The sequence below is a fragment of the Schistocerca nitens genome, chromosome 3, assembly GCF_023898315.1.
Source record: "Schistocerca nitens isolate TAMUIC-IGC-003100 chromosome 3, iqSchNite1.1, whole genome shotgun sequence".
NCBI classification, from domain to species: Eukaryota; Metazoa; Arthropoda; class Insecta; order Orthoptera; family Acrididae; genus Schistocerca; species Schistocerca nitens.
In genome coordinates, this window is record NC_064616.1 from 388,788,056 (window position 1) to 388,860,144 (window position 72,089).

General features: G+C 42.5%; 1 protein-coding gene across 1 annotated transcript; it reads left to right on the forward strand.

Annotated features, from left to right (window-relative positions):
- Positions 1-1,856: 1,856 nt before the first annotated feature.
- On the forward strand, positions 1,857-60,129 carry LOC126249246 (bone morphogenetic protein 2). The gene is made up of 3 exons (XM_049950903.1): positions 1,857-2,057; positions 29,569-29,713; positions 59,091-60,129. Exons 1-3 carry the CDS (start codon positions 1,896-1,898, stop codon positions 59,930-59,932), a joined length of 1,149 nt encoding a protein of 382 aa, XP_049806860.1. The 5' UTR covers positions 1,857-1,895; the 3' UTR covers positions 59,933-60,129.
- Positions 60,130-72,089: the final 11,960 nt, after the last annotated feature.

The following is a 72,089-nucleotide window of genomic DNA, read 5'->3' on the forward strand; positions in this document are numbered from 1 at the left end:
GATGTCCTTAGGTTAGTTAGGTTTAAGTAGTTCTAAGTTCTAGGGGACTTATGACCTAAGATGTTGAGTCACATAGTGCTCACAGCCATTTGAACCATTTTTTGAAGTGCCTAGAACCGCTCGGCCACAGAGGCCAGCTAAATTTAGAAAATGACAGCAGCACATAACAGGGGACTGCCGTCATTTAAAAACTAGACAAGTGCGAGAAAGACACTAGCTCTGAGGGTTCCGAAGAAACGTAATTATGTAAATAGGATATAGATATGTCACCTATTGATTTTTGCGAGAGTTTGCGACTATCAAAATATGTGACATCAATATCTATATCTAGAATGAGATTTTCACTCTGCAGCGGAGTGTGCGCTGATATGAAACTTCCTGGCAGATTAAAACTGTGTGCCCGACCGAGACTCGAACTCGGGACCTTTGCCTTTCGCGGGCAAGTGCTCTACCATCTGAGCTACCGAAGTACGACTCACGGCCGGTACTCACAGCTTTACTGCTGCCAGTACCTCGTCTCCTACCTTCCAAACTTTACAGAAGCTCTCCTCTCGCAGGAGAGCTTCTGTAAAGTTTGGAAGGTAGGAGACGAGGTACTGCCAGAAGTAAAGCTGTGAGTACCGGCCGTGAGTCGTGCTTCGCTAGCTCAGATGGTAGAGCACTGGCCCGCGAAAGGCAAAGGTCCCGAGTTCGAGTCTCGGTCGGGCACACAGTTTTAATCTGCCAGGAAGTTTAATATCTATATCTGTTGATTGCACTGGCTTAGAAACTTCAATTTGTTTCACCGCGAAGGGACTGTAGACCTTCGTGTTTAACATAAATTTCAACTTCACACATCTACCCGTTCCTAAGAAAAATATGTCCTAACAGACGGACGGAGAGACTGACGGACAAAAAATGGAAAAAAAAATGCATTTTTATGTGATATAAATACAAATTAACCATTTTTGAATTTTTTCCTTTACTTGTACTGTCAAACTTTGTTTCTTGCCAAATTTCATGATCCATTGCCGACCAAAAGTACCCTATACGCTCTGAGCAGTAAGTTTGCGAGAAGCGAAATATGTTACATATAATGCTTTTCCCCATTGACTGCAGTATCTTAAGAGCTTAAATATTTTTCACCACCAAGCGATCGAAGATTTCAGTATTTGACATAAATGTCAACTTGGTACCTCCACCCGGTATCGAGAAAAAGGGATCCAAACAGACGAAAGACAAAGTGATCCTATAAGGGTTCCATTATTACTGACTGAGGCAATCAACCCTAAAAATGGAAGAGGAAAATAAATTAAACTTCTATTCCAGGGTTGGCTAGAAGCGAAAGTCTGAAAAGTGTACCAAGTGCAGCAATTTTGCCTACTGGTAATAAAAACTCGTGGAAAAGGTGCATCTTAGTTATGCAACCAGGTGCAGTGTCGATGCCCTATACATTGCGTTTGCGGTGGACAAAGTTACAACCACCGGCAGGCACGTCATTTGGTTACTCGAGCACCGACTGCACGGAAGCAATGCAGATGATTCTGCGCATTCCGGAATGGGGGAATTGTTTCTTTCGTGGGAAGCGGCCAGTGAGGGGTGGGTGGCGTGCGCGCTGCCGGTTTTCCTGGAAGCTCGGCGCGCGGCCGCCTCTGGGACTTCCGGCAACACGCGGCCACCTCTGCCGCTGCCGCTGCCGTGTCGTGCGCCGCGGCCAGTAGCGGAGAGCTGCGCGCGCGCGCGCGCGCGCGCCACAAGGACCGCCCCTTGGCCAATGGCAAAAGAGCACGCCGCGCTATCTTTATATAAAGTATGTTGAGCGGCCTAGCGGCGTTCACAAGTGTCGGGCTGGGCTTTTAGTGTGTCGGTAGTCGGCGGAGTGGGCAGCTGTCAGCATGAGCTGGTGCCTGTGAGCGATGCTGAGCTCACACTCGTCTGTGCTGCTGCTGCTGTTGGTGCTGACGGCTGCGGCAGCGGCCGGTGCTGCCGGCGCGGCGGCTGCGACGCCCGCCGTCGACAGGCTGCGCAGGCGGATCCTGGCGGGGCTCGGCCTGGACGCCGTGCCCGACGTCACCAAGGTAACCACACGCTTTCCTTTTGTTGCCTCTTCCGTCGCCGCCAGAGGGCAACCGGAACGCTAGCGTACGTACGCCCGTCGTTCCCGCGGTCTCCCGTCACCTGTTTAAATCAGCCGACTCATTCAAAAAGTGTGTAGTTAGTGGCGAGTGACTGGTCTCGACGTTTTACCTCTCTTCGGGCCACAGGTCCGGCTTAGCCGAACTCGCCGGCATTCGAGTACCGCTAGCGTTCATTGAGTACAGTAACTACTCTCACCGCTCTCGATGCCCCTGCACGGAACTAAATGCACCTAAAAGTTATTAGAAGCAGTGAAATATTTCTTTTAATTTTCCTTTGCTTGTTATTGTTACTACACCGGTAGTTTTTGACCTACTGACGTAATTGTGGACTGACTGAATACCGCTTCTGCTCTAGTGACGTTGGACTGTGAAAAATGAAACCCATCTGCGAAAAGTGAAACGTAGTGCTTAGATATGAAAGTTTCATTATATACCGTCAGGGGCACTTGCTTGATCCTGTACCACTCCCCACTTAATGTGAGATGTCTTGTGTACATTACACGCCGTTAGATAGTTCTTCGGTGGTGCAGTGATAACAATAATAGACTCGCATTCGAGTGGAGTGATGATTAAATTTAGATTTTACAGTTATGCTAAATTCGTTTAGGCAAACGTCGGTATGATTCAGTTAACAAGGTAATGACCCACGTCCTTCCCAAATTTTGTCCTACCTGATTTTGTGCTTAATTTAGAATAATCTCGACAATACAGCGACATGGAACTCTTAACGTTCGTTCCTTCCTGTTGATTCCCGTTTGGGACGTATAAAGTTGAACAGTATTCACCGTGTAAGATTTTTATTTTACCAAAGTGACACATATTAGGTGCTTACAAAAACGAAAGGTACCAGAAGGTTAACCATTATTCATATATGACTTCCGTGAAAGTCACTTCACGCAGTTGTCAGCTGTGAAGTGTTCCATCACTTTTTCCTGAACTCTAAATGATTAATTCGGCGTGGCAACCAGAATTTGCGCTTACGTTCCGTTTCCAGCTGACACAATCGTAGGTTTCGATTTAATAAAGCTACATCACCACTTCGAGACACACGGTCAGTTCATCGAACTTAAGTATGTTTGCCAGTAACATGTCATCTATAAGTTGTGCTTTCATTAGAACTGTTAAGTTCGAGGCGGATGATGATGTCACTCCAGAAACTTGTAAATTAAAAAGTTTTAACAAAAGGGGTCTTGTTATTAGCGGCAATAAGGTCATGCTCAGTTACCCTACAGTGGTCACAGGCGTTCCGTGCGATTTCATACCGCAAGTTAAACTAAATCGTACCACATTTCCACTATCATTAACACTGAGAACTATAGAATAGTACCTGGGAGTCCCTAGTCTTAATGTGGTACGTCATATTGTGAAAAGGAATTCGTATTCTTGCTATTTGTATCGGAATTTGGATTCATTTTCAGAAGAATTATAGAGGCTTACACCTGTACTACCCTGAATGGCGTTAATAAGAACGATATAACGTTAGATACGGGCACCGAGGTTGATGGCGTAGTGGATATGACACAGGACTCACACTGTGAATGAGCCAGTATCGAATAATGTTCTGCCACCTTTATTAAAATCTCCATAAATTAATTCAGGCGAATTTTCGGTTGATTACAACTGCAAATGATCAACACCCTAGCCCGACTCAGCTAATGCTTCTTGTGTAATGACCCGACATTGGTGGACCGTTGAAGTCTATAATACCCTGTTAGGCACTTGTTGCGCTGGAATTGTGCTTGTCTAGAAATCGACGTTTATGACTAATAATCGACAGAAAAGAAATGGCGTAGCACGCATTAGCAAACGATGACGTTTTGTTGCGTATTATTGTGTGCCCGTTTCTCGATCGTGAACTGTGTCCTACAGCTGTGACAAATTTTATAAAAATAGATCAGATCATCGGCAGTGTACGAGCTGTTTACTGCAGACGTGTTTCTGCGGCTTGCCGGAAATTATCGAATTCTTGGTATGATACAAACTCAACGAGACTGGTGCTGCAGATACGTGCAGATGCAAGTTCAATTGATTGTGGTAAGACTCGTTACGGTCCACACACGTCGGCATACGTTTCGTACAATGCTCAGAACCTTTTCATATATCATTCTCCGTGAACCTGCACACCAAATCCACCGCTCTTTCTTCCCAGTGGACAAAAGAATACATATGCAGAAGACTGATTGTGTAACACTAATGATCAATTTCAGTAAAACTGTTCACATAGTCAAAACGCAGTTCTAGGTCTAAAACCAGTCACTCACTAATACACTACCACATATAGTGTCTAAAGAAACTATAAAGTTTTAGAGTATTTAGAGGAGACAAAAGAAATACTTTCTTACGTCACAGAAATGTCACAGGGGCACGTATTCCCCTCTAGGTGTGTCTGAACATTTTGACTCTAATGATCTTAAGAGAGGGTGTTCAAACTACCGTAAAATGCATATTGTTTTAGATGAGATGCTGACATCGTATGTCTTTATTTTTGTCAGGCGAGGTGGAGAGTTTGGTGTACGAGACACTGATCCAGATGACCTGGTTGCCTGTTTGGCTGAAGCTTCAACCACAATTCGCGAAACAACTGGTTATTTTGAGCGTGTTAGACAGTCATTAGCACACATATGCCATTTGTGGACTTACGTACTTTTTTACCAATTGCCTTAAAGCAATATTCATCACTTGGCAGTTTTCACCGTCTGTGAACATCAAAATTCATGGCCACCTAAGAGGGCAACGCTGCTACTTTTTCTGAACGTAGTTTTCTTACAGCCTGTGTAGCATTTTAGTAATGTGAGTAATTTGGCTTTTTCTATGTCTTTTTCTATGCCACTAATAAGCAACTGCAGTTAATAATGACGCTGTCCTTATGGCTTTCGGGACGGCATGAAAGAAAAACAGTTGTCTGAAATCAATAGTGCTGATCGTTTTGAAGCTGGTATGCTGTGTAAACTTTCGATTTAGGAAGTACAAAGGACCACGTTGTGGGAAGATACAGTATACGGTTGAATCCGAACCTCTACATGATTCGTTATTGTTCGTATACACGAAGCATTTTGTGAGGGATCAAGTCACCTTGTATAGCGGAAACATCATAGTATTAATTAGTGAACGAAAGGTAGCTTATGGACTACTCACGTGACTTGGAATCTACCGCTTATCTTTGGGTTACTAATGAGAGACTGAGCCAACTGAGCTGCTGAGCCACAAGTGGTGATGTAAAACACTAAGAGGGTATGCTAAGCTGTCACAATGTATGGACTGAAATGTACGTACTGTAGCAGATTCTCATTCTTTCATTTCTGACTTTTAATCTTCGTAATGAGTGTGTGATTTGGTGCGGTTAGCGCAACAGTATCAACCTAGGCTTGTAAGGAAGGTGTTTCCTCGAGTGGTGGCTGCTGGCATAGTAACCCCACAGTTGAAAAACTAGGTTCTTCCGCACCAGTGGTGCGGAAACTCGGTGCCGTGGGTTGCTGCCAGATGGCTTCTGAATCTCGGGATTGAAAACGTAAATGAAAGGGAATGTGTTCTACTTTCAAATCTAACACACAAATAGTTTCATTCGATTTTCATATTTGCTATTTGTAGCCCGCAGAATACACGTGGGCACTAAACGTCTCATTAAAGCTCAACCAGAGATCTGACTACCAATTATTCATAACATCGCAGCATTATGTGATGTGCGAGGGACGATTTAGCCTTTTGATTTAAAGTACTCTGCCCGTAAATGTTAAACTGATGAATGATAATACATCCCAATGAATAGACAAAAATTTGTTCCTTAGCGATTCCTTCCAGTTTTTAATCTGGCGGTGGAGTACAGAAAGGAAAACAATAGGTACCGTTAGTAAATACTAGCTACTATGTATTATCGCTACAAATTTCATTTGTTGACTTATTTCCGGTAATATGAATATTGATCATCGAAAACGTTTTGACAAGATCTCGTCTTAGTCTACTTTTTTAAAATTTATTTTTTCTGTTTGCACAAAATAGCCCGACGTGATACAGATCGTTAAAGATGACTAAATGTTTGTCTGGTAAGAGAGGAATGGTCCAGAAGCGTACGTTTTGTCTATCTACCGTACATAGAATGTATGGGTTAACGGACGATACGAATGATGGATAAACTGCCATTTTATAGCACATTCGAAATTACTGATAGATTTGAAGAAAGTAATAATGCGCTTACTATGGGAAAAGTGATATTCCGCACTGGAAGCAAAATGAGACTGGAGACATTTTGATTCCGAATTCAATTAATTACCGATTAGACATTTTGAAACGAGTTTAACGGATGTGAGTTGGTCTCCACGATGACTGTAAACTAGTGTGTGAAATTTATAGAGACATCGCTTTCGGCAATATATTCGTTGCCTATAGTCTGAATCCATTTACCGAGGATTTCATCACAGCTCGTCGGAGAACGGTTTCATGTAGCGGTCTACACGAAACAGCTCGCTGCACCGTATGAGTCAGCACTTGTCAGAAAAGCTATTGAGCCGAAACGGTTAAAGACAACGTAAAACATTAACAGCACGCAGTCGCTCATTCTCGGCTCGTGTTTTATCAGTCCATAGCTGTACAATATTTCCCGATATTCGTGTTTGTGTCATAATTCCCTTCCTGTTCTGAATAAAAGACTTTCTATCTACTGATATTTAGTTGCAGAAATGTAAACATAATCTCTGCATATTGCCGGAGGTAGTGTAGAAATAACGTATGCGGAGTCACACATTTTTTGTGATGTCCTGGTACTTTTCCCTCGTATTTCCGATGCTGAGGCGATCTCCTGGCGCCTTCTCCGAGGTTTTTTACTCGTTAACTGTTCTATGACTTAACATTTCTCCAGTCTTCTATCCTTTTTCCACAGTTTACCTATCTGCATAACCCGATTGGTGTTATTCTTCGTGCAGTATTTCTTATTCTGTGTTTAGATTAGTTCAACCAGTGCTGTAATTGAACTTAGAGATTAATCAAAAATACGTTTTCCACAAATGATATGGTAAGTCTGCAAGTGCTGTTTATAATTGTAGAGACTGCAAAGCTTTACTCGCTTCATGACTTTACATTCTAAAAATTATGTGTCGTCCGTACAGCTGGACAATACTACGTGACTTTTATTCACCGCTCTTAGGTTAGTAACATATTAAACAAAATTCCTCAAGCAGGAAGGCAAATATAATCCTGCAGAACGCGCTAGCTGTGTTACCCTTTAACGCTGGAGCTTGCGCGTTGCTTGCGACGCAACAAGTGTTACCGCGTGCTCCTCGGGAGTCTGGAAATTGCGCTGCTTAAGGAGCATTACAAAAATAAAGGGAAACTTCTCATCTTTACGGAATTTAGAGCTTCGCGCATCAAATAAGAAAAAAATTCTCCCAGTTTCATGCCTCACAGAAAGCGCTATCTGATTTATCCAACAATATAAATCCCATTTCCAATTGTAAAAAATAGTTTGTTGTCATATTAGATGATTTATTATCGAATGTAGATCATGCATTGATAAAAATGGTTTTATATGTTTGACTGTGAAAGAGAGAGAGAGAGAGAGAGAGAGAGAGAAAAGGAACGACCACTAGATTTGAATGTTCCGTCGACATCGAAATCATCGGAGACAAAGTACAAGTAAGTTCATCATGTATTGACATGGTCCTCTTGACGAAACCATCCAAGAGTGATTTAGCGAAACCACAGAAAAATGTTAAGTGGAATGGTCGTTTGGAATTTGGAGTATGCTGCTCCCGAACATGGGTCAAGAGTCTGCTTTTGTTTGGAAATAACTCAACAGAAATGTTATCTGTATCTGCCTCCTGTAAGCTACCTCCGATTTAATCCGCTGTTATATTCCGTACCATATATATATATATATATATATATATATATATATATATATATATATATATATATAGTATTCCATCAGCGCACTTTAACGACATACAGAATTTAGATTGAAACTGAAATAGGCTGGAAAGCTTCAGTGAAGCCTTTTGCTCTGGTTCAGTAAGCTTTCCAGACATTGTTAGGCCTTTACAGCGTAACTGCTATTCTACACAGAATAATTATGAGGTTCAAATAGTTATTCCACTGACCAAAAGAACCGGATTACGACTTTTTTTCCACTTCTGATTCAACATTTTAAAAAGCATACGGAAAAATCCAGATGCGGCGTGTTCCGTGGGGAATGCTAATGACACGTCTGGTACTTTAGGTTTCGGTTTTTGTTCTGCTTTTCGTATCATTTTCTTATGAGCGGTCCATTCATTTCCGGTTATCATTATCTGCCCCGTTGGCCCAGACGCACGGCGGCAATTGCTGGCCAGGAATTTTATCTTCACGTATCCGTGCTCACTGCCCGCAGACGTCTTCACGGCCTTTCACTTCTGTTAACGACCTGGAACAGATATTTTAATCGTGCCAAACCGACGGCGAGTCATAAATAATGAGGCGTTACTCTTGCGAAGAGAAATGTTACTGGAATGCCGGGACGTTTTATTGCCACTTCTGAACGTAGTTCACGTGCAATGTTTTTCGCTCCTCCTTCTATAATTCTATAACGGTGATAATGTATGTAGAAATGAGTGTGCATGCCAGCGATGTCTCACTTTGATTTCTTGCACCACGTCTTCGGCGAGCTGAGAGCATCAGGAGAGAAGTGCTAAATGAAAACAACTCTCGGTCTACTCGGAGCTTAAAGCATATTTGTTTGTTTATTCACATCTTCATAAGTAAACAACGACGTAGGCTGTAACTGGTGTGGTCCAACACGTATTTTTGTGTCAGCTGAACGCTTCTTTCCGCTGTCGGCTATATCCAGCATGCTACGCACGTATTTACGGACAATTAACTGAAAACACTTAGTTGTTAGTATGACCAATGAGTTCTCGCTAAAATTTGGTAACTGACTAATTATTTCTCCACGATGAAGCCTGTCATATTATTTCTCTGTCAACAGACGATGAAGCAGCACGACTTTATACCTTTTGCGCTAATAACTTCCAAATCGATTTTTACTTTTTTCGAATGAGCACTATATAATTGTTCAATAAATAGCTCTTATAACGAAAGAACGAGAATTTAAAGTAGTGTGACGTCATTATACTGGTGTGTAAATCGTGGATCTGATGGCCGGAAGAGCGGAAAGTCTGGAGAGTGAACAGAGTCCAGACAACAGGCTGTTTCGTGCCCATTTCATGTTACGAAGATCCGCGATTGTTTGTACGTAGCAAACTTATTGCCAGCGATAACGTGCTCGGGATGTACCATATTAATGCGTACTGTAATCACTAAAACTAAAGGCAATGAACACATTGATTGGTTACAGCCTTTGTATATTAAGCTTCTTTAGTGCCTAAGATTGTTACACCATCTTACGTCAAAACATACAATTTCACACGAGAGTGTGAGACAAGCTACTTTCTGATGTGCTGAGAATCTGGGAAAAAAAAGTTCTATTTCCCTCTTACTCTGACACAATTAAAGAACACGGTGCTCAATATTTGTAGTGAGATAAAAATAATGTAATTAATGTTATTGGTTTTGATTTCGAAGAGGTCGGAAAATATGCAGTTAGTCTATTAGACACGTGACAATTCATGGAACCGTTTATAGTTAGTGTGGAACACCACTAAACTTCAACTGTGAATTACACTTTTTTCGCCTTTTGTTATCTTTACAGGTAAGGTGAAAACGGACGCTACACGCGTGTTAAGAGATATGTGGTGCCGATTCCCTCTTCTTCCAATCTATATATCTATCTGTCTACCTATATACTTACCTGTCTCCCTCTCGTATTTCATTTCAGGTCACAACCTTTTTGTTTTTCGGGGCGTCCGAACATACGGCATCACAATATAAAAGGTAATATGTTGCTGTCAAGCGCAATGCACTGTTCCACTGGATTTATGACACACCCTTTAACGTTGATGAATTTTGATAATAATATTCACTTACATTTTATTAGCAGGAGATCGTCTAGTTTAAACAGAAGTGTGTAAGGGACGAGTAGTGCGAAGTGGTAATAACAACACTGTGAACTTCACGTATACAAACTTGTTTCATAACTTGCTTTAACTAAATGTGCATATGCAGAACAGGATCAAGCAGTCGGAAAATGGCATAAATTCCACCTTCCGCCATAACACAGCTTCAGAGAGAAGTAAATGTATCCCACCATTAGAGACAACGGCGTTTCACTATCCAGCTGAGAAGAAAAGAAATTTCACGAATGATTTTTCGCTAGCAACCACGTCCTTATAAGTGTTAAGTTAACTTTCGTTTCATAATATTGTGAAAAATACGAAGAGATTCATCTTGTCAATATGCATGACACTGAACAGTGACAGTGATATTTCCCAAACACAGCTTCTGCTTCAGACATACAGCCATAACTGTTCGTCTGTTCGTAGAGGGATTGACAGAGGGAGCGGTGGGGTGGAGGGGGCGGGGGGGGGGGGGGACACACCTGTAGCCTCGGCAGGGCACAGGTGCTGTGGAGTGGCAAAACTAGCCTCTATTACTGCTGACACGTTTAATTGAGAAACCCCGTGCTGATCAAAATGAAGACAGCTTGTTTCACAGTACATGCATTTCTGTCAAAATTAGTGAAGACCACTCGCTCTATGCATCCCATTACAGGTAGAAATACTACCTGCGAATTCATGCAGCAGCTGCATTCTCAGTTGTTATTTGTCGTAATGGTTTTCTGGTATTTTCTTTTTTGTCTTTGATAGTATTAATTCTGTAAAGCTTCGCTTCATTGCAGTGCATATAGTACCAAGTACAGGGAAACACGTTGACACTTACTAACATACTGTTATCCAGAAAATACAAAAAGTCCACTTCTGTTTTTCTGAAATTCTCAGCAAGAAAATAGCATCTGAGCATATCCGATGGTATTTTTTTGGTAAACACATGTGCTCAGGCTGGAAACTAAAATACAACTGTAGCTTTAGTCGTAGAGGTCATCCTGTAAGTTGTTGGCTTGAAATGTTTCTAATTGGTACATATCTAAATCCCTCTTCCATAGCCACAGTAAGTGTAGCACGCTTGTATAACCTCACTCAACTCAAAGCTAGCCGGTTCGAATCCTGGTGTTTGACAAATTTTCATCTCCAATATTTGGCCAGCAAGAGGAGGAGAGATGGTGGCACAAAGTTTCCTATCACCAGACGTTAACCCAAATCATCGGGCCAAATTCCAGACCTCAATGCAGTGTCTCATGTACACTCCTGGAAATGGAAAAAAGAACACATTGACACCAGTGTGTCAGACCCACCATACTTGCTCCGGACACTGCGAGAGGGCTGTACAAGCAATGATCACACGCACGGCACAGCGGACACACCAGGAACCGCGGTGTTGGCCGTCGAATGGCGCTAGCTGCGCAGCATTTGTGCACCGCCTCCGTCAGTGTCAGCCAGTTTGCCGTGGCATACGGAGCTCCATCGCAGTCTTTAACACTGGTAGCATGCCGCGACAGCGTGGACGTGAACCGTATGTGCAGTTGACGGACTTTGAGCGAGGGCGTATAGTGGGCATGCGGGAGGCCGGGTGGACGTACCGCCGAATTGCTCAACACGTGGGGCGTGAGGTCTCCACAGTACATCGATGTTGTCGCCAGTGGTCGGCGGAAGGTGCACGTGCCCGTCGACCTGGGACCGGACCGCAGCGACGCACGGATGCACGCCAAGACCGTAGGATCCTACGCAGTGCCGTAGGGGACCGCACCGCCACTTCCCAGCAAATTAGGGACACTGTTGCTCCTGGGGTATCTGCGAGGACCATTCGCAACCGTCTCCATGAAGCTGGGCTACGGTCCCGCACACCGTTAGGCCGTCTTCCGCTCACGCCCCAACATCGTGCAGCCCGCCTCCAGTGGTGTCGCGACAGGCGTGAATGGAGGGACGAATGGAGACGTGTCGTCTTCAGCGATGAGAGTCGCTTCTGCCTTGGTGCCAATGATGGTCGTATGCGTGTTTGGCGCCGTGCAGGTGAGCGCCACAATCAGGACTGCATACGACCGAGGCACACAGGGCCAACACCCGGCATCATGGTGTGGGGAGCGATCTCCTACACTGGCCGTACACCACTGGTGATCGTCGAGGGGACACTGAATAGTGCACGGTACATCCAAACCGTCATCGAACCCATCGTTCTACCATTCCTAGACCGGCAAGGGAACTTGCTGTTCCAACAGGACAATGCACGTCCGCATGTATCCCGTGCCACCCAACGTGCTCTAGAAGGTGTAGGTCACCTACCCTGGCCAGCAAGATCTCCGGATCTGTCCCCCATTGAGCATGTTTGGGACTGGATGAAGCGTCGTCTCACGCGGTCTGCACGTCCAGCACGAACGCTGGTCCAACTGAGGCGCCAGGTGGAAATGGCATGGCAAGCCGTTCCACAGGACTACATCCAGCATCCCTACGATCGTCTCCATGGGAGAATAGCAGCCTGCATTGCTGCGAAAGGTGGATATACACTGTACTAGTGCCGACATTGTGCATGCTCTGTTGCCTGTGTCTATGTGCCTGTGGTTCTGTCAGTGTGATCATGTGATGTATCTGACCCCAGGAATGTGTCAATAAAGTTTCCCCTTCCTGGGACAATGAATTCACGGTGTTCTTATTTCAATTTCCAGGAGTGTAGTATGGGAATGTGACACAGTTGTTGAACAGTCGTCTGGGCCCTCTTTAATGCTGTTCGACAGAAATCGGGTACGTGCCGACACCGGAATAATTCACGTTGCTCATTCCTTTCAACTACAGCAACAGAAACACAGCAAATCACTCATGACCGGCATCGACAGGGTACAGATACACAACTCACAGTTCATAACTGTACACGTCAACCCCCCCCCCCCCCCACACACACACAGAATCACTACATAGTCCTATTTTCTGAGTATGGGATTGATTATTACGCTGTAGCTGATGTGATGAATAGCACGTAGCTCTAAATGTAGAAGAATGTAAGTTAATTCGGATGAGTACGAGAAACAAACATGTAATATTAGAATACAGCATTAGTAGTGTTCTGCTTGACACAGTCACGTCGTTTAAATATCTGGGCGTAACGTTGCAAAGAGATATGAAATGGAACGAGCATGTGAGAACTGCAGAATTTAAGGAAAGTGTGGTTCATCTGCAAAGGAGACCGCGTATAGGATGCTAGCGCGATTTATTCTTGCGTACTGCTGGAGCGTTTGGGATTCGTACCAGGTTGAATTAACGGAAGACATCGAGGTAATTCAGAAACGGGCTGCTGGTTTTGTTACCGGTAGGTTCGAACAACACGTCAAGTGTTACGGAGATGGTTCGGGAACTCAAATGGGAATCCCTGGAGGAAAGGAGATGTTCTTTCGGAGGAACATTGTTGAGACAACTTAGAGAAACGGTATTTCAAGCTGACTGCAGAACGATGTTACTGCCGCCAACACACATTGCGCATAAGGATCACAAAGATAAGATACGACATATCAGGCCTCTTATGGAGGCATATAGGCAGTTATTTTTCTCTCGCTCTGTTTTCGAGTGGAACCGGAAAGGAAATGAATAGTAGTCGTATTGAAAAGTAGTGGTACAGGGTACGCTCCACCACGCGTCTTACAGTGGCTTCCGGAGTATCTATGTAGATGTAAACGTAGGACATTATACAACCAGATGAATGGTTGGAGAAGTAAACTTTAATTAGCAGGAAGATACGTATAAAGTAGTGCCAAGTTCGGCGTTGTAGTCAATCTAGAGATACGTATTCTTCACTATTAAGGCAGATATTTCACGAAAATCGGAACACGAATTATTTCTCATGAATACATTGATTGTGGCCTGACAACTGTGGAAAATACTGTCATAACAGCTACTTGGAGCCGGCCGCGGTGGTCTAGCGGTTCTGGCGCTGCAGTCCGGAACCGCGGGACTGCTACGGTCGCAGGTTAGAATCCTGCCTCGGGCATGGGTGTGTGTGATGTCCTTAGGTTAGTTAGGTTTAAGTAGTTCTAAGTTCTAGGGGACTTATGACCTAAGATGTTGAGTCCCATAGTGCTCAGAGCCATTTGAACCATTTGAGCTACTTGGAATCACTGTGGATTGTGCATCAGCCATTTCTTCAGTACGTTGCTAGTACTGCAAACAGCGATTCGCAGGTGGGATTATGAGGTAGTGTGATCGGAATCACCCACTGCCAAAGCTACTCAGAGTGTCACATAGCTACAGACACATAGACAACTCGCATCTGCGACTGTAATAAAACAGTGAACACGGGTAACTAAGTAAGTTATTTAAATACTGTATAAGGAACGCAACCATTTAAATCAAAATCTTTTGTAAGCTAATGTACGCCCCAGTTTGCTCCGTGAGACACTATATGGCTTTCTGTGCTATAAGGCGAACGGGCAGCTAATGAAGAGCAAACAGCGGCGGCGCTGCGTCATTCGCCAAGGCGAACGCTCGCAGGGAGGGTTAAGAGCACCGACTGACCCGAATACAAGCGGCCGGTCGATGATACAGGCCAATGACTAAGCCCACGCGCACACCCTCTTCTGCGAAGCCCGCGCTCCTAGCAGCAAAAGAATACGCCGGTAGTCAGTACGCTGCGTCAGTTTCGGGGAAGCGGCGCGCGAGGGCGCAGGTGCGGGGGCGGATGTGTTTGCCGTGGCGTGCCGCCGCCGCTGCCAGCTTCTCGGTAGCAGGTGTGAGCCACATGATCCGGCCCGGTTGCCTCCGCGCTAGTACTTGGACTTACTGGGAACTTATTTTACGTGTCACTGCGCCGGCGAAACAGCGCGGTTCGGTGCTAATGTGCGAGCTTCTGGCAGCACAGGTGACCGCCTTCCACGCCGCAGATCAAAGACGGTTTTAGGAAATGTTCCAACGATATATATTTATCGACTTTCTAGCGCTAGCACGTCGGTGTGATGACCTATGGAAGTGCGACAGAATCTCCTCATCGAAAATGTGACAATAGGATGACGCAGGGAGTCTTCTTGCAGCTCCTCAAATTCTTAACACAGGAGTTACTTTTGGCTAAAGATTCAATTCCATCTACTTTAGTCGTTGTCACGCATACGAATTAGCAGTGAAAAAAATGAAGTTGATATCAATCATATTTTGTTTTCTAATATTGTTAAATCTTTCGCAGTAACATTCGTCAAGTGTCAGCTTGGTCTGCGGAATAGTGCTGCTTTTTTAAGTAGCTTTGTTGAGAGTTTCTCGTCCATGTCGATGTTCTACAATACCATGATGTCATAATATTCATGTAATGGCTTACATGGACTGGGCTCCATTGTTTCCAAACGTTAAGAACTGGGTAGCTGACTTGTAACGTGGCTGCACTTTTCTTCGCTGTGGTACACCTTGAGGACGTCGTTAACTGCAAACTGAAGCGAGAACATCGAAAAAATGAGCCGTAAGTTAAGTCGTATCTCATAACTATCACATAATTCCTCGCCTAAGGAAATGTGATGATGGAGGGCGCTTGGAGATCAATGAAGAGATCTCGTAAGCTGTTTATGAGAAGTTCACAGACTTCCAGAATCTTACTTCAGGTGCAGAATATGCGCCCGGGTGAAACGTTGAGCAAATGGCATTTATCTAAAAAGGCACTAAATCGAATAATGATTCAGCTTTCTTTTACACCTTAATAACACAATTCTCACATTTTCCCTTTCTCTCGTAAAATCTGTATTTCGCTTTTCATCTGGAAGGAATATTTATTATATTGTAAAATAGTGCTGCCACTATGTGAGATCTTCAAAGTGCGGCGAAATAATGGGTGAAGGCAAGCTTGATATATTGCGTCAGCCATTTCTGTGTTCTGACAAAGATCAAGCAGCACCAATATATTTTGATGCTATAATATTGTCATTCGAGTTGTAAGTCCGAAAGATGAAACATTATGAGTATATCCATATTATGTCACAGAGTGTTCGATAATTTGGAGACGGAATTATTTCACATTTTTAACAAATTTTCCTAAATATATTTTAATTAAAGGTGTTTTATCTGGTAATTAAGGTATAGAAAGCAAGAACAATGCATGCAAACCTAAAAACTACACATTGGTGAAACTGTACCCACGGATGTGTGTTTTCCCATTCTTCTTTTGTAGAAAAATACTAGATTGCGATCTGTATTAATGTAAAATGACACAGAATTGAAGTGGTACAAACACTTTCCTCATATATAATAACCTATTTAATCTTTCCTTTGGGTCTCTAGGACATTACATTCAATCGAAGACAAAACTCTTAATGGGTGATGTGGCGGAAGTAACAGACAGTTCACTGTGGCCACGATCGAAAGTGACGCATCCTGTACGCATTCCGCATTCAAAGCCCTTTTAGAGGGCGATTCCATAATACTTTCTTATTTAGGAAGTTACGGATTATCTTTTGGGCAGTTACAACACCATTATCTCCCGTAGTATTTAGATCAATCAGCAGAAATCTGTAAATTAATTTATTTAATGGCTGAACCTCAATTTAATGTTAATAGCTGGGCGACGGTACTGTGGCAGTAAATATTTACTCATTTGGAATGCAACTGGAGCTATGTAAACTACCATTGCAAAATGTGACTGACTGCAGTACGACCTACTGGAATGTGGGTTTGAACAACATAGGCTCCTGATCTTTAATGTTAACTAAAAATAAAACGTGTCTTTGCTTTTCACAACGTGTCAATCAGCCTCTGTACAGGGTGATTCCGTAATGATGTTACGAAGTTTCAGGGATAATGGAGAAGGGTAAAGGCCTCGTTCTGAGGTAAGGGGCCCTGATCGGAAACGACTGAATCGAAAGCTATAAACGAAAATTGTAATGGTTCAAATGGCTCTAAGCCCTATGGGACTTAACATCTGAGGTCATCAGTCCCCTAGACTTAGAACTACTTAAACCTAACTAACCTAAGGACATCACAAACATCCATGCCCGAGATAGGATTCGAACCTGCGACCGCAGCAGCAGCGCGGTTCTGAACTGAAGCTCCTACAACCGCTCGGTCACAGCGGCCGGAGAAAATTGTAATAATACCTCTGATAGTGGAACACGTATACCGGTACTGTTGCTGCTCAGAATGCAGGATAGGCAACTTTCAGAGGTTGTAGTATAGACCAAAACTAGAAAAAAAGGTCTCGTAACCGTGAGCCTAAAATGCATACCTTAAGAGCTGTGAGCGCCTGTTCGCATTAGACACTGCGAAACACATCTTTTCTACTGCAGGTTCTTTGAATTCCGTATTTCTGGAGGAAGTAATATGGACCCTAAGAGAAAAAAGTCAAGTAAGTAACGTCTCTAAAATGCATATCTTAATAGCTATGAGCACTATTTCACCGGCGCTGCTGTGGAACGGATGTCTTCAACTGAATAAGTGCCCATAGCCCTTCAGGTATTTTCATTTTAGAGCCCTTATTTACTGGACATTTTTTTCTTGTTTTGATCCGTACTGTCACCTCTCAAAATATGGAAATCAAAGAACTCGCAGTAGAAGAGACGTGTTTCACAATATGGAAGATGAACAAGTCCTCACAGCTCTTAAGGTATACATATTAGAGCCCATGTTTACTTGGCATCTTCTTCTTCTTTTGGTCCATACAACCACCTCTGAAAGATGCCTACCCTAAAATCTTAGCAACATTAATTCCGGCACGTGTATTCCACTGTCAGAGGCGTCAGAACGGTTTTCGCTTACAGCATTCGACTCGGTCGTTTCCCAACCAGGGTCCCTCACCTCAAATTCATACATTTACCTTCTCCATCATCCCTGAAAATCTGTAACATCATCACGGAATCACTCTATATATAGTGTCGCAGTACTTTCGTTTCTGTCTGCCGTGCCCAGTGCTTCACTTGAGAATATGAATATGTTACGATATTATATGACAGCAAAATACCGCCATATAGAAGTAATTTAACTGCTTCAAACTTAGGAAACACGGAACAGGTTTCCTACTTTGATGTATTTTTTGTAGCAGTCGATAACATATACTAACTGTTGGTTACGTTGTTGTACCAGAAAAAAACTTAGTTTGCTTCCTTGTTGACGTATAAGTCGATAGAGTCAGAGGTTCGACTTGAGGTGTTACAGTTACAAGAAATCGTACCATGTACCACTACGATATAAAACCACTGGCAGAACTTTTAAAACTGTGTTTTTGTTTAATATTTCCAATACGTCAAGTCCTATGAGAAATTGTCAGTCTAAGTCTGAATGAATATGGGGAAGAGGCAGCTCGTCACACGATTTGTTCTTAAGTTATCAGCATCAAATAGTGAGTCATTGGTTGCGCCACTATGTTCATCAACGAATGCTGAAAATGTATTACGACATTTTTTCTGTCATTTTCGTTTTAATCTTGGCATGTATGCCGTTCAAATTAGCCACTGATACTGCACAGTGTAACACAAAAATTCGTCAACGCTTAAATAATATCATTCGAAGCTACGCTAATAGATTCCGTTATATATCGTGTGTGGCATATAGATTCACCAACTTCGACGTCCGATTCTCGAAAGCAGAGAACGGGCCAACTAAACGCATGTCATAATATTTTTAGTGATTGATTTATTAATGACCGCAAATTTTGCAAAGTTTTCAAAACGAGTAAACTCATGAAAGTTGTTAAAATTGCCTTCTGCAAGCCTATGAATACACATGCACTTCTACAAAACTATTGGTCAGATTAAATTCTTCGTGTTACAGTTCGGGTTAGTGACCACCAGTAGGTTAAAATTCATTTTATAGGCTAGAATCGTGCTCATAAACCCTAGTATTCGAGCGGCACTTCTCATATGTGCATTCTATAAGAACATCAATCAAAACATTCTTGGAGACTTTTCACAATGTGTGTAACCAAGAGGAACCACGTCTTACGTGGATGATTGGGCTCCAGAACATTTCAGGCACTTTATTACCATGACTGATAGGGGATGACTAAGTCAGTGGTACGCACGTTTTAATTCTAGAAGCACATTATACAGCATACTCTGTTGTTATGGGAGTCATGGCTTCGCTAATCCGTATTCATATCTGTGTGATCAGCGTGCCTGACTATCAGATGAAGAACTCGTATTCAAAAGTAGGTGGCGCAGGACAGCAGTGGACCAGGTTGGTCTATTCTGCTACTAAGGAACCAGTGCTAAGACGCTATTTGATGGGAAAGTATAATCGCTGAGACATGAACAACTGGGCGAATGCGAACCTCTCCAGCTATCTGTGGTCATCACATTGTCCTCTTGGCTTTACTGCGGAACTCTTTTAAACATTCACACAGTTTAGTGTACTTTACATGTGATACAGCATAGTGAAACGTCAAGGGCATGCTCTTGTACCTGTGTAAGTCATTGATTTTCGTAGGTGAGTTTCTGAAAGCGTACGTTCTTTTTTTTTTTTTTTTTTTGACTTCCTAGGATTATGTAATCACGTAATTATTCGTTACCTAGAGAAAAAAGGAAATTAAAGTTAACTGAGGCTGATATGCAGATACATAAATGCGAATGAATTTAACCCACACTCGTGTTAAAGCTATGAATAAAAATTTAAATTGTAAATTATTAATGCTAGGAAGTTAATTACAGACATGGTACTTTTGTATAAAACTTAGTGTGCACTGCATACGCCTATAACAACTGTATCCAAACTACTGACACTATTTCACCGCATTGATATATGATTTAAGATCCGTGTCCTATGACAATGAATATATGATTTGTTTTTTGAGAATTTTATACTGCAACCGAGCGAGGAGATGCAGACAATGGCCTCTTACTTTGGAGGATAGGCATTCAAATAGCCATCTGATGAATTTGGCTTAGGTTACCATCGGTTCTCTACACTACTTGTGAATAATAGAGTGATGGATCTTTGAGCAAAGCCGTAGCCAGTTTTCTGCATTTCTTCCCCATCCTTGTCCATCTCCAATGTTGCTTCCTCTTTGATGACCTAGGAGTCCAAAGGACGTGAAGCTGTATTTGTCCTACACTTATATCGTTGAATTCTATATCCGGGTTTCTGCAGTGCTATGGCTTTAGATGGAAATAATAAACGACCAAGCATTGGTAAGCTTAGGAGGTTACGTGTTACACTTATTTCTTCCATCGACGCTCCTATTAGCGAAATGTTTCTAAGGTATTTAATTGTTGAAATAAAAATATGTTTATTTAATTTTAAAATGCATTTAATCGTGTGACTGCATGTAAAATATCTACCTCCGTAACAAACATTATTTTCTCAGGTTATGTTATTCATATTGCATCTTGGAAATCGTTACATGGTTATGATTTCAATAGGCGTTGTGGATCCAGACTGGCAGATACAAGTTGCCCTCAACAGGCATGCAGCCATGAGCTTTGAACCGGACTCATGTGAGTGTACTGGCACGGTTGTCTACTTTCTCTGGCCTCTGCTACTTCGCAGAACTGTCGAGCACACGAGCGCACGCTGGCTTCCGTGACTTGTCCTGCATTGGGGTGGTGTGTGCGAACAGTTACTGATGCAGGACCTAACTCTGCTATAGGCTAGTTTATGCTCTCCGTGACACACACCTGCAGTGCCAGCACAACGTGATGCCCCGAGTACGTAAAGTCAAAGTGCTGTCTAATGCAATCTTCTCCAAACTGATTATTTATGAATAAGTGGAAAGGTATCCTGCCGCTTGCGGTAAGGAATTCGTCGTCAATCTTGTGCAAGACGCAACAGCAAGAACGTTTCTTAGAAGGATGTGGAGCTGGTACGGGGTCTCTGTCTGCCTACACTGCAGTGTAAGTTACGTCTGCGCGTCATTGATAATGCTCGGATATTTATTGGGGTGGGACGGTTATCCAATGAACTCCAGAGGCAAACAGAAAGTACGATGTTAAAGTTCATGAGATAGAAAAGAAGGTCCTTTACGTAAGGCGGTCGGGACAGGCATTAGCTTAAACTCTTTGGAGTATGCACCAGTTCATCCTCATCGTCAGGGATTTTGTTCATAGATGAGGCCCTTCGGAAACTTGTTTCAGGCACTTTATAGCCCTGTATAGTACCAGTTAAAACGTAGCTCCACGAGATTTGTTTTTTAAAAATTTTCTCTAGTGTTATAGGGGTTACGAATTGCTACAGTGACATCTGAGATAGTTATTCACTGTAGCTAAGCGAATTTTATCTTCATCTCGTATTTGTTTCAGAGAGATATAGTAGTGTTAATTAACAACAGTGTTCCATCACATACCTTTGTTTACTTGCCATAAATATCTAACCGCACCACACAGGAAGCGCCGAAGGGTTCTCATTCAGTATGCATCATCGAGTGTTGGTTGTGTTAAAGGTACTGAAAACTGTGATTTGATGCCCGGGTCACTTACTGCCTGCTGAATGACGAAGTTGTGATAAACATATTTCCGGAGGGACGGAAAGAAGGAAATAGCTCACGGAAAGCAAGATGCTTACACATGGACTCATCAGAGCGTTCTCCAAATAGAAGATCAAAATATTTAGTACTGTACTCTTTTGTATACTTATTATTGCTCTGTGTTCAGAGCCTTTGACACTTTTTACGTATCCATATATACGCCGTGAGCTACTTTAATTTTCAGCGAGGTAAGAACTGACAGTCTACATCAGGGATCCCCAAACTATTTTGGACAAGTGATCTCTTTTCCAAAATGAACTGTTACCTCAGACCCCCATGGCCATATTACCTACTTTTAAGATCAACCCCCTTATTCATAATGGTCCGCTAACTTAAAACAGCTGCTACAGAGTGTTATTTTTCATTCTGACTTAGGTCAATAGAAGAAGACAGAGTGAGAATTAGCAATGCTTTAAGTTAGCAGACTATTATGAATAAGGGGGCTTATCTTTAGTTTTTTCCTATTGATACAAAATACCTCGTCGACCCCCAAAATCAGTTTTCGTTTATGTCGACCACTAGGAAACCGATATCGACCCCAAGGGTTCGATATCGACCACTTGCGCGACCCCTGCGCCCTCATCTCCCTTCTCTTTTGCTCATGATGCCTATCCGAGGTATAGGCTGTGGGTAACATAATGGTCTCACAGTCTTCTTCGAATATTTGTTCTCTAAATATACACAAAACAGTGTTTCAATAAATCTACGTCATCTTTCTTCCAAGGATTCCTGTTTGTGTTTCTCTAGCATTTCCGTTACAGTTTTGTATCTACTATAGAAAGAAATTCGGGACAAAGAATACTCTGTATGCCGGGGGAGTTTTAGACCTATATCAGTCAGCTTACTTACACTGAATACGTTTTAGGGAATTATACAGTGTTTACTGAATGTGATAGTCAATTATTTCTGTTAGCGACCAAACGTTACTTTTTCTTCCTAAGACTCTCGTTTTTATCTCTTTATTTTAGATAATATAAAATTAAACTTAGTCAAGTGGCTATGTTGATAGCACCTTTCCGAAAGTACAAATGTAACACTTTTAGTTACTTGTCACGTAAGTACTTCGGAAGCAACTGTACGGTGAATAATAAAAGGTATATTGTAATGATACTATCGAGTTATGTTCTATTGGACTGGTGTAGGGAGCGAAGGGAAAATGAGCATGTGCATGCATCGGTACGCGCCATAGTCTCTCTTATCTTAAATTGGTGGTTTCTATGCAGGATTTACGATGAAGTTGCCAGCGTTGCTGAACAATCTTCCTCGAATACTGGTTCTCCTTATTTATTCAAGAGGACTTGATGAAAACAGCGCCGCCTTTCTTCGCAGGATACCCGTTCCTGTCCCTGAGCGTCTCCATGTCTGGCGTATAGGAACCGGTCACGAACCTAACGGTGGGCATCTTTCGTCGTACGTATTTCATGAAGGCTTCTAATACTGGTGCAGTACTATAAAATAGGTCCCATTAACATCTTGTAAGCAGTTACATTTACAGATGCACCGCACTCTCTCAGGATCATCCGAACAGATCTGTATCTTCCGTTCACCTTCCCTGCCACTGACTTCATATGCGCGTCCTCGTTCGTACCCGTAAACAGTCGACGGGAATTGTCTTGCACTTACATTTAAAAATGTTGCCATGCAATACACCAAGTGAAAATACACTCCTGGAAATGGAAAAAAGAACACATTGACACCGGTGTGTCAGACCCACCATACTTGCTCCGGACACTGCGAGAGGGCTGTACAAGCAATGATCACACGCACGGCACAGCGGACACACCAGGACCCGCGGTGTTGGCCGTCGAATGGCGCTAGCTGCGCAGCATTTGTGCACCGCCGCCGTCAGTGTCAGCCAGTTTGCCGTGGCATACGGAGCTCCATCGCAGTCTTTAACACTGGTAGCATGCCGCGACAGCGTGGACGTGAACCGTATGTGCAGTTGACGGACTTTGAGCGAGGGCGTATAGTGGGCATGCGGGAGGCCGGGTGGACGTACCGCCGAATTGCTCAACACGTGGGGCCTGAGGTCTCCACAGTACATCGATGTTGTCGCCAGTGGTCGGCGGAAGGTGCACGTGCCCGTCGACCTGGGACCGGACCGCAGCGACGCACGGATGCACGCCAAGACCGTAGGATCCTACGCAGTGCCGTAGGGGACCGCACCGCCACTTCCCAGCAAATTAGGGACACTGTTGCTCCTGGGGTATCGGCGAGGACCATTCGCAACCGTCTCCATGAAGCTGGGCTACGGTCCCGCACACCGTTAGGCCGTCTTCCGCTCACGCCCCAACATCGTGCAGCCCGCCTCCAGTGGTGTCGCGACAGGCGTGAATGGAGGGACGAATGGAGACGTGTCGTCTTCAGCGATGAGAGTCGCTTCTGCCTTGGTGCCAATGATGGTCGTATGCGTGTTTGGCGCCGTGCAGGTGAGCGCCACAATCAGGACTGCATACGACCGAGGCACACAGGGCCAACAACCGGCATCATGGTGTGGGGAGCGATCTCCTATACTGGCCGTACACCACTGGTGATCGTCGAGTGGACACTGAATAGTGCACGGTACATCCAAACCGTCATCGAACCCATCGTTCTACCATTCCTAGACCGGCAAGGGAACTTGCTGTTCCAACAGGACAATGCACGTCCGCATGTATCCCGTGCCACCCAACGTGCTCTAGAAGGTGTAAGTCAACTACCCTGGCCAGCAAGATCTCCGGATCTGTCCCCCATTGAGCATGTTTGGGACTGGATGAAGCGTCGTCTCACGCGGTCTGCACGTCCAGCACGAACGCTGGTCCAACTGAGGCGCCAGGTGGAAATGGCATGGCAAGCCGTTCCACAGGACTACATCCAGCATCTGTACGATCGTCTCCATGGGAGAATAGCAGCCTGCATTGCTGCGAAAGGTGGATATACACTGTACTAGTGCCGACATTGTGCATGCTCTGTTGCCTGTGTCTATGTGCCTGTGGTTCTGTCAGTGTGATCATGTGATGTATCTGACCCCAGGAATGTGTCAATAAAGTTTCCCCTTCCTGGGACAATGAATTCACGGTGTTCTTATTTCAATTTCCAGGAGTGTATTATCTAAGTCGTTCTACGTTTCAAGACCATTATCTGATGACTATATTTGCCTCCAGACATTATCGGTAGTAAATCCAATTAGTGTGTCGTAGTGCGTATCTGATACATCGTGTATTTTAGAATATTGGCAGCCCCGTTACGAGCCCTTGAGAAACACACTCTGTTATTTCCGATTCTGTTGAATAGTTCCTTACCACTATAGAGTACTGTATGTTATCATTTAAAATGCTTCACACCTTGGTGTAGGTACTACGAGTTATCGTGTCTTCATTAACAGTCGACAGTGTAGCAAGTCTTTACACCCCTTTTGGAAATCCAGGTAGCTGGAATCTGTCTCTTCAATTGCATCAGCTTTTTGCAAGACATTTCTGTGAAAAATTGAGCTACGTGTCACGTGAGAATTTTTCTAGAACACTTGCTAATTTTCGGAGAGAGGCTGTTTTCCTCTAAGAATGGTATATGGGATTTACCTTTGCACGACAGAATCACGCTATTAAAAAGGTAATTCTGTAGTGTCTCCGATGTAAAATCTGAAATTCCCTCACCGCTGATTATCAGATGAAACATTTATGTGAAATGTTTAGTTCTAACTAATTACCCAGCGCCTGATACGACGACGAGTAGTCACAAAAATGATTAGCATTATTAAACAAGCAGCTATAAAACGTTTTTCAGATATTAACCGTTGTAACCATACAACCATACTCGTGATAGGAGTCACTAGTAGACTGCGAAAATCGACAATGCTGTTAGAAATATTTGATCTAGCACCCTGTATCGTGTGAAAATTTCGGTCTTAACACTGGAGCCTTCTTCCAGAGTGATATAGTTGCAGGCGTAGATGTATCCATGTATTTGTCCCATACTCCTAAGAATGCCGGCTTCAGTTTATAATTGTTCACAAATACACTCCTGGAAATGGAAAAAAGAACACATTGACACCGGTGTGTCAGACCCACCATACTTGCTCCGGACACTGCGAGAGGGCTGTACAAGCAATGATCACACGCACGGCACAGCGGACACACCAGGAACCGCGGTGTTGGCCGTCGAATGGCGCTAGCTGCGCAGCATTTGTGCACCGCCTCCGTCAGTGTCAGCCAGTTTGCCGTGGCATACGGAGCTCCATCGCAGTCTTTAACACTGGTAGCATGCCGCGACAGCGTGGACGTGAACCGTATGTGCAGTTGACGGACTTTGAGCGAGGGCGTATAGTGGGCATGCGGGAGGCCGGGTGGACGTACCGCCGAATTGCTCAACACGTGGGGCGTGAGGTCTCCACAGTACATCGATGTTGTCGCCAGTGGTCGGCGGAAGGTGCACGTGCCCGTCGACCTGGGACCGGACCGCAGCGACGCACGGATGCACGCCAAGACCGTAGGATCGTACGCAGTGCCGTAGGGGACCGCACCGCCACTTCCCAGCAAATTAGGGACACTGTTGCTCCTGGGGTATCGGCGAGGACCATTCGCAACCGTCTCCATGAAGCTGAGCTACGGTCCCGCACACCGTTAGGCCGTCTTCCGCTCACGCCCCAACATCGTGCAGCCCGCCTCCAGTGGTGTCGCGACAGGCGTGAATGGAGGGACGAATGGAGACGTGTCGTCTTCAGCGATGAGAGTCGCTTCTGCCTTGGTGCCAATGATGGTCGTATGCGTGTTTGGCGCCGTGCAGGTGAGCGCCACAATCAGGACTGCATACGACCGAGGCACAGAGGGCCAACACCCGGCATCATGGTGTGGGGAGCGATCTCCTACACTGGCCGTACACCACTGGTGATCGTCGAGGGGACACTGAATAGTGCACGGTACATCCTAACCGTCATCGAACCCATCGTTCTACCATTCCTAGACCGGCAAGGGAACTTGCTGTTCCAACAGGACAATGCACGTCCGCATGTATCCCGTGCCACCCAACGTGCTCTAGAAGGTGTAAGTCAACTACCCTGGCCAGCAAGATCTCCGGATCTGTCCCCCATTGAGCATGTTTGGGACTGGATGAAGCGTCGTCTCACGCGGTCTGCACGTCCAGCACGAACGCTGGTCCAACTGAGGCGCCAGGTGGAAATGGCATGGCAAGCCGTTCCACAGGACTACATCCAGCATCTGTACGATCGTCTCCATGGGAGAATAGCAGCCTGCATTGCTGCGAAAGGTGGATATACACTGTACTAGTGCCGACATTGTGCATGCTCTGTTGCCTGTGTCTATGTGCCTGTGGTTCTGTCAGTGTGATAATGTGATGTATCTGACCCCAGGAATGTGTCAATAAAGTTTCCCCTTCCTGGGACAATGAATTCACGGTGTTCTTATTTCAATTTCCAGGAGTGTATTTTCTCTGACATTGCACAACAGTTACACGTTGATTTTACGTAACGCCCTATACAGTTATCGGCACGTGACAGTTTCTTCGGATTAAGCGTTGAAGAAACAAAATAAACTGGAAGTAGAATTAATCCTCCAAAGCCTAAAAGTCTGACAAGTAAAAAATTAAGTTTTAAATCTAACCTAAAATCATTTTTCTTGAACAATGACCTCTATGTCATTGACAATTTCTACTTAAAAATTAGTAGCCTGTAAAAAAATCAAAAAACTAATCTTTAAGTGGAGTTGCATAAGTAGGACTAAAATAAGTTCTTTAATGTTAACACTAATCAGGTATATATAGCCTGTGAGCTGGCTCGTTCTATATCATTTCGATAAAAAAAATCGTTCTGCTCTTGTCTTAGTCCCAGTCAGGGGATAGACTAGGATTGTATTTCCTTTTCTTTTCTTTTCCCCCTTTTTTTTTTTTTTGTTTAGAATTAAATGTGTCACAGCTTTAACCCACGTTAACTTACTGCTTGTTTTACGAAGAAAATTACGAATACTTTTTATCTATTTATGATATGTGTAAACGAAAATTAACGCGCTGTACGCGTTTATAAATGTAACACATGAGTCAGGACATCTGGATAAACGTAGAAACCTGCCTGTGAGTCACATGCGGGCTGGGTTCCAAATTGACATCCGATGGAATTCGAGTGTGCTTCTCTTCGTCTAGTCTGAGAGCGGGATTTATCGCACACGCCCTCTCAAGCAGTTCTGTCTAAGAATACACGGCATGAAGAACTATATGTGGCGTAAATACTCTCAGTACTATTCACATCTCCCTCTACGTGACAACGTGTGTCGTGCGTGAATGGAAAGATGTGTAGGGCTGGAGCAAAATTGGTGAAGATACTTCTAAGTCGTCTGTCCAAAAGAATTCTAGGTCCTCGATGTCTCCCAGTACAATTAATGATGGTGTGAAACAAATTTCATGGAAGTACACAAAGCTGTAGGGAATATACACTCAAACTGCACCCGAGTGGTGTTATTCACATTTTACCTCATTTCACTGAATGACTCTAGACGAATTCCAACATGATTGTATAGTGAGGCTACAATTGAAACCTTTTCCTCTTTGTGTCCAAGTAACGTCGAACTACATCCATCATACTGAATGCATCGCCTTAGCATCTCGTTTGCTGTTACCTCAATGCGTCTCAACTGAAGAAGGTTGGGACGTACAGCAATTCGAAGAATCTTTTTAGTGGTTAGCTTAGTGTTAGGATTAACACCCTGTCGCAACGACGTCATGAGTTAAGCACCAAGCCAAAGGACAGTAAAAGGCAACCAATGTACTGTGACGACATTGGAGAATCCTTCGGGCATTCAGCTGAAAATCTTGATAAACAGTTAAAATCTTCTAGAAGCATGTTGGGGCGATATTTTAATCTGCATCCATTCCGAATGCGAGCCCAGTTTGCTACCACTGCCCTACCTTAGTCGACTCACCTTTCTACTGAGGTCAGAGAACTCTAGGTTCTATCCCAAGACTGATATTTTGTTTCATGCGAATGTTAAAATTCGACGTTAGGCAGTGTTTATCGTTCACGTACTTCGGTGGTCAGCAAGTCAAACGAAGAATCCGGATTTGTTCCCCGGCGATGGCAAATATTTTTCTTTCCTCGATGGATGGAGTAGAATGAGCTCCACTTTGCCTCCTACCGGAAAATAATAAGCTACTTGATGAAGAGATTTCGAAAGCCGATGTTTACGGTCAGGTAGCGTTGTATTAACTACATGCTCCTCCAGCAATATCGTGAAATGACAGATTAGGACAGACCTGTTACCGCCACTCTGTGTAAGATCACAATTATGGCGTCTTCTTTTTAGAGTGATAGTAGTTATTTGACATACCTATTCTAACTAGTACCGTGCACTAGGAAATTTGGTGCCCCGCAAGTGAACACATATTTGGTCCTGTCCCGAAATTTGTGGTATTGGTTGCGTATTGCTTTAAGTTTGAAACATTTCCATTTATTGTGTTTTATTTGCTGACAAGAGGGTTCCCTTATATCTAATCGAGGACAAGTTCTGTAGTTTAGGTGACAAGTAGATTAACACGTTGCGCATTTTAAGAACGGAAGAAAGATAGAGATTTAATTACCTGTCAAATAAGAAGCTTGTAAGAGGCATAGCGTAAGTGCGGAATAGGACAAATATCGGGAAGAAAGTGGCCTCGACATTTCTAGAGGTATCATTAACTTCATCACGTCGCTGGATAGTGCGAATTTTAAAGGTTTGTCGTGCAGCCGCCCTCCTCCTCAAATGGGTAGGGTAGAACAGTTTTAGTGCGAACAGTTTTAGTCATTCTAATCATCTAATCCTCTCTTAGTTGAGAAACATTTCATCTCGTTCACAGTACTCTGGCGGACCAAGTGAGTGAGTGAGTGTGTGTGTGTGTGTGTGTGTGTGTGTGTGTGTGTGTGTGTGTGTGTGCGCGCGTGTGGATAGATGGGAGTGAAATGAGTTTGGAACGAACATCGCAGTCAGCATCATCAATAGATTTACCTTTTGATACTGAAATGCCCCACTTTTTTTTTCTTCAATCACACCGTTGGCGAACTTTTCTGGCCCCTTAGGACGGAAGTGATGGTTGCGCTGTGTGTTGGCAGATGAACGTGAGCCGGGAGGAGTACGAACACATGTACGGCGTGTACCTGCGTACCGTCGAGGAGAACCGTCGTACGCGGCGGGGGCGGCAGGCGGCGGCGGAGGTCGCGCCGGGCGCGCTGCAGCTCCTCACCTACACCAGTTCCGGTGAGTCACTCTGGCCTCAAAATACTGCCGGGCCACGCCTACTCACTCCAGCTGCTCGCTTCGCTCATTCAAGCCGAAACTCACTTGCTGAATGTCGCACCAACGTACGCACACTCTCGGAAATCGCTTCCGGGTGTCTTGCTTGTCTTGAAGCCATCACCTAGAGTTCAAAAGCGAAATACGGTGACAGTTCATTCTGTTCAAAGTGAGTGTACGATATGCGCCTCAGAAAATTTTCGAGCTCCAGTCGGGAAGCGGGTAGAGCGGCTTTTCGTATCACAAATATATATATTACTAATAATTATCATCTCACTACTATGCGTCTCACTCAGCTACTAAAACACTTCTTGCAGATGAGTCACAGAATGGGGTCTCACCGGCATTTAGGAAAAATGCATTACTCATTTTTCGATTCGGTATTAAACTTAATTTAATAACAATCTATAAATAATAACACAGACGTTTGTGTAATTGACAACGCAAAGGACATGTATGATTGAATTAAATTTAAACTAAAGGCTAATTACTTGAGAGTACACTCATTGTTAGGGTTACAGAACTCTGAATGATCTCTGACCCTGAGAATTCAGTCAAGGGTGTTCCCTTTATCTTGACCACCCAAAGCAACTTTTTGTCAAGAGGCAAAATGAAAAAAAACAAACAAATATTGTTTAACTACCAGCGAGACTTTAATCGGCAGACTGCCTTTCTTTTATCTTCGTTTGTTACTTATTTAGTAACAATAGTACTTCTGTTTTAAGTAACAACCCACTGTTTTTGTTCGGTAATCCGCCACCTCTTCCTAAGCCCAGTTCAAACACGCATCACAGTGCACCATTCACATAAACGTGATGTTATTAGAAACGTAAAACAAAACTGACTTTCACTCACCTGTGCTAGCACGCATTTCACTTACACGGAATGACGTACCTTCTCCATTCGATGGAATTAAGAGTCAACAAACAGAAAAACAAGGAAAATGCACACAGGTCATTCAGGCAGTCGTCCTCAATTGAAGGTTTGTGGTACAATGTACACCAGCGAAGAGAAGGTAGATATGCTGCTCATCTATGGAGAAAGTAATCTTCCTTGTATTTCCAGTTCTTTACGACAACACCAGCAAGTGTACGACTTACATTATCCCTGGTGCCTGCAGTGTGTGCTAGCACAGGAGACTCGGAGTCATTTTCGTGTTACATTTTTAATGACGTCGTGTTTACGTGAGTGGTACTCTGTGATTCAGGTTTACCAGATCTTGAGGATAGGAAATGGATTACCGAGTTAAAAATGTAAAGCATTATTCAAAAAAGATGTACCGCTGTTCGTATCTTTGAAACGAACAAAGATATAAGAAAGTCAATTATATTGGCTAAGGTCCCCTTTTAACTAAAGAATATTTGCTTGATGCATATTTTTGTTTCTGTATAAAAAGTTATTTGTGGTGGGCGAGATAATGAGGAATCATTTTGTAGTGTGAAACCCTAACGTACAGGTAACAATTACAGAATTAGAGCTTGCAGACGTCATGGCCTGGAATAAAATCTAGAGCCTAGATAGAGGGGACCTCTCTCTCTCTCTCTCTCTCTCTTTCTCTCTCTCTCTCTCTCTGCAGCTTAGTTTCGGAGTCCACAAAGCATAGGCGAAAAAGGTTTCAACATTCTACATCCCAGACATATTCAGTGGCTTACATGTAAGGCGACTATGAGGGTCAGAAAAGCTGTTATACTCCTAGTTCTTCGAAGAAGTCTTCCCATTCCTCGTCAGTGTGCAGATTTTTGAGTTACCCGCAGAAGATATAGTATCCCGGATGATAATATTCCTAAGTTACCACGTGCTGCCCACAGTGACCACAATAGAGGATATGAGACCAAATGTTGTTTACAATGGCATCCCAAATCATTGCGCTTGGAATCAATCCGTTACTGTGCTGAACATTTCCGGCTGCCAGACTGCGGTCGTCGAGGTAGTGCTTAGCTCGTTTGAGGTCATCAGTTTAGAGAAGGATAAAGCGAAACCCGTGCAACGACTCCACATTTAGCCTCCCCGTACGTTAACGATTACAATGATATGCTCACTCCAGTCTAATACGTTTTGGTTTCTGGACAACAGAAGCCGACGCAGCGATATTCATGGCACCAGAGGTGCAAAAATCAAGGCAACAAATACAGGAAAAAACACATGCAGTTTCCATTTCTACCTATCTGTCTCACAGTTCAACCGGCAGTTCCTTAGGTTAGTTAGGTTTAAATAGTTCTAAGTTCTAGGGGACTGATGACCTCAGAAGTTAAGTCCCATAGTGCTCAGAGCTATTTGAACCATTTTTGAACCAATCATCACGTTTCATCTTCCTTAAATTTTCACACACTCTCTGTCCTCCCCCAGGATATTTTCGATCGAGTTACCTCAAAGATCATTAATTCGTTCCTGAGATCTACCCATCCCATCAGCTACAAACAATCCAACTGTTTCTGTCGCAAATGAAGGCTCCAAACAATCCCTTTGCACACAACTACCGTCGATTACCTACATTCGATCTCTTGATTCTTCCCAAGTCTAATTCCATATGCTTCCTTATATCGCTTCCTATCCTGTTCCATCTGCATCCAAATCACTCACCAAGAAAATGTTGCCAGAAGCCCACAGCACCATCGTTCTTATAGATGTCAAGATCACACACACCACCTCCTCATCGATTAGATCATTACCTTATTTTTACCAATGTATTTTTTATGTATTTTAATTATTTTAATAAAAGTTTAAAGAGCAGCAACGTGGCCTCTGCAAGCCCAACTTCCTACTGTGAGATTGTAAGCAATGGATTAAATAAATAAGGAAAGGAAATATCATAAAAAACAAGTAGCACCTTGTTTCAGAAAAAGACAAATGCACTACACCTTGCTGCAGCGGTCAAGATTTGATCTCATGTTCTCTGGGAGCACAGTTCGTATCCCATTTGAGACATGCTGATATAGCTTCGCCGATTTGTCACTCCATTCCTCTGAATTACAATTATTTTCTCTTATTAATCTTCTCTAAATTCTAATTCACCGTCACGTGAACAACAACAATGGAACTGCTCTAATGGGGAATTTCCCGTCTGTTCATCCTGATTCAATTTTTTCGGTTTTTTCCTAACCAACTTCAGGCAATTACCATTATCATTTTTTTCACAAGATAAAAACTGACTCTCTCCCTATACTTATGTGGCAGAGCTAGTGCTCCATCTCAAGATTTCGGTGTACATTGCCTTTATTTATTTAGTTATACTGACATAAGAATGAATTCCACTATACAAGATACACTGATGAGCCAAGGAATTACGACCATTACTTGCTTCAAAGCGCTTTGATCCACATTTGGAGCGCAAAACAACTGTAATTCTCCGTTGCATATTACAGACTAGCGGTTGCGGTTTGTGAGCGCAGAGCTAGCGCCTGATAGCGTCCTAGATGAGTTCCATCGAGTTCCTGTCAGGTGATTTTGGTGGCTAAGACATCAAAGTGGGTTCACAATCACAGTTATGAAACCATTGTACCAATATTCTGGCCTTGTGACATAGGAGGTTATTCTGCTGGAAAATGCCGTCACCGTTGGGCAGACATCAACGTGAAGTGATGCAGGTGGCCGGCAGTAATGTTCACGTAGTCCACAGCTGTCATGGTGTCTTCAATTACTGCGATATATCCGATGGTAGCCCAGATGAATGTTCCTCGTAGCATAGTACTCCCCCAACTGACCAACGTCCATGGCACAGTGCGTGTTTCGAGCAGTAATTCGGCTGCCAGATGGAGTTACCCGCACACTACAGTGGATGTGGTATAACAAGAAACGTTATTTATCCGATCAGGCAATGCCTTTCCATTGATCCACGGTCAAGTCTGGATGGTCTCGTGCCCACTGCAGTCGTAATTGGCTCTGAGCACTATGGGACTTAACATCTGTGGTTATCAGTCCCCTAGAACTTAGAACCACTTAAACGTAACTAACCTAAGGACATCACACACATCCATGCCCGAAGCAGGATTCGAACCTGCGACCGTAGCAGTCGCGCGGTTCCGGACTGAGCGCCTAGAACCGCTAGACCACCGCGGTCGGCGCAGTCGTAATTGACGATGTCGCTGGTTCGACACGGAACCACATAGGGGTCGTCTGGCGTGGAGCCCCATGTTTAATAATGTACGCTGAATGGCGTTCTCCGAAACATTTCTGTCTGCGTTATCGTTGTACGGTGTCGCCGGCCTTGCCGCAGATCGCCGCCTACACTGTTCCAGAGAGCGGGCAATCATCTGACATTCCCGTTCTATGACGAGGCAAGGAAATCCAACAACTTGTCACTACTTGTAGTTTCATTGTCTTTTCAACTACTTTTCATACATGCTTACGACAGTAGCACACCAAAAGCCGACCAGCATCGCCGTTTCCGAAATACACGTTCCGAGGCACCGGGCCTTAGTAAGTTGTCTTTTTTAGACGTCGCCCGAACCTCTGGATTTCCCAATTTGCGGCCCGTATCGCGGTTAGAAAGATCCCACATTCGTCTTTGCTCGATTTATATATTTTCCTTACAGCGTCTTGTGTCCGAAACTCCACCAGGCAGCATTCTGTCTCGCGGTGGGCAGTGGTCATAATGATTTGACTCATTAGTATAGCTACTATGTGGGCTCTGTCTCACAAAGTAGATGGCGTGTTAGAAGAGTACAAACAAATCCGTAACAAATGTCGAATGAGAGTCGTAAAAACTAAACGACGCTTAAATAAGAGCAAACCTTGTTCGACTTAGTTGTTATCTGCGTCCGTGTGTTGTGGCCTAATTTTATGAGTGTTCCTGAGCTGTGCAGGTATCCTAAAGTAGGGTTCTCTTGTATGCCGAATATAGTGTATGACACCGGGTATAAGTGCAGATATTGTGATCAATGGTACCTTAATGTGCAGCCACTTCTGTGTGTTAGTTTCTTTTCTCTGCGTCTAATAGTATTCCTACAAACACGTCACATAATTTACTACCTGATGTTTTCTGCACACTCATAACTGCACCAATAAGTACCCTACGCATATCAGCAGCTGACCTACTGCCCAGGGAAAGATAAGCATTAATGGCTTGCTCTTGCCACCTATACTAGGAGGTATTACCGAATTTAAAAGCATTCTACTCCTAAAAGCTGTAATTATGTCTGCAAATGAAGTAAATACTGATGTAATGTTGTTCAGCATACCGTCCTCAGTCACCAATAAAAATATCTGCACTTATACCCTAACACCTAGTATGTGTCTTGTGGATGAACTTGAAGTTCGTTTTGTAGAGCGTATAGTACTGTGTTTATGCTTTTAACGGAGATTACGGAAAAGATGATACGCCTTGTACACACGTACGCTATTACTCCGCTTCAACGGCGACAACTGGACTTCACCTCAGACCAATGCCCATGTGATTCCTTAAGTAAAGCCGTAGACGACTTCCTTCCCATCCTTGTGCAGTCGGAGTATGTACTTCGTATCCAATGACACTGACTGGAGTTTATACTCCTGTCCACCTTTCATTCCACGGACGGTTAACATGCCCTAGATCTACAAGAATCTACGAAGAAGTCTGAGATTCAAAATAGGACATTGAATTACAATCTGGTAACTTAATTCGTATCCCAGAAATTCTTCTACCTAGCAGCTAAATACTGGCGAAGAAAACTTTCTCGAAGACAGAATTCGAACAGGGAATCTCCCTATAGAGCTCTACTGCTCTAGGATGCAACCTCGGAGGCAAGTTACAAAAAATGGTTCAAATGGCTCTAAACTCTATGAGACTTAACATCTGAGGTCATCAGTCCCCTAGACTTAGAACTACTCAAACTTAACTAACCCAAGGACTTTACACACACCCATGCCCGAGGCAGGATTCGAACCTGCGACCGTAGCAGCAGCGCGGTTCCGGACTGAGGGGCCTAGAACCGCTCGGCCACAGCGGCCGGCGGGAAGTTAGAATCTACGTTCCTCGGGAAGAGAGTGAAACGACGAAGCAATACCCAGAGAAGAGCACCGATTACCGGTTGCGGGTCCGACGCTGTGTAATGGGAATTACGTCGAAATTACTTTCCAACGAGTCGGGTGGACCGGTAGCCGAGATCCGGGCGGGGGAGCTGGCTTCTCGGCCTGTGGCGGCCAGCGGCCGGTGGCCGGCTAAGAGATTTGCGGAACGGTATTTCCGCGGAGCTTTCAAAATAACCAGCCGCTAGGAGCCGCCTTCACGCGCTGGTGGCGCGCGGCGAGTGGGCGTGTGCTGCACGCGCTATATTTAGGCCCGGCGGCGCCTGCTACGGAATGGAGGCACGGCCGCTTTCCCGTGTGCGTGCTCGTGCGTCTGCGGGGGAGGGGGAGGGAGCGACGCCACGTGCCACGCACGCTCCATTCATGAGAGTGGCGCCGCACGTGGCCTACTACAATCGATATACTGCCGTCGGCCGTTTCCCCGTCCGACCGCCTCTGATACGACACCTATCGCGCTGCCGGACGAACATCCGCAGTGAAAGAAAAAGAGGCAGGCGGATTTCATTTCACTGCAGGAATTCCACTCCGTGCTGGAAGTTTCCGTATACAACCACAGCACTGCAGCTGCTCGTTGTACTTACAAAGTCCGATTTGGACTTAAGGGTTAATGTTCACAGTCTTTTGTGTATATTGTTCTATTCGATGTTAAGTTCAGTGGCACCCTCAGGGCTATTCGAGAGGAGCACGTAATGTGCTAACTCGTGGATTCGCCCTCTCCCTTTTCTCTAGCCTGTATCAGTAACAAAAATATAACACTACACGCATATGCACACACACACACACACACACACACACACACACACACACATACATACGAACGCGCGAGTGCTCTATAAACACCTGCAGTAAACAGCTACAAGTCAGACTCTTCACTACGTTCTGCCAAGGAAGGCTCCTAATGAGCACAACGAAACAAAAACTTTCCATATAGATGGCTGAATGTAACACTGACGGATTTTTCTGCCTAAAATGCGACACTACTTAACTTACCTTATTATAAATATTATTATGTTTCTGAATTGTGTCAACATTCTCTCATTTTGATATCTGGTTGATTATGTGATTCCAGGTTTGAACTCGCATTTTCTTGGAAATAGAATAGTTCAACAGAGGGTGGGTCAGTGCGACCCTATTCTCTTGGATCTTCAGTAAAAGGACTCAGTTATATTTCAGGGAACATTTCCGATACGAAAAAATTATTTTAGTTTTTATTTTTGTAATTGTGTTAATATCCTACGTCATTTAGGTTCTTTTCTCATTTCTCTGCATTTATCAAGTTTTGTGTGGCATATTAACCATTTCTGCATGTTGTGTTTCGCAACTGGAGAACTCTGTAGAAAGTCGTTGCTCGTTTCGGTATTCACGAAGATCATACCAGGTATATAATAGAGTGCTCTATATAAGGTGAAACCGTAAAATACCTCGAAATGATAGGAAACGTCCTCTATGTTTATGTATTTTTGAAATCATTTGTTGCTTTTACCAAGCGAAACTAACAACCAAGTCCCCAATAGTCGTTTAAGCTGATGTAAAAGAAACACCTACAACCATAGCCAGACGACTCAGTTTCTCTGCGAGCATAATTAATAATGCCAGTGGAACTGAATGTAGCTCATTACACCTATTTCTCTAGAGGATTAATGTGTAAAGCAGACCACTGTTTTGGTGGTCGCACAATTAAAGGGTTTGCCCTTGTTGACAAGTGGTACTCGACACACTCCTAATGGAGGTATTGAACTCCGTTCACATTTGCTCTTCTGGGACAGCTAACGAAAGCACTCTGAAAAGCACTGTTAATAGCCGTTGCATCTCAGATTTGTGGGATCCATATGAAGCCTAACAGCAGGGGGGAATCAAGAGTGCTCAAAGGAGGGCAGCATGAAAGTTGCCTGTCTTAGGGAGATTGCACTAGAAACGCGGAAAAATCTAATTTAGCAGTCGCTCCAATAAGGATAAGACAAATTGCTGGAGAAAGCCAACTTTAAAAAATTGTTGGAACCAGTTTTGAGAACGGAAATTACGAATCGTCTTGAAAACTCCACGTTTCTCTCACAAGCTAAGATATAAATAGAGGGACAACAGTTCACACAAAGGCTTATATGTAATTATTCCTGATATGTTCATTTACGAATGTATCGGGGAAAAACCTTAATATATATGGTTCAATAACAAAGCAATGTCTGCCACCTACATGTGTTTGTCATTATTCACACTTACCACCACCAAATACAAATCCACTCCAGTCTATAATGTTCCAGTGTCCCCACTGGGTGAATTATTTACAAAGCAACGAGAGGTGCACCTGAGTGACACGTGCGCGCTCCAAATTCGACCGAGTGCGGCTGTACTGGTGACTCGCACAGGCTACTCCGGCCGCCTTAAATTTAGACTGCGCGTCCCATGACGGCGGTGGAAAGACGCGCACAAGTCATTCAAAAGGATACAGAGAAAGCGGCAGCACTCTGAGCAGCCAGTATCCATCAATGAGGACCCAGCTGCGTGCTGACGTTATTTCACAAAGGCGGACTTCTCGGCAGCGACCTTATGAATCTGGTGATATGTTAATAAGTCGAAGGACAGGGCGTCGCTGCGTGTGGTCCGGCGGCCGCTTTCGATATACGAGCATTCTGAGAACGCAGAGGTCAGTCTTCGCCGGCGGTTTCCGCGTGCCCAATATCCGCCACGCGACCTTCCACAGTCGCTCCGCTGTATTTTTTGTTTTGCTGCGTCATGCGGTTTACTACTTCTTTACGCAACGTTAGCCCTTTGGCAATGCAGTAAGCACACAACTGAAGATCTACTGCATATCAGCTATGTGTACTATGTGGAACCAAAAGTTACTCAGTGAATTGAAAATCGAGATAATTAGGAGAACTTAGGTGGCAAGACAAATTGTAAAGCAAAGGAAGTTGCGATTTATTATGCTACGAAGTCGAATACAGTGAGAAAAATGTGTGAAATCTTATGGGACTCAACTGCTAAGGTCATCAGTCCGTAAGCTTACACACTACTTAACCTAAATTATCCTAAGGACAAACACACATACCCATGCCCGAGGGAGGACTCGAACCTCCGCCGGGACCAGCCGCACGGTCCATGACTGTTGCGCCTAAGACCGCTCGGCTAATCCCGCGCGGCCAGTGAGAAAAATATGGTGACAGAAACGGACAGTGTGACAGAACGCTACGAAAATGAAACATCACTATTTCCATATTTGATTAACATTTCATCCTTATGCGAGCTTACTTTCAATATTTTCAGTGCAGAAAAAGAATTCATTCTTACGGATAAGGAATGGTATGATCTGGATGTAGTTCAAATGGTTCAAATGGCTCTGAGCACTGTGGGGCTTAACTTCTGATGTCATCAGTCCCCTAGAACTTAGAACTACTTAAACCTACCTAACCTAAGGACAACACACACATCCATGCCCGAGGCAGGATTCGAACCTGCGACCGTAGCGGTCGCGCGGCCACAGACTGTAGCGCCTAGAACCGCTCGGCCACTACTGCCGGCGGCTGTAGTTCAATTACTGCAGAGCGAGCGGTGGCAAGATGGACCCACGACAGTCTGGCAAGAGGGGTAGACACAGTTCCATCTAGAAGGACTACTCGACGACAATATTGTAGCTTTTTTCCGAGTGTATCTGACGAATAGATAGAAGACAATAGATGGAATCCCGACATAAGATACAGGCGAAGTGCCATCTCAAACTGTAGGGAACAGATAAATGGAAACTGGTTTGAGATCTCGAGTTGCCATGAGACGTTTACTGCTGACACCGTACCACAGACAACAGAGACTTGCATATTGTAGAGCCAGGGTCAACGGGGTATTGAACGTCAGCCTATGATGTTCAGCGATGAGTCTGGTTTCTCTTTCTGAGAATCAACTCGCCGTCAACTTATCTGTCGACGGCCTTGTGAACTGTCACAGGAGGCAGCAATTCTCGAGACTTATACTTCTCCAACGTCTGGAATCAAGGTGTAAGGAGATATTGGATATGACAACAGGACTGTTTCGGTAATTGTTGAATGCTCGCCAGTATGTGGAAAGAATGATAAACGCTGTTGTAATAACCTTCATGACCAAGGTACCAAATGGAATATTCCAGCGGGATAATGCAAGACCCCATACACGCCGCAAACACCTTGAGGAATGTACAGATTCGTCAGCGCTCTGCTCGGCCCCCTAATATCTAACCTATAGATCACGTCAAGGATGCGATGGGAAGCTATCTACTTCCATACAAGCCTCCAGCCGCAAATCTTCATCAACAGAGACAGCATATGCTTCAGAGATGGTCAGGAAATTCTCAATGTGGCATTCAGATGCCGTTTTGCTTGATGCCACAACGAACAAAAATGTATATTCGTGCTTCGTGCACATCTCATACTGATGTCGATATCCCTGATGTGATGTACATCGCCGTGAAATTCGAATAATCGCACTGGCTGCGAAATTCGAATAATCGCACTGGCGTATCCTAGCAAAGCACTCCATTTCCAGTAGTGTATTTACAGTGCACCAGATAAGGCTAACTATGTTACTCCTTTGTACCATTTGTTAACAAATAACTTGTCTATTCCATTCTGTTCGAAGGAGCGTGGCGTATAATCGCACAACCTCGCAAAAAATAAAATGTGGTGTTACCGGTTGACGTTACAGGCACATATGAGGTTGGTCGTCTGATTAATAGCGTCTATGTGTCTCATCAGCTGCTATTGCGGTGCGGTCGCCCTCTCGATGTCATCGTCCCTACTGCCCGCCTCCAGCCACGCACATTATGTGTTGAAAAGTAATAGGACACCTATTGGGTGACATTAGCATAGGGCATGTCAACCCTTCGCTCTAACTACGGCTTGAAATCTGCTGGGTACACTTCCAGTGAGAAGTCTGCATGTCTATGGAGGAATGTCAGCCCATTCTTCCTCAATAGCCTAAATCAGAGAGGGTAGTAATGTTGCACGCCGGGGTCTGGAGCGAATTCGATGTCCTAACTCATCTTAAGGGTGTTCCATTGTGTTCAGATCGAGATTCTGGCAGGCCAGTCCATTTCAAGAATGTTTTTGCCCATAGACTATTGCATCATAGATGCTGCTTTGTGATGGGTTTGAGAGGTTGTATCGTTAAGCTCATACAATCAATTATTGTCTACGAACTGTTCTTCTAATGTACGCAGTACACAATGCTGTGAAATTACCTTCGTAATCTTCCGTATTTAGCATTTTATTAGCGCTATCGGAGGACCACACACAAGCTACAAATACACCCTCATTCTTGTAACACCACCCCCTTTTTACTTCACTGTTGACTTTACACATGAGGGCAAGTAACGTTCTCCTTACATTCCTCAACGCCGAACCCTTTGAACGGACTGTCACAGGATATAGCGTAATTCGTCACTCCAGATCTCTCGTTTCCACTCATCCACTGTACAGTGGCATTACTCTTTACATCACCTCAGAAAGATGTAGATTTAGAGGAATAGTTCGATTTCTGTACCCCATTATTTTTAACTCCTTGATCACAGTCATTGTCCTAGATAGACCACTGGTAGCAGTTTGGAACTTACGAGTGATTCCTTACTGTTATTTTTTATGCGTCTTTCTACTACCACCCTCCGCAAAGTCTTACGATCCATATCCGTCAGTAGATGAGGTATGTTTGGTCTCGATTTATCTGTGGTTTTTCCTTATCGTTTCCATTTTCGATCACGTCAGCAACAGTCGACTTGGCGGGTTTACAAGGGTTTAAATCTCCCTGACGGATTTGTTACTTAGGTTACATCACATAATTACTCCACGTTCGAAGTCGCTGATCTTTCTTGGCCGACCGACCCATTGTGCCGTTATTGCTTCTGTACTGACAACACAATCCTCCGTGCCTCCTTTTTCCGCTGGCGAGTGGGTCTCTCATTGCGTCTAGTGGTCATTTCGGCATTACATACGGTTGTCCGGATACTTTTAGTTAGACAGTGTTAACACGGTTGCGGCAAAAATTGTTTTGTCCGTCACATTCACGTTGCCGCCGTTGTTCTTGGCTTTCAGCCACTGAATGACGAACTACATTGACTATAATAAAAATACCAGAAAACGATATGCATCGTAGATGACACTGTATCTTGCTAGAAGGCAAGCTGTAAAAGCAATACTTACGAATTATATCTGATAGCAGATGCTGTAATTGGTAAAACTGTGACGTAACTAATGTCAACACAACTTTAATACAATTAACGATAATCTGTCAATGAAAACGGCATGGTCGTCGCGCAGCACCCACGCCGTTACGAGCTGGAAACTGGTCGGTCTTTGAGTTAATCATAGACGGAGGAGGGAAGGAAAACCTAATTTTCTAAATATAAAATCTATCACACGCATTTGATACTGTTCCTGGTAAGAAAGTTTACAGCTTGACACAGTTTTTGAGGAAAGTTATTATGTAGAAATTAATAAGAAATCTGGTTACAGAACCCGAGACGTACATAACTAATAAATGAGACAAATGCGTGAGAGAAATCGCTAAGCAGCATCAGTTGCGGCCAAAATACTACATCACATTTTGTTGTTTTGTATCCGACATTTGATTAAGTTACTTGAAACGCTTAAGTGTCTATTCAGTATCATACGGTCTAGAGCTAAAAGAAGTTTCATTTATAATAGCTTCATCAATAACACTGTTCACGGAAGTGAGCAACTGTATCACACCAGAACACTTCAAGTCACTTTGGGCTCGAAATGAATACTTTGAATATAAACTGAAGATACAAATTCGTGTAACCAGTCACTAGTTGGAGTAATTTGTATTTTCGGTTGACATCAATGCAGATTATCACAACATTCTTGTTCTCCCCAGCACAACAGAACACAACAGAATATGTGAATGCCAATGTACACACACACACACATATATATATATATATATATATATATATATATATATATATATATATAGAGGGTGTTACAAAAAGGTACGGTCAAACTTTCAGGAAACATTCCTCACACACAAATAAAGAAAATATGTTATGTGGACACGTGTCCGGAAACGCTTAATTTCCATGTTAGAGCTCATTTTAGTTTCGTCAGTATGTACTGTACTTCCTCGATTCACCGCCAGTTGGCCCAATTGAAGGAAGGTAATGTTGACTTCGGTGCTTGTGTTCACAAGCGACTCATTGCTCTACAGTACTAGCATCAAGCACATTAGTACGTAGCATCAACAGGTTAGTGTTCATCACGAACGTGGTTTTGCAGTCACTGCAATGTTCACAAATGCGGAGTTGGCAGATGCCCATTTGAAGTATGGATTAGCACGGGGAAATAGCCGTGGCGCGGTACGTTTGTATCGAGACAGATTTCCACAACGAAGGTGTCCCGACAGGAAGACGTTCGAAGCAATTGAACGGCTTTTTAGGGAGCACGGAAAATTCCAGCCTATGACTCGCGACTGGGGAAGACCTAGAACGACGAGGAAACCTGCAATGGACGAGGCAATTCTTCGTGCAGTTGACGATAACCCTAATGTCAGTGTCAGAGAAATTGCTGCTGTACAAGGTAACGTTGACCACGTCACTGTATGGAGAGTGCTACGGGAGAACCAGTTGTTTCCGTACCATGTACATCGTGTGCAGGCACTATCAGCAGCTGATTGGCCTCCACGGGTATACTTCTGCGAATGGTTCAGTGTGTCAATCCTCATTTCAGTGCAAATGTTCTCTTTACGGATGAGGCTTCACTCCAACGTAATCAAATAGTAAATTTTCACAATCAACATGTGTGGGCTGACGAGAATCCGCACTCAATTTTGCAATCACGTCATCAACACAGACTTTCTGTGAACGTTTGGGCAGGCATTGTTGGTGATGTCTTGATTGGGCCCCATGTTCTTCCACCTACGCTCAATGGAGCACGTTATCATGATTTCATACGGGATACTCTACCTGTGCTGCTAGAACATGTGCCTTTACAAGTACGACACAAAATGTGGTTCATGCACGATGGAGCTCCTGCACATTTCAGTCGAAGTGTTCGTACGCTTCTCAACAACAGATTCGGTGACCGATGGATTGGTAGAGGCGGACCAATTCCATGGCCTCCACGCTCTCCTGACCTCAACCCTCTTGACTTTCAGTTATGGGGGCATTTGAAAGCTCTTGTCTACGCAACCCCGATACCAAATGTAGAGACTCTTCGTGCTCGTATTGTGGACGGCTGTGATACAAAACGCCATTCTCCAGGACTGCATCAGCGCATCAGGGATTCCATGCGACGGAGGGTGGATGCATGTATCCTCGCTAACGGAGGACATTTTGAACATTTCCTGTAACGAAGTGTTTGAAGCCACGCTGGTACGTTCTGTTGCTGTGTGTTTCTATTCCATGATTAATGTGATTTGAAGAGAAGTAATAAAATGAGCTCTAACATGGAAAGTAAGCGTTTCCGGACACATGTCCACATAACATATTTTCTTTCTTCTTTATGTGTGAGGAATGTTTCCTGAAAGTTTGGCCGTACCTTTTTGTAACACCCTATATATATATATATATATATATATATATATATATATATATATATATATATATATATATATATATATAGTCGTGGGACCACACTCCTACATGTAGGAATTGAAGAACATAGCGTTGAACATATTAGTTATCAAAAGTAACAGAAAAATGACAGGGTACATACATATACACAACAGTACTAATTCATAAATAAGAAGGTAGTTAAAAATTTTCATTTCCTTTGAGAACATGAAGTGTGGCACTAAAAATGAAAAAAACATCAGAGGCAACAGAGAATCCGACAGACGAAGAAACATTTTGTATTGTTGGTGAATACCTTATTATGCTCCTCATTTGGACAAGTGAAATATGCGTGAGATATTACACAATGCATATTAATTCACGCGGTTAACCTAAGGCATCATTTGAACTTCGCCTTAAAAGGTACTGAATAGTCGATGGAGGGTATACACAGAACCAATTATTCACTAAAAACGTCCGTTTTCGTAATGCTGCTCCAGAGCTCTTAAACAGTGTCCAGAAAATTTATTTTAGTAAAGGAACATAATTTGATATGGGTAGAATCTGCGTTTTGTATTAGCTGCACGTCGTGTCTGCATTCGTACAAAACAAGCAGTGCATTTGTTTCTTATGTGTAGCTCGTTAAGAGAACAGATGAAACTGAGTTCTACTGGCATTCCCGGGAGACGTAAGAAGAGAAAACCTGACTCTAGCTCCTTAAAAAAATTGACCCGTATGTCAGTTGACGTTAGGTGCTCAGCTTTATGCCCGTACTTTTCCTGGTAGCAGAGAAGGTCCATTGGAAAATCCAACTGCTTACGGTCCGTGGCACTGCGCCAGAAATACGGACTCGTAACCGGGAACGCCCCAGTTTGACTCTAGGTACTGATTCTTCGTATTATATTTACTGAACTGCGCTCTAAAGTAGCTGAACAACTTAAAGTTAGGTTAATTAAGAAATATCGTTAGTAGTTCCATATCTAAAAAATTTTAAGCTAGACGAATGAAAGTTTACAGTAACCTCTGTTCCTAATTATATCGCAACTGACGACAGTGCGAAGCCGTACGATGGCTTGTGGTTTATATTAAGATATCACCGTAGCAGCGCCACGCCGCAGTATGACACATACGCTTTGAAATGTAACTAGCAGAGTCCCAAAATATTTATTACTGTTCAATAAAATGTGGGATTATGCAGATACAAATACGATCGATAGTCTAGCTTGTAGGAATTATCATTTCTGAGCACTATGGGACTTAAAACATCTATGGTCATTAGTTCCCTAGAACTTAGAACTACTTAAACCTAACTAACCTAAGGACATCACACAACACCCAGTCATCACGAGGCAGAGAAAATCCCTGACCCCGCCGGGAATCGAACCCGGGAACCCGGGCGCGGGAAGCGAGAACGCTACCGCACGACCACGAGCTGCGGACAGCATTTCTGAATCCATGCGGTGCGATAAAGCTGACTGATCTAAAGATTAAGAAAATAATTGCCACATGCAGCGGATAGTGGCATACGCTGCCAACCTAATCGATAGATTTCGATAAAAAAAAGATAGAAAATATTAAATCAATACATCGAAGAAAGTGGGTAACTAACTCATTCTGAAAAAAAAATAAAAAAAAATCTCTCGAAACCAAAGGCCCGAAGACAAACAGTTTGGATCACCAGGAAGTTCCATTGCAGCACACATTTCTCTGCAGAAAGGAAGAGACGACCGAGTCTGGTGTTGAGCGGTTGCACCACACATTCTTTCTTACTCTTCTTCCTAATTCTCTTTCTCGGCCTCCAGATATGCAGGACGCTGATGACCTCGATGTTGAGCGCCCATAAGGCCCCCCCCCCCCCCCCCCCCCCGAAACGGTGTTGTCTTTGGAAAACGGGTGCTTGTCCGGTAAGAACAATTTCCGCGAAACACAAGAGCTCATATAGTGGTCTAGCACACAGCGTTTGTGTCTAAAGAAGTTCATGATGAACTTCCATGCATATTTTTCGTGTTAATTTTGTAATTACTCTAACTCCCACCGTTCGGTTATTTTCCGGCAGAATAGTGTCTGTGTAATGAGCAAATTATTGCAAATCAGGCAATCAGCAATAAGAGGAAACGTGTCGTAGATGATTATTATATCAAAGAGTGACATATGTCGTTTCGTGGGACGTAAAACATGAGCTCTTACAGGAAAAGAGGTAACATAGAGTCCTCCATGTTAAACTACTAAATGTGTTGAAATGACTGGCCAGTTCCAACAACTTGAAATGTACATCACGTTCATGGTTACCAAAACCAATTTCTCCATCTTTCAAGGTTTTGTTCAACATGAGGACATAATTTTCGTTTGTAAACAAAGAAAAAATTTCCTAACTGTTTGTTCAACCACTTTATATCAAGATAAGAAGTGGTAACAATTTGTACCAGTCAAAGTATTTTCTGTAACTATTTTTCTTGACTCAGGAGCATACAAAGGGAAATTACCTTAGCGAGTAACGGGTTGGTATGGAAGTGTTAAAAACGTATATACATCGAAATTAACCTCACTAGACGTTCTTCACCAAATGATGGTATCTGCTCTTTAACTTGACGTGATTTTTTAATTGTGTTCATCTGTTAAGCATTAACTCCAATTAGCCGTGCTGCGTTTTCCCTTCTGTAACGACCTGTTAAATACTCCAACGGTTACAGGTAGGCGTCAACTGAACATAGATTACGACATACAAGTCAATATTGTGTTGCATATGTTACGAGTCCTTGCTACACAGCCCGAAATATATAGCCGGTTCATGTTCGTGATGGTGTTAAGTGACATTTGATGAATTATGAAACCAAGTGCACAAGCACCGTGGCATGATACTGTCCATGTAATTTTGACCATTGACGTGCTGGAACGCGTAATGTGCAATGGAGAAAATGTCATCCATGAAATAACGTTTACCATTTACCTGATACTCATGTTTAACCTCAGGGGCGTTTCATCTAATCTCCGCTTGTAATGTCGACAGACAGTTTGCTTTGTATCAGAGGGACTTACTGTAGTCCCTTACGTGATTCCACATTAAATAATCGTGCTAATTCCCACTTCAGGCAGTTAGTCATGGACTTTCTAGCTGATCGGGGTCGCTCTCCTGGTATCGTATTTTCATCGTTTCGAAATTCTTGGCTAGCCGTTTTAGTAACCGCAAAGACTGTACGTTAACCGTTGCACCAGTTGTGTTTAACTTCCTCTCTGCAGATAAGGAACATTAACCAAGCTTCATTAGAGAGCAAATTCTTCGCGATCTTACTGAAGAAAGTAATTCAGACTTATGTAGAGTGAATAAAAACAACTTTGGAGAACTGGAATTTGGATGGGCTGACGGAGGTTTGAGCCCTTTCACTCTGTTACATGTCACGATTTTAGTGGCTTGTTTACTCTGCGGATATTGTTGTGAACATGTTGCCATCAACCCGATTCATAAGGACTGCACGGTATTTTAGTGCGAGTGAATATATTAAAAGCGTCTGCGTTTCTAGTGCAAACCTAACTCACCACGTCTATTAAAGGCGCCCGCGTCACGCGTTATTTGTAATGTGATTCTGGTATAAAACTATAAATAGCGCTGAAAAGCAATCACCTGAAAGAATTTACTTACTAAATGTGGATCGTAAACTGAACCTTTGAGATATTTCCCAGACTCTTAATTGACAGTGCTGCGCATATTCTAACAACTTGCTGAACCGGCTAATACATTGTTACTGCGGTTCTCCCAGAACTCGAATGCCCATGCTTGTAGTCCTGAATTTAGGCTACTTTATTGAGCAATAATGAATTTGCATGAGTCATGCTTCTGATACCACCTACGAACATTTCTCAAATGCAATCATTCCTGTGTTTGCTGTAGCTGACGCCAGGCGAATTTAAGCACTAAAGAGCTGACTCTGGCAATTGCAGATCAAATAATATTAGCCAGTTGAAAACAAAAACGCGTCAAGCTTTTACTGAGAAAGGACTGGCAGCAAAAGCGACCTGTTACTGTCAGCCCCTGTTACCAGAATCTCACGCAACTTCGTTTCTCGCAACGAGTTGCGCAACTGTGCCAGTCTGTTAGTCAAGTTTAATGAGTGAACGAGCTGTATGTACCGTATCCTCAGTGTTTTTACTCGACAGCTGCCATCCATCAACGTTTTTCCGCCGTAATTTCGGCGTTATTTGTTATTGAGTAGCTAGCTCTGTTTCCTCATCGCGTTGATTAATTGACAGCTCCGCATTCTCTCGCTTTCGGTCAAGGTGATTTTTCCTACTGAACATGCCCGAGAACCTGTTTCTGGAATAAAGAATGAATTTAAAGCGGTTGTTCATTCCGTGAGAACACGCGTAAGCTTGTAATAGTCTCGACTTCATGGTGCAGCGCGCTCCAATTACGCAGGCTCGTTAAATACGACGTAATACATTTCTGTTCCCTGTGTTTCTGTCTACATTCAGTGATCAATCATTCTCGGATGAGTAATTCCAAGCGTCCGTTTGAGAAGGGTGAAGAGTGTACTACATACAGTGCATTACACATAAAATACAATAAATCAGTTGAACATAAATTGTACTTCTAAGATTCATGTAATCTGATGAAATAGTTTCGAGTCTATTTACTTTGAGGAGGTTATCTTTTGTCATACCCTTGAACTTATTGTTTACAACCTATTTTATTAATTATTAGTAGAAGATAATTTTTAAATAGTTTCGTAGTTCAATTTACCTTCGTTGCTTACGCTATTGGAATATTTCAACTCTATTTACGATGAAGGGGTCATTACTTGTCATATCGTTGAGTTTTATCTTTAGAACTGAAACTATGATTTGTTTGTGGGGGATCATTTCGAATCAGTTTCATCCTAATAATTAACAATAGTCGCTTACGCCATTGTAATGAAAGTGAACAAAAATACTTCATGTGAGGTTCAAATGTGAATTATAGTTATGAAGTAAACACTGGATCAGAAATAATTTTTAACAGCAAGTACTACATAGTCGGACATAAATATTACGACCGTTTTGTCGGAAATTGTTTTTTTTTCTTTTTTAACATACAGTGGAGATTCAAATGTTACTTTCGTTTTACGCATTACACAAGTTTGGTCACTGAAGGAAACATTTAGATAACAACCGCCATTCTTGAATGACGTATACGGGAGTCAGTTGACAACTGCCTGCAGTACTTCACCATGGAATGGTAAATACTCTAAATAATCATAAACGCGAAATTTTCAACCGATTTAAACAGCTAACAGTTAAATAATTCATTTCCGGAAATACAGTCGGAAACAGAGGAAATTTTAAGAAGTAGCCACAAGTTTTCTGTGGAAATTGTCACCTTGTTGATGAATTTCAAAAACATAACTTGTTACTTGATGAGTGATGAAGGTAAGGTAAAGCACAGTTCAGCTCGTCGAGTGTCTCCCGCAATAGATTTGAAAAATGATGTCACATATGATTGCTATTTGAGTTTCCACTGGGGTGAAACAGCTTGGAACAAGTTCACTATCTCAAGAATAAATGGCCAAGGCCGTGATTTGTTCGCGCTCATTGTCACTAACGTGTGGTTCTCTGTATATGATATAAAATGCTTGGCAGCAGTTAGTGCGAAACATTGCCTGTGCAACACATACTATTAGCGTCGCTCAATCCGTTTGAGAGAATATTACTAGACGAAGAAATTTTTTTCACATTTGAGAGGACAGCAATGTATCAGTTAAGTAGGGGCAAGTGAACAATTTCTAGGATCATTGGCAGCCGCCTTATCTCAGTATGTTGAAACTGATTTCGGAGTGGGCCAAGTTGTTGACGCAGATTAACTGTCATATGAATGTCTTCTGAAATCAGACGCCAAACAAGCCCGTGACGCAGTACTGTTGCTTTTGTTATGAGTCTAAAGCATTTCCGCAGCTCGAAAAAGTGGAACACACAATGAACTGATGACGATCGTAGAGTTGTGTGCTGAGTCTCTGCGTAATTTCGAATAGGCTAGGTTCTTTCGAGAAATCTTTTTAAAAGCCAGTTTTGATACGCATCATCAGTCCACTGGTCGCTCCTTTGTGCAGATAACCTACGCTCTGTAACCTCTCATGTCACACAGTGGTCCCTATTACATCTTGCACAGCATTTAAGAGTACATCTTTCGAAGCACATATATATACTTACTAGCGACTTTCGTTTAGTTATCTTCGACTTCCATTTTAGTAGTTACTGATTTAAAATTGTACAGTCTACCACTGCCCCAGTATCTCATCTCTCATCTTACAGCTTTCTGTATACCACTGTATGTGATCGGTTAGACATTTCAGTTTTGCATTCCTGAATGATTATCATTTCTTTACACGTTTCGATTTCTCCACGTACCCATGTACACTCAAGTTTTATGTTCTAACGTACTAGGTATTTGTCACTGACTGATACGAACACTGCAGTAACTGCGCGCTGTCTTCATGGAAATAGTTTTAATAAAGTTGACCTATATTATCTTAACTGGCGTAACATTTGTTATACACATAGCTGTATGCTATAGTTGACTGCGACAGCCGAATTTTAAACGATTAATTGTGTCTGGCTACTACGAACATTGGTATGAAAGGGATTGAGCAAATAAAGTGTACAGCATAGCACACACCTGAAGGCGACCAGCTAGAGGATATTAAGTGTAATGTTACCACTATCCTTAACAATATCTCTCACTCACACACGATGTATGAAATATAGTATTTCTTAATTTAGAAGCCCGGCCGGGGTGGACGAGCGGTTCTAGGCGCAAAAGTCTGGAACCGCACGACAGCTACCGTCGCAGGTTCGAATCCTGCCTCGGGCTTGGATGTGTGTGATTTCCTTAGGTTAGTTAGGTTTAAGTAGTTCTCAGTTCTGGGGGACTGATGACCTCAGAAGTTAAGTCCCATAGTGCTCAGAACCATTTGAACCATTTTTAATTCAGAATGCTGCAATGACATGATAAAATTTCGTTTCACGTTTGTGATTAAAGCAGATATTTCTGCATCGAATGCAATAGAGTGTCACCGTTGTAGGACCATGGGTCACCATTCCCTTCGTCAATAGCTGCTACACCTCAATTAAATAAACAAAATTCGTGGATTCGTGATGCTGGAGAAACGCTCTGTGTAACTAATGGAACTTTTCTCGTGTAAATAAACACCATTTTATATAATCTGTTACAAAAAGAAGACGCCAAGTGAAATTGGGTTTGGCGAGCTACTTCATGGGTTTTTTTTACACAGGGAAGAAGAACCTTCTCGTTTTTACTGAAAGTTTCGTATGCGTTAAAGAGTGAGGTACACTTCACATGATATGATTAGCATCACAATGTATGCGAACATGAACTGTAACATTTACTGAAACTTACTATAATGTGTTTCAACATGAGTTGTAAAAAGAAATGAAAAAATTAATGACTTGTTAATTTACTATCATCATCACCATGGGCACTGGAGTCAGTAGACAGCAGGGGCATCTCTGAGAACATTTAGAGCAGAACGATAAATGAGATATATGGTTTGACATCTTTTAGTGATGCAGCTGTACAGCTAGCAAGGAAATCGGCTGTTTCGTATTGAAAGGAGCGATTTCGGCGAATGCTTTATAAGATTATAAAAGGACCACGAGAAACACATTCGAATGGGCAAATAGTGGCTCCTCCCAAGTACACAGCGCTACACAGTTGCCCCGAAATCCATTAGAGAATAATTTAGAGGAATTGTAGGAATATGGACACTACTTCGATTTACATGAATTGCTACAGTGTAGTTGATTGAGGCGTTTTTGAAAATTAACTGTCAAATAAAATTAACAACGAAACATGAGCATATTTCTCCTTGATAAAGTTTCCTGTCATACTTTCGTTTCATTCTGAAACATTCTATGTGTTTCCCCAGAAATTTTGTTGTCACAGCGTGACACTTAGAAGAGCATGGAGAACGATACTACTTATTTTTAATGTACTAAGCCGTCTTTGTGTTCCGCTGCTTGACCGACCATGAGAACTACATTTTAATGTGCGCCCCCGAACTGACTGTTCCTTGCCTAAGTTTGACTACAGGATGTCTATGGGATCTGTAGATAAAGGTCTGAAGAGTATTCGTAGTTTTTGCACTAAAAGCCAATTCTTCGAATTTTATAAGCAGATTATAGCGCCTTCGTACTAGCGTCTACAAGTTAAGGTACTTCAACATTTCAGTTGTAGTATCGCGCCATTCAAATAAGACTGCGAGTATATGCTCTTGCAGTTTCCGTATGGGCGACCTGATATGAAACCCACACTAGAGCCGTAGTGTAGTAAGTAAGAGCCGTACAAGTTTCATGTAAGGAAACTCTTTTGAAGCAAGCCAGTGTCTCATTATCCTACCAAGTCTTCCTTCCACTTTACCTATAAATGGGCATCATTCAGACTCTTAGAAATTTTTGTGATCAGATAACCATATGACACGATTGTAATCAAAGGCTACCACATATTTTAGTTTTCGAAGACTGTAGAGCTTTACATGGCTCTGTGTTAAAAGCTGGTAGGTGGATGATACATCAGGCGGATATTTAGTCAATATCCAACAAGAAATTAGTGCAGTTTCTATCGGATAACACTTCCTCGCAGTTGGCAATGCTGAGATGACAAATACACGTTTCTAAAATTTGATCTCCTAGAAACAATTTTCCAACTGAATCCAAACACAGCGAATGTATACAACAATGAATGGCCAATGAAGTGATGGTCTATGCTATGCTATGCCAACTTCAGAAAGATACGAGCCGTCAAACAACGTAGGAAAAAAAAAGTAGCAACGTCCCCTATGGAGGTCAAAATAAGCAAAACCCATGAGTCAGTCACTTCTGAATGAGATACGGTGTTTGGTATGCGGGAAATGTGTTTTCTCATATAGCGATATTAAGGATCGCACAGGATATACTGCATTGACTGGCAGGCATATGTATAAACAGTGAATAGAGGCAAGTCGCAAGAAGTCAGTTAGTTCAAAATGACTTTCTTAAACGTGGGGTAACAAGGGAAATTTTCGACTTTGCACCCAACCCTGCCCTAAATGAGAACTGTCCATTTCTTATGTAATCCTGATCACTGTTTAGCTTCTTTATTCGTTTATTGAGATCTTCACGAATTCAAATTAGACTAAAAGGGGTACGTCTCAGTAACTCTTTTTGAATAACACAATCCTAACATGGTGCTTGCAACAAAAACTCGATTCCTCTTTCATTGTTTCATTATCGGTCGCTGGAAAGCCGTAATAAATAAAAGATAAAATGGAATCTACTCTCTACAACGCAAGCGTTGGCTCACTTGATATAACGTGAGTAGCTCAATCTAGTACCCATAAGGAGAAATAAGTCTTCTGGAACTGTAGCACAACCTACTCCTAACCGAATTTCCTCGTGATTTCCTTTCGTACATGTATGCCCCCTCCCCATTTTGGTGCCCTCCAATCATTTTCGTACTTACAATTTCTTCCCCTCCTACTTCGCCCTCTCCCTTCCCCTTTTCTTTTCCTCGTCGTCATTGTTTTCGCCTGCCAAAAACTGCGCCCTGACGGAACGGTGCTCAAGGCATGCGTCCTTACTGTCATACCCTTTGTACGCCACAACCTCCATGTACAGTTCGACAACTGCACCTGCTGAGAAGATATTTCTAGACTTTGGTTAGTTAGAAATTAGATCATCATTGTTTTCCAGAAATCACTATTGATAGTTGCGGACTCGGTTACGAGTACAAACCAAATGAAAGAAGGTTCTGGAGCACGGTAACAAGCCTGTGTTTCATTCCATGTCGCAATGTTTCGAGGTCCTGATTGCTGCACGTGACGGCTTAGCAACATAATGTGTTCTCAGTGTCAGAGATATTATTCTGTTCGTTTCGCCTACAAGTGTATTCTTTGGTGTACCATAAAATGTAGCGTAATATATTGGCGGAAATGGGAAGTGTTACATCATGAACAACTTGAGTGAACGCTAACAAGCTGATTCGCCGGTATTTCCATGCCTGTTGGATACGTTTATTATAATTTCATTCTCATGCGAGCTTATTTCCTGCGTTTTCAGTGTAGAAAGAATCGTCCTGCAAATAAAGGACGTTGTGAGTACATTGTGGCTATTGGGTATGTCTAACGTTACTGAAGCTTTCCTAGTGGAGATAGCAACACAAGGTGTCCAGATAATGTGCACATGAAGCCTACTGCCATCTTCCGGAATTTGAGGAAGTTCGGATCACTGACATGCAGGACTTGGGAGCTTCATACCGACCGATCTTACTGGCAGTTGGCTGTAGTTCAGTGAGTGAAAAATAAGTGATGACGAGGTGGGCTCAGAACAGCAGTGTGACAAGAATAGTAGACACAGGTCCATTCAGAAGGATTAAACCACAATGAGATCGTCGGACTGGTTCTGACAATAAGACTAGTGACAATACCCTAAATCCGGGAACAGTTAACAAGCAGAGTGTCACCACCTACAACCTGGAAGAGAGTGCTGATTTATTTAGCGTATGGCAAGTACAAATCACGTTTATAGAGAAATAAGCTGCTACAATAACTTTATAACTTTGGCACTAAAAACAAGACATAAAGAATTAAATACAGTTATGTCATGAGCAACATATATATAATTACAAATTAACATTTAGGTTTTTAATATATTGAACTGCACTTCGAGTCGCATCCAGGAAGTCCGTTGTTTGACCTGAGTAGGCTCTCAGAGGGCACTCTGCAATGATGTGCCGGATCGTCTGCTTCTCAGCGCCGCAGTCGCACTTTGGGGATGGTGCTCTTCCCCATTTGTGTAGAGAGTCCGCACATCTAACGTGGCCCGTCCTGATCCTGTTGAGGATGGTCCAGATTTTACGTGGTAAGCCAAAGCCTGGAGGTCTGTTCGACGGTTTCAGTAAGGTGTTTACCTGTGGTGGTGCTGATTCTTCCCATTCCACTTTCCAGCGTTCTTCAAGACAGAAACCATTTTCCTCCAGATCTTTGGCCCTTATAAGAGGTGGATGTCTAGAGCGCCATCTATCTCTGTCAATGCCATTGCTCAAAGCTTGAATCGGAAGTTGCGGGTTGTCTTGTATTTTTTTTAATTCTCTGAGAAACGCATGTTCTCTTCGTAAGTGAGGTGGCGGTATGTGGCTCAGTACAGGTAGCCAGTGAATGGGGGTTGATTTTATTGTACCTGAAATAATCCTCATAGTTTGTTTCAGTACTGTGTCCACCATCTTGGTGTGAGCGCTCTTTAGCCAAACAGGGGAACAGTTCTCTGCCGCAGAGTAGACAAGTCCCAAAGCAGAGCATCGCAAGGTAGAGGCGGAGGAACCCCAGCTGGTACCACATAGTTTCTGAATGATATTGTTCCTAGTACGGATTTTTGCAGCAGTGTGTTGTTTGTAGCTCAGGGTTCTATCTAATGTCACTCCCAGGTATTTTGGATTTTTATTATAAGGCAGAATATTGTTATCAAAATATATCTTAAGGCGTCTGTTAGCCAATTTATTATTCACGTGGAAACACATAACCTCAGTTTTAGTTGGACTAGGTTGTAGTCTCCATTCACGAAAGTACGTTCCCAGCAAGGAAAAGTCGCTTGTCAGGACAGTCTCAGTATGCTCCATATCTCGATGTTATGTAGCTATGGCCCAGTCATTTGCATATCGAAACTTTTCAGATTTAGTATTAGGCATAACGGCTATATACATGCTGAAAAGTAGCGGTGCCAGGACTGATCATTGGGGTAAGCCATTATTGAGCTTCATTGTTTTGCTCCTATAATTTCCAAGTATCACCTGGAATGGTCTGTTGCAGAGCATCTCGTTGGTAAGGTTAGCCATTTTCAAACATGGTACGATGCGGAGTAGTTTGTAAATCAGGCCTTGCCTCCATACAGTATCATAAGCCGCTGTCAGGTCTATAAATACCATTGATGTTTTTTCTTGTCTTTGGAAGCCTGCCTCGATGTAGGAAGTAGTGAGAGGACTTGATCTGTGCAGCCCCTGTTTGGCCGGAAGCCTGCTTGTTCCACAGGGATACACTTAAGAATATCCGGACTTATTCTGTTACATATAAGTCTCTCCAGTAGTTTGTAGATCATGCTAAGAAGGGCAATTGGGCGGTAGCTGTTTGGTTGGTCATTCGGTTTACCTGGTTTCAGTATCGCTATGATTTTTACATTCTTAAGGGTATTTGGTATTCTTCCAGTTTCCATCATGCTGGAGAAGAACTGTGCAAGCCATAATTTTGCAAATTTACCGCAGTGAATCAGAAACTCTGGATGAATTCCATCAAAACCTGGGGCTTTCCGTGGCTTGATGTCTCTCAGAGCCAGTGTTATCTCTTCGATTGAGAAGGGCTGCGAGTGTAGTGAATTGTTTTCTACAAAAGTTTTCAACTTTTTAAGTTCCTTTTTAACTTTTATGGTATGAGCTCGATCCCCCCTTTTTTTTTATCTCGTTTTGTTCGCTTTTGTTCGTTGCATCTGCTCGGGGCGGACGTCGTAAGACATCCGTTTAAGTTCGTTATTGATCGATTAACTCAGTTTTTTTTTTATTACAGAGGGCAGCTAACCCTCTCACCGAACACGCTGAGCTACCGTGCCGGCGATCCCCTGGAGCTCTAGAGGTTTTACTGATGTGCGCCGTAACTGTGTTTGGAGAAATAGAGCTGGTTGGTCGTTGGTTCTTGCTACTACCACCAAGCTTCCGAAGTAGCGACCACGCCTTTCTGCTCTTTTGAAGTCCATTTCCTCAACAGTCTCTATCCATTTAGTGCGCCTGGCAGCGTCCAGACTGTGCAATAAGTCATCTGCAATCTCCCTATCCCCATGCTCTAGGAACTGTTTATAGAGGCGCCCACTCTCTTCGTTCCACCCCGGCACGTATTCTTTTCTAAATCCCCGGTGAACGCTGTTCTTAGCTGAGCTGATGACTGCTCCCACAAATCTTTTGTAATTTTTATAGGTTGGAGGTATCCATCCAAGGCGTTTATCAAGTTTTTCTGAGAAAGTAGCCCAGTCCGCTTTCCCAAAGTTCCATCTGGGCCGAGGATACGAGGAAATTAGGGGAATAGTAAGGCCTATTTCTATGAGAGTGCTGAAAGCTGTAGTCAGACCTCGAGTTGCCAAGCATCGTTCACCATTGACACACTTGCACAGACAGGAGAGATTTATGTGCTGTAGACCAGAGTCAACTGGGACACTGAGTGGATCCTGTGATGCTGAGCGACGAGTCTCGCTTCTGTTTGTGGCGGTTAGATGGACGCCAGTCTGTCCGTAGAAGACATAGTGAAAGGTCAAAGGAAGCAGTGCTTCTCGAAGTGGAGATCTCACCAATACCTAGAATCCAGGTGCGGGGAACAATTTTATATGACAACAGGACTGTTGAAGTCAGGCTGAATGGCCACCAGTGTGTGACGAGAATGGTAAACGTGTTGTCGTACCCTATATGACCAAGGAACCAAAGGGTATATTCCAGCACTGTAATGCAAGACTCCACACTGTGGTTCACATCCAATACACTTCGAAGTATGTACGGATCCCTGACTAGCCTGCCTGGCTTGGCACCCATAGAAAATCTCTGAGACAGTGAGGAGAAGTGTACTTGCATACCAGTCTCCGACTGGCAGTGTTCAAGAACTGGCATAGCACGTGTGTCAGGGATGCCAAGAAATATTTGTCGCGATGACACTGGTAAGCTGTTTGCTTTCCGTGATACAACGAATATAGGAGTGTATTCTTGCCTATGGGAGTCATGACCCATACTAGTATCGGACGGAATGAAATTTCAGTCATTTAATAGCCGTTATCTGATGAATATCCCGACAAAGTCTGATACATTATGAAACGTCCCCTTAGAAAAATTAGTGAATTACTGTGCTGATAAACCTCTTACGTTATTTGCTTTTCAAAGAGCTGAGCAAAACTGAACGTACTCAGACATTACTCTCTTTACTTATTCTGATCAACACTAAACTGACACACAATATTTTTAGCGTAACGCAATCTGACTTTTAATAATCCCTACAAAAGAATGGCCCTGACTAACTTTAATCTATACCTTTCACGAATCGCTTACCTCACAAAAATCTTCGTTACTCTAACTACTCCAATACAGCGAGCGCCAATACTGCCAGCTAAATAAAAGATTCTAACTACTGAAGTCACTAACTACTGATAGGCATAGTTAGCAAATGAAAGATTTTGATAAAGAAGAAACAATGTATTTACCTTCATAGTGTTCAAAAGTCATAATATATATATCAGTTCATGACATCCAGTCTTACAAATTTACTGTCTCTGATGGAAACACGTCCAGATCATCCGCTCTCAAAACTCCACCATATCTCTCCCCACATCCACCACTGCTGGCGGCTCACCTCCAACTGCACAATGCTACGCGTTGTTAACAGCCAACTGCCCAACACTACAATACCGAATGATACAACAATGCCAACCAGCCACAGAATGCACACAGCACAGCCAGTGATTTTCATACAGAGCTGGGGTGACACAAAAACCTAAACAGCCTACTTACTACCAACATAAAAACCTAAACAGCCTACTTACAACATATGTGTTTCACAGTGTAACACTTCCCTTTTCCGTCAGTCTTCTATATTCTAAGTGATTAACGTGTGACAGTAACTGTTCTGTTTCATGCGCCTGGATAAAAGGTCCCGGTGCACAATCACGTTTCTTCAAAAAGTCTCGAGCTTAGCACGAGCATGACGCCTGGCCAAATTTTGCTACAACCGGTTGTGAGGGCTCTGTTAATAGAGTGATTTCTCTGTGGGACAGATGGCAGCGACGTGCAGCCCCCCGTGCGTCGCTGGCGCCACCAGCGCAGGCGGAGGGTGTCGCCGTCCGAGGCGTGGCTGCAGTTCTCGCTGCCGGAGCGGCACACAGCTGTGGTGTCGCACGCGTCGCTGCACGTGCTGCTGCGGGCCGCGGAGTCGCCTGCCGCCGACGGGCAGCCGGTGACGGTGCGCGCCTACCAGCTGGCGCCGTCGCTGCGCCGCCGCCGCCTGCTCGACGAGCGCCGCGTCCACCTGGCGGCCGACGCGCCCAAGTGGGCCGACTTCGACGTGACGCACGCCGCCGCCTCGTGGCTCGAGGTCGGCGAGAGCGACGCGCGGCTGCAGCTCGAGTGCGCCGGCTGCGCGCAACGCAACCTCACGTTCGGGGTGCTCCGAGGCGACGCGCCCGCGCTCCACATCCTCGCCGAAGTCTTCCCCGACGGGGCGTCGGCGCGCCACAAGCGCAACGTCGTCGAGTACGAGAAGGTCAACTTCCGGCAGGTGAAGTGCCGCAAAGAGAAGCCGCGTTGCTGCAGGCACATTATGCCTGTCGTTTTCAAGGACATCGGATTCGAATTCATCCGCCAGCCGCTCACTTTCGATTTGGGCTACTGCAAAGGGAGGTGCCCGCGCGAGTTCAATCCAGTGAACAACCACGCTTTCTTTCAGTCGATTCTCTGGTCGAAAGTGAAACACGATAACAAGTACGGTGTGCCGCGGCCGTGCTGCGCGCCCAAAAGACTCGAACCTTTGGAGATCTTGCACTTGGACGAGCACGATCCTAAGAAACTGAAGCGCGTAGTTTGGGACGATATGAGAGTGATCGAGTGCGCGTGCGCGTGAACGAACCGGCGCTGGCGCCAGCGACTGAAGCTCACACTGCTCTGTGTTGTAGTAGTGATTCTTACCAAAGATTTCATTTTGTGGATACGTTCGTTTGATGCTCTTTGTTTTCAGAAACGAATTATGTCGATACGGGTTGTAATTTACTGTATGTTTTTTTAACAATTTTTGTATCGTACGATAATGTATTAGTTACGAAAAGCGATGTAAATAGTCTGTTAATATTAATGTTATTCTGACAGCTGCAAAATTGTGTCAGTTACATTAAAAATGACCTGTAACTCAATATACTGAATGTGCTTAACTGTGATATTTGCGTAGTAAGCTTTAATGGATCACAATGCAATAGCGACACTATACGTTTACGCGTTAACTGTTTACAAATAATGTTTAAGATGAGCAGGATTTATTATGGTGAACGTTTATACATATCTTGCCATTATTATTTATAAGTTGTAGCGCCGTCTCTAGTGATACTGTACTTCTTCTCTGCACCACCAGTCTCTTTAAAAACGTCTCTAAGTTCCTTTCTCAAATAAAACCGGTCATCTTCCGTACATTCGTATTTAGTAAATTCGTAGTGAAACAATATCTGTGACCATGAAACACAGATACTGCTCAGAACACGAAGTTGTGGACAGAGAGCACATGTCCGAGATACGGCCAGCAGTGGAATTCTCTATTAGTACGCAGTGCTGTGTATTACTGAATTTGAAAATTTTTACTAGATTTTTGAAGTCATACTGAGATTATATTCCAAATTATTCTACTAAAATTTTACAGAAATAATAAAATTGTCAACATAATCCTGTATCATTGCCAAAGCGAAATTTATCCAAGGTTTCTATGCAGCATATTGCGTACACATTGCGTAGCTTATCGAAGATTTAAAGTAGCTGCTGATGTTTAGTAAAATTAGTTTAATTCGAGATAATTGTGTTAGCAGTAAAAATTAACTAGAGGTATGGCTGGTTTAGACAATGTGTGGTTATGGAATTTGATGTGTAACTGCATGTCATGTGATCTTCCACAGATATTGTATATTTGCTCGTAGTGCTTCCTAAACGACAGGGAATCGTAAAAAAAATCTCAAAATTTTGGACGGAGCGATAGGCATTATTTTTACTGTTTGATCAGAACTTCAAAACGATTGCATATATGGTATGAAAACAGTGGATTTCATATAATTATTCATGCAGTGAAACAGACTTCAAAAGTGTGCAAGCTATATCAAGAAAATCCTATCTGTTGGTGGTAAATAGTACATATTTGATTGTACCACGAAATATATGAAATATCACAGAAACAATTTTTTGCATCAACAAAAACTGGTTATGAACACCAAAAAAGTTTTATTTGAGCTATGAAGATTTATACATTTTACATAAATTTGAATCATGTTAGTAACAGAATTATGGTCAAATATAGAAAATGTCACCTTACGGCTTTGCTGCACTGTCATTCAGCAACACAGGTTATGTGTCTTGTAGTACAAAAGACAGGTCATCTAAGTTATCCACTGATAGTGGTGTTCATTGAGCTACTGTAGTTCTGTATAAGACTAAGCATCATACCATGGGAGGTACTATTTCTTAATAAAACATGTCTTTAGGAGAACTTGCCCTGAAATACAATAATTATAAAAAAGAATAGGGCAGAGGGCACAGTACAATATGTAGAAGACCCAGACTAATTCTTTAAAATTAGATCTCATGCAAGCAACATTTATTTAATGATTTAAACTCTCTTGTGTTCGTGAAATACTACATTACATTCCGGAGAAATACACATATTAATGAACAAGTATTTATAAAGGACTTTAAAATAGGGGGTCAGTAAAGTCCTGCTATGTTTCCAAAATTTTGCAAGTTGTATCTAATGATTTTTCAGTAATATTCACATAATTTCAGGTGTTTTCTCCCAGTTTATTTCAATTATTTCAGTCCTCCACATTAAGGTATTTTTCATTGAATCATTTTTATATACAACAAAAACTGTACATTACTGTTAAGTGATAGTGATAATTTTAAGTGTAATGATCTATGTATATTAATAGATATAAGAGATGACAAAAATGATGAATGTGATCACTAAAGTCCAACATTTTCATAACTTCCACTCAACATTCAGTCAAATATTATTATAACGTTTTTACTGGGTAATAACAGTTTTAATGAAAACATGTTTACTGCAGACTGATTTATTTAAAGATGTTCTTTGAATGAATGCTCGTGTACATCCGTGTACTACGCAAATTAGAAATGTAAGCATTAGTGATGTGGAAGATAATGTGTTATAAGAATTTAATGTAGAAAAGTACTGTGAAACAGTTTTAGTAATTATAAAAATTTATTTAATATGCAGCTGTTAGAAATTGTTGTATAAGCCTGTCAAACTGATGGGAACTGTGAATAAGATATTAAAATGTAATGTGTTTCACAGGACTTTTTAATATAACTTAATGAAAGAAGACTGTTTACTACTTTTTATGATGCACTCTTCTTGCTCTCTCGTAATTTGTGTCGAGTTTAGATGGTATATAAATTTTATTCCTCATACTGATATTATATTTATTTTAATAAATTATTGATTGAATGTCTACAAAATATTTCTGCAGTTATTAACTACAGTATCCACCTTTTTTATCTATTACAGTACCCACCTTTCCTATCCATTTCCATTTTATGCTTTGCAGTCATGTTGATACATTTAAAACTTGGGAACATATTGTCTGCACAGTGAAGGTATACTCTTCCGAGGTATTTGTAAACTGACAATAAAACTAGAAATACACATAGCTGAACATGAAAAATAAAAAGTAACTTAAAGTTCATCACTGGGAATTATTTTTGAAGACAGAAATGATACAAAAATTAAATCATTTTCTGCATAGACAGGGAAGTAGAGAACCAATGTAAAACCCAGGTTCATTACTTTCCCAGATGTCTGTCCTCTAGGGTATCAGTCTCAAGATGGTGATAGTTACTGATGATAAGGTCCTTGTCACCACATAAATTGCTGCACGTATTAAACTTGGAGTTTTTTAAAGATTGTATCTGGCTCTATTAGATCAGTTGTCATGAGATCTGACTTGTTAGATTTGTGTGTAAAACTAAGAACTTAATTAATTTATTCAAATATTTACTATAGCTGTCCTACGCTGCAGAAAACAGCAGTATTTCTTCAGAAATACCTTGGCATTTTACTTGTTGCCCTGCTGTTGTCATCCACCACTTGTATGGATGCAAAAAAAGAAGGGATGAAGGCATCTATAAAAACCAATTTTCTGTAGTTTGGTTGGAATAATTTAGTCTTTGTTATTGACACAGACACTCTTCATTAGGTTAATACTACTTCTAGGTTTACGTCATTGACATAAGATATGAAGTACATTTTTTAAAGCAGAAAATAGAAGGCAGTTCTGTGACTGATAAAAGTTATATATATATATATTTTCATTCATTCATTTCATTGTTGCCCTTATGGACAGTGTTTGAACTCGAAAATCACATGATGACACAATTTTCACTTCTTTCCTCTCTTCCTCTTCTCTTCCCAAAATCTCTTCATCCTTTGGCTGTGCTCCTGTTTCCTTTGCTCTGTCCATAATGTTCCTGTCTTCTTTCTCTCCTTTACAATAAATTTTGCACTCCTAACTTTGTTTCTGAAGTATTTCCTGTCTCCTATCATTTGCCTGTTGATCCCTATCTGCCTTAAGTCTTCGTCTATTTCATGATACCAATTTGTTTTCTTGCTTGAGCTGTTTACTACATCAAAAATTTTCTTTGTAAGTCGGTTGTTGTCCATTCTCTGTATGTGCCCATAGAAAGTTAATCTGCATTTTCTGATTGCGTCTGTTAGTCTGTCAGTGTGCTGGTACAGCTCTTTGGTAGGTCGCTTCATCCATATGCCATCTCTGTGAATTGGTCCAAATATTTTTCTGAGAATTTTGCGTTCTATTTTTTCTGTGTCTATGATGCCTGATGCTCCAATTGTGGTTGTTATATATATATATATATATATATATATATATATATATATATATATATATATATATATATATATATATATATATATTGATCTGTGCCGAATATTTGATGTTTGTTTTGGATACCAGTTCCTCTTGTGGACTGATTTTCATCTTGGTTTTCTAAAAGAATTTTACTTTAATTTATTTTCATGTGTTGTTTATTTAATTGAGAGATAAAACTGATAGCTTAGTGCTATATGTGTATCAGTTTTGGTATCTACTATGTATAGAAGGATAATGTCGGTGAATAACAGTTGGAGGGAAATATTTTTGTCTTTAAGAACCTTGGCATATAGTACTAAAGGTGGTGGAAGTTTTATAGTATGGTCTTTTTTGTTATTTCAAATGCTATTCTATTTACAGTAGGCTTATTGTTACTTTTAAATCCTTTATTTACACTGTATTGCTTCAGCTGATGAAGATGGAATATCAAAAATTTATTCTCTTCAATCCATGTGTTCTACACTTCAGTTGTGCCATGATGTTACATATCATGATGGAATTTTCTCCTTACATACCAAATGTCAGTTCTTCCTGTTTGGAGGATATCATTCAGGCCTCACAGACATCCCAACTACTCAGTTCCTGTAATGCTGTGTGTCTGGTATTTTATGAAGCTGTTTCATTCTAGTGCAGCTCTCACTTTATTGTTAGTCTTCTGTTGTAAATAGTTTCGTTAAATCCTTCCTGTCAACTTACCCAACTCTGCATTTAAAACCTTGTCGTTCCCACTATGAAATCTCTGACTTAAATGTTCCTTTCTTTTCAATTATGCACCTAATATTCCCAAGAGACTGACTTGTTTTTGAAGTGCCACTAAGCATTCCTGCAGTCATAAAAATAATTTTGTCCAGCTGATTACATAGGTTGTGCATCTCAAGGACTGTTGTCTGTACTACTTAAACTGTTTTCTTTGGGTCTTCAGGTATTCTTCGACTTCTTCAGTGCTCTACAGCAGACTTCTTCCTGCACCTGAACTTCCTTTCTGAATGAGTATTAATTTGGTGAAGTTCAGTGCTGAAGTGATGTCAATTGCCTGGTTCCTGGGTCCTAAATATACTGTACTTCTATTTATGTTTAATGTTTTCTTGTTTTTGTTCTTGTCTTCAGTCTTCCAAGCTAATTTGCCGTATGCAAATCTCTGCATCTCTGCAGAACTACTGTGTCCTATATCCATTTGCACATGCTTAATGCATTAAGGCCTCGTTCTCCTTCTACAAATTTTATTTTCACACTTCCGTTTTTGATGACAACAAGAAGAATTAAGAAAGAAATCAGTAAAAAGCAAATCGATTACCCCTTAGTCTTTGAAAAATCGCGGCTCATCCAGTCTTGTACAGCAAAAAATAATTCACCTCCATGTTAAGTAGTACACTAAAAAGGAAGATACAACAGAGTGTAAAATACAAAGTTCTTAAGTGTGCACATTGATGAAAGCTTCAAGTGTAAACACCACATAGCAGACATGCTTTCAATTTTTAGATTTTAATGCTTTTGTTCTAAGCATAATTGCCAACTTCGGGAGTATAGAAACAAGTAACTTAAAATGATTTACTTATATTGTCGTTAACTGGGATAATATTCTAGGGCAATTCCTTACTTCAGCAAAAAGCATTCAGTGTGCAAAATAAAGCAATTACAACTGTTAGTGGTATTCACTTACAAGTATCTTACTGTTAACTCTTTAAGCAGCTGTAAATATTAACCACAGTCACAAAGTACATTTATTCGATAGGGAAATTTGCTATCGACAATACATCTGAGTTTCAGATTAACAGAGATAATCACAAGTACAACACCAGAAGGAAAAATTATCTTTTGGCTCAGAAAGAGGTGAAGTACACAGCTATATAACTGAAACTTCCTGGCAGATTAAAACTGTGTGCCCGACCGAGACTCGAACTCGGGACCGTTGCCTTTCGCGGGCAAGTGCTCTACCATCTGAGCTACCGAAGCACGACTCACGCCCGATCCTCACAGCTTTACTTCTGCCAGTATCTCGTCTCCTACCTTCCAAACTTTACAGAAGCTGTGAGGACCGGGCGTGAGTCGTGCTTCGGTAGCTCAGATGGTAGAGCACTTGCCCGCGAAAGGCAAAGGTCCCGAGTTCGAGTCTCGGTCGGGCACACAGTTTTAATCTGCCAGGAAGTTTCATATCAGCGCACACTGCGCTGCAGAGTGAAAATCTCATTCTGAAAACATCCCCCAGGCTGTGACTAAGCCATGTCTCCGCAATATCCTTTCTTTCAGGAGTGCTAGTTCTGCATGGTTCGCGGGAGAGCTTCTGTAAAGTTTGGAAGGTAGGAGACGAGATACTGGCAGAAGTAAAGCTGTGAGGACCGGGCGTGAGTTGTGCTTCGGTAGCTCAGATGGTAGATCACTTGCCTGCGAAAGGCAAAGGTCCCGAGTTCGAGTCTCGGTCGGGCACACAGTTTTAATCTGCCAGTAAGTTTCATGTCAGCGCACACTCCGCTGCAGAGTGAAAATCTCATTCTGGAGCTATATAACTGTTTGACAATCTAACCATGCAAATAACATGTCTGACAGATAGCAGAATTATTTTCAAATGTAAAATAATGAGGTTTCTTCTGAACTATTTCTTCTATACAACAAACCAATTTTTAATAGAAGTATTTGGTCACTTTTGCAGAAAGAAACTGTAAATGTCCAGCATGTACTCTAACCCACGATGTGTCTAAACACTTGAGCCCTTCTTTTTGTCAAGTTTCGTCATAAATATTTTTACCACATTGCTTCAGTAACTCATCTTTTTTTACTCGATGTGCCCATCTAACATTCTGCATTGTTCTATAGCACCTTGTCTGAAATGTTTATCTTTTACTTTTCACTTCTGTACAAGGCTACACTCCAGATAACTAACTTCAGAAAAAGACTACCTAGCATTTACATTTGGTGCTAACATACGTACCTTTTTCAAAAATATTTTTCTTGCCGTTGCAAGTCCACACGTCATATCCTCTTTACTTCGATCATCGTTAGTTATTTTGATGCCCAAACAGTGAAACTCATCTACTGTGTTCAGAGTATGATTTTCTAATCAAATTACCTCACCATTGTCTGATTCAAATCGATTACATTCTATTCCCTTGTTTTGCTTTTGTTCAGGGTCATTTTATAATCTCTTTTCAAGACACTATCCACTCGTTCAGGTAACATTCTAAATTCTTGGCCGCCTCTGACAGAAATACAATCTCTTCAACAAACTTCAAAATTCCCTTTCTATTCCCTGATATTTAAACAACTTTCCCAATTTCTCCTTGATTTTATTTACTGCTTGCTCAATGTGAATTTGCAATATGTAGTATATTTGACTTATTGTGCAATTGTTTGTAGAGATCCATGCCCATATTGCAAGTAGATGTAATTATTGTATTAGATGTCAGTTACAGATTGATTCTGGCTAAAATTAAACCGATGTGCTGTCTGTTCTTGATCATTTATCCTCGTATAGCCACATAGCCCTACAATTCTTTATTTCCCATTGGTTTTTGTACCAATATTCGTTAAAATATTGCGCCATGCTTGAGAATGGTAGACATAAACTAGCAGAAATGACATGAATATGGAATAAATAAGTATGAAATCAATGAAGGTACAATGAAAGCAAATGTGTTCATGATTTAAAAAATTAACCCATATTTCCCGCTTTACGTCACCAGTCACCCACCTCCTGTCAGTAGTCTATCTGGATGCAGCTACTGACTATATATTTCATTATCACTGGCCTCTGGTCTAGGGGTAGCGTCTTTGATTCATAATCAAAACGTCTTCGGTCCGGGTTCGATCCCCGACACTGTCTAAATTTTGATAAATAATCAGCATTGGCGGCCGAAGACTTCCGGCATAATAAGTCAGCCTCATTCTGCCAACAGCCTTGTCAAAGAGGGCGGAGGAGCGGATAGAGGTTCAGGGCACTCTCTTGTCCTAGGGGTGGGAAATTGCCCCTAAAGGCGGAAGAATCAGCAATGATCAACGACATGAGGATGCAGAAGGCAATGGAAACCACTGCATTAAAGACACGTAACGTGTATCCACAGGACATGTGGCCTGTAATTGAAGAAGTGTCATGATGATCTCTCCATTGGCAAAAGATTCCGGAATAGTCCCCCATTCCGATCTCCGGGAGGGGACTGCCAAGGGGGAGGTTACCATGAGAAAAAGATTGAATAATCAACGAAAGGATAACGTTCTACGTGTCGGGGCGTGGAATGTCAGAAGCTTGAACGTGGTAAGGAAACTAGAAAATCTGAAAAGGGAAATGCAAAGGCTCAATCTAGATATAGTAGGGGTCAGTGAAGTGAAGTGGAAGGAAGACAAGGATTTCTGGTCAGATGAGTATCGGGTAATATCAAAAGCAGCAGAAAATGGTATAACAGGTGTAGGATTCGTTATGAATAGGAAGGTAGGACAGAGGGTGTGTTACTATGAACAGTTCAGTGACCGGGTTGTTCTAATCACAATCGACAGCAGACCAACACCGACAACGATAGTTCAGATATACATGCCGACGTCGCAAGCTGAAGATGAACAGATAGAGAAAGTGTATGAGGATATTGAAAGGGTAATGCAGTATGTAAAGGGGGACGAAAATCTAATAGTCATGGGCGACTGGAATGCAGTTGTAGGGCAAGGAATAGAAGAAAAGGTTACAGGAGAATATGGGCTTGGGACGAGGAATGAAAGAGGAAAAAGACTAATTGAGTTCTGTAACAAGTTTCAGCTAGTATTAGCGAATACCCTGTTCAAGAATCACAAGAGGAGGAGGTATACTTGGAAAAGGCCGGGAGATACGGGAAGATTTCAATCAGATTACATCATGGTCATACAGAGATTTCCAAATCAGATACTGGATTGTAAGGCGTACCCAGGAGCAGATATAGACTCAGCTCACAATATAGTAGTGATGAAGAGTAGGCTGAAGTTCAAGACATTAGTCAGGAAAAATCAATACGCAAAGAAGTGGGATACGGAAGTCCTAAGGAATGACGAGATACGTTTGGAGTTCTCTAACGCTATAGATACAGCAATAAGGAATAGCGAAGTAGGCAGTACAGTTGAAGAGGAATGGACATTTCTAAAAAGGGCCATCACAGAAGTTGGGATGGAAAACATAGGTACAAAGAAGGTAGCTGCAAAGAAACCATGGGTAACAGAAGAAGTACTCCAGTTGATTGATGAAAAGAGGAAGTACAAACATGTTCCGGGAAAATCAGGAATACAGAAATACAAGTCGCTGAGGAATGAAATAAATAGGAAGTGCAGGGAAGCTAAGACGAAATGGCTGCAGGAAAAATGTGAAGACATCGAAAAAGATATGATTGTCGGAAGGACAGACTCAGCATACAGGAAAGTCAAGACAACCTTTGGTGACATTAAAAGCAACGGTGGTAACATTAAGAGTGCAACGGGAATTCCACTGTTAAATGCAGAGGAGAGAGCAGATAGGTGGAAAGAATACATTGAAAGCCTCTATGAGGGTGAAGATTTGTCTGATGTGATAGAAGAAGAAACAGGAGTCGATTTAGAAGAGATAGGGGATCCTGTATTAGAATCGGAATTTAAAAGAGCTTTGGAGGACTTACGGTCAAATAAGGCAGAAGGGGTAGATAACATTCCATCAGAATTTCTAAAATCATTGGGGGAAGTGGCAACAAAACGACTATTCACGTTGGTGTGTAGAATATATGAGTCTGGCGACATACCATCTGACTTTCGGAAAATCATCATCCACACAATTCCGAAGACGGCAAGAGCTGACAAGTGCGAGAATTATCGCACAATCAGCTTAACAGCTCATGCATCGAAGCTGCTTACAAGAATAATATACAGAAGAATGGAAAAGAAAATTGAGAATGCGCTAGGTGACGTTCAGTTTGGCTTTAGGAAAAGTAAAGGGACGAGAGAGGCAATTCTGACATTACGGCTAATAATGGAAGCAAGGCTAAAGAAAAATCAAGACACTTTCATAGGATTTGTCGACCTGGAAAAAGCGTTCGACAATATAAAATGGTGCAAGCTGTTCGAGATTCTGAAAAAAGTAGGGGTAAGCTATAGGGAGAGACGGGTCATATACAATATGTACAACAACCAAGAGGGAATAATAAGAGTGGACGATCAAGAACGAAGTGCTCTTCAATCTGTACATCGAGGAAGCAATGATGGAAATAAAAGAAAGGTTCAGGAGTGGAATTAAAATACAACGGGAAAGGATATCAATGATACGATTCGCTGATGACATTGCTATGCTGAGTGAAAGTGAAGAAGAATTAAATGATCTGCTGATCTGCTGAAGGGAATGAACAGTCTAATGAGTACACAATATGGTTTGAGAGTAAATCGGAGAAAGACAAAGGTAATGAGAAGTAGTAGAAATGAGAACAGCGAGAAACTTAACATCAGGATTGATGGTCACGAAGTCAATGAAGTTAAGGAATTCTGCTACCTAGGCAGTAAAATAACCAATGACTGACGGAGCAAGGAAGACATCAAAAGCAGACTCGCTATGGCTAAAAAGGCATTTCTGGCCAAGAGAAGTGTACTAATATCAAATGTTGTTGTTGTGGTCTTCAGTCGTGAGACTGGTTTGATGCAGCTCTCCATGCTACTCTATCCTGTGCAAGCTTCTTCATCTCCCAGTACCTACTGCAACCTACATCCTTCTGAATCTGCTTAGTGTATTGATCTCTTGGTCTCCCTCTACGATTTTTACCCTCCACGCTGCCCTCCAATGCTAAAGTTGTGATCCCTTGATGCCTCAAAACATGTCCTACCAACCGATCCCTTCTTTTAGTCAAGTTGTGCCACAAACTTCTCTTCTCCCCAATCCTATTCAATACCTCCTCATTAGTTACGTGATCTACCCACCTTATCTTCAGCATTCTTCTGTAGCACCACATTTCGAAAGCTTCTATTCTCTTCTTGTCCAAACTAGTTATCGTCCATGTCTCACTTCCATACATGGCTACACTCCATACAAATACTTTCAGAAATGACTTCCTGACACTTAAATCTATACTCGATGTTAACAAATTTCTCTTCTTGAGAAACGCTTTCCTTGCCATTGCCAGTCTACATTTTATATCCTCTCTACTTCGACCATCATCGGTTATTTTACTCCCTAAATAGCAAAACTCCTTTACTACTTTAAGTGTCTCATTTCCTAATCTAATTCCCTCAGCATCACCCGACTTAATTTGACTACATTCCATTATCCTCGTTTTGCTTTTGTTGATGTTCATCTTATATCCTCCTTTCAAGACATTGTCCATTCCGTTCAACTGCTCTTCCAAGTCCTTTGCTGTCTCTGACAGAATTACAATGTCATCGGCGAACCTCAAAGTTTTTACTTCTTCTCCATGAATTTTAATACCTACTCCGAACTTTTCTTTTGTTTCCTTTACTGCTTGCTCAATATACAGATTGAATAACATCGGGGAGAGGCTACAACCCTGTCTCACTCCTTTCCCGACCACTGCTTCCCTTTCATGTCCCTCGACTCTTATAACTGCCATCTGGTTTCTGTACAAATTGTAAATAGCCTTTCGCTCCCTGTGTTTTACCCCTGCCACCTTCAGAATTTGAAAGAGAGTATTCCAGTCAACATTGTCAAAAGCTTTCTCTAAGTCTACAAATGCTAGAAACGTAGGTTTGCCTTTTCTTAATCTTTCTTCCAAGATAAGTCGTAAGGTCAGTATTGCCTCACGTGTTCCAACACCGGCCTTAATTTGAGGTTCAAATGGTTCAAATGGCTCTGAGCACTATGGGGCTCAACTGCTGTGGTTATCAGTCCCCTAGAACTTAGAACTACTTAAACCTAACTAACCTAAGGACATCACACACATCCATGCCCGAGGCAGGATTCGAACCTGCGACCGTAGCAGTCCTACGGTTCCGGACTGCGCGCCTAGAACCGCGAGACCACCGCGGCCGGACCTTAATTTGAGGAAGAAATTTCTGAGGATGTACGTCTGGAGTACAGCATTGTATGGTAGTGAAACATGGACTGTGGGAAAACCGGAACAGAAGAGAATCGAAGCATTTGAGATGTGGCGCTATAGACGAATGTTGAAAATTAGGTGGACTGATAAGGTAAGGAATGAGGCGGTT

Coding starts and splice junctions, on each gene's coding strand:
- LOC126249246 (XM_049950903.1), top strand. CDS start 1,896: ATGCTGAGCTCACACTCGTCTGTGCTGCTGCTGCTGTTGGTGCTGACG. Junction 2,058..29,568: donor CCGTGCCCGACGTCACCAAG/GTAACCACACGC, acceptor GTGTGTTGGCAG/ATGAACGTGAGCCGGGAGGA. Junction 29,714..59,090: donor CCTCACCTACACCAGTTCCG/GTGAGTCACTCT, acceptor TCTGTGGGACAG/ATGGCAGCGACGTGCAGCCC.